Source organism: Ictalurus punctatus, chromosome 12 (genome assembly GCF_001660625.3).
Source record: "Ictalurus punctatus breed USDA103 chromosome 12, Coco_2.0, whole genome shotgun sequence".
Classification (NCBI taxonomy): Eukaryota; Metazoa; Chordata; class Actinopteri; order Siluriformes; family Ictaluridae; genus Ictalurus; species Ictalurus punctatus.
The window spans coordinates 9,803,474-9,875,562 of record NC_030427.2 but is presented as its reverse complement, the minus strand read 5'-3'; the positions used below and the strand labels follow the sequence as shown (position 1 = coordinate 9,875,562).

At 41.1% G+C, this 72,089-nt stretch overlaps 1 protein-coding gene across 3 annotated transcripts; it reads left to right on the top strand.

Annotated features, from left to right (window-relative positions):
* The first annotated feature begins 45,087 nt into the window (after positions 1-45,087).
* Positions 45,088-64,517, top strand: LOC108273124 (axin-2). 3 transcript variants are annotated; one of them, XM_017482155.3, is made up of 11 exons: positions 45,089-45,439; positions 46,431-47,330; positions 51,244-51,384; positions 54,470-54,572; positions 56,302-56,442; positions 57,240-57,697; positions 57,813-57,989; positions 58,385-58,600; positions 59,123-59,218; positions 60,157-60,330; positions 62,361-64,516. In XM_017482155.3, exons 2-11 carry the CDS (start codon positions 46,516-46,518, stop codon positions 62,485-62,487), a joined length of 2,448 nt encoding a protein of 815 aa, XP_017337644.1. In that variant the 5' UTR covers positions 45,089-45,439; positions 46,431-46,515; the 3' UTR covers positions 62,488-64,516. The 3 variants fall into 3 exon arrangements, with proteins under 3 accessions (XP_017337646.1, XP_053540128.1, XP_017337644.1); XM_017482157.3 differs by lacking the exon at positions 51,244-51,384 and having other exon boundaries at positions 45,088-45,439; positions 62,361-64,517; XM_053684153.1 differs by lacking the exon at positions 56,302-56,442 and having other exon boundaries at positions 45,088-45,439; positions 62,361-64,517.
* The last annotated feature ends 7,572 nt before the right edge of the window (positions 64,518-72,089 follow it).

Here is a 72,089-nt window from a genome sequence, read left to right as displayed (position 1 = left end):
TGAAATGTCATGCTTAGTTTCAGTGACAGACACAAGTCGCCCATATTTAGCCAGGTAGAAAATGGAAAGTGATATTTATCCACACAAATCTGTCACTTGTGTGAATCTTTCTACAAGACTGTGGGATAAATGCACTTTTATTTTTGCCCCAGATGTTTTTCCATGGCTTTGTGCTGAGCTGGCACATTGCACATCTCTCGTTCTCTCATCCAGTGGTTGTGTACTGTACGTCTAGACCATGTGCACACACAGTAATTAACCGTATATATACATCTATCCTCCTTTTTTGCATTTGCGTGTCCCTTTTGCCATGCATGCAAACACACACGTCTAAATATAACAGAGTTCTGTTAATCACACTTTCCATTCTCACTGGGCAAAAAACAACAGCAAGGCATCCAAAGTGATCTAGTTAATCTCTCTCCATTTCTTTCCACTCAGACCTTGATGTTTTTCCAATAATTGGCAGCTGAGGTCTATTCTCCCCCGTCTTCCTGCTTCTTTAAAGAGATGAATCGCTGGCAGTCGATCAAAGCTGGAATCCTGTGTTAAGGCTGGAACGGTGCCCGAGTCGCCCGCTACCGACACGCAGATGGGCGTCAAGGGTCAGCGGCATAGTGGCACAGCGCTCACTTCCTGTACCCTACTCTGATTTCAGTCTCTCTCTCTCTCTCCTTACATCCTTTCCCACATGCTCTCTGCTCTCTCTTTGGAAATGTTTTCATCACAGGAACCTTTTCAGGAACTTTTGGCACATTCCCGTCAGAAACTGAGATCCTCAGACATAGTCCGTGTAACCGTTGTAGTTCCTGCCCCAGAGTAATACAGACCAGGAACTCTTGACGATGGAGATTGCTATTTGAACAAGCTTCACAAAATAACCACCTTTCTTGTCTGACATTTTTAAAATTATGTCTATAGCTTGGGTAATACCTTAGCTTAGCAGGTAGCATCCTTGCCTCAAGCTCCAGGGTCCCCTGTTCAATCGTGAGCTAGGGTTACTGTCTGTTAAGTGTTCACATGGTTTTCCTCTAACCTCCCAAATAGATTTACATTTAATCCAGAGCGACTTACATTTACGTAATTTATAAAACTGAACAGTTGAGGGTTAAGAACCTTGCTCAAGGTCCCAGCAGTGGTTGGTGCTGGGATTTAAACTCACATCCTCTGAAGTCCAACATCCTAACCACTGAGCTACCACTACCACTGCCACTGCAAATCTATGTCCGTAGGTGGATTGTCTACACCAAAGGCTCACATTCATTGTTCCCAGAATAGGCTCCAGATCCACTGTGATCCTGACCAGGATAAAACACTGACTGAAGAGGAGTGAATGAAATTGTTATAACTAACATGCAATTACTAACAATTTTGTCAGAAAAGCTCTGCTTTTGTTTTTACCCAAGTGAGAAATCAACAATGTTGCTGAAATATCCTGTACATTGCATCACTTCTGCTACTTACTCAGGGTCAGGGTTCTTGTAGTGCATTAGGAATGCAGAGCAGGAACTGTTTCAGAACTTTTTCTAATCCCACTCATTCTCTCCCTTTCTTTTCTCTCTGTCACCTTCTTCTTACCCTCTCTCTCTACCTCAGATATACAGTAGTCAAAGTCATCAAGGAAGTACCATGGGCCATCCACGGCTTGCAGAACCTCCACTGGTAAATATTTGCATTTCCCTTCATAGTGTTTAGCAGCACAGACCAGAAAGAAAAGGCCATGTTAAAATATAAATGTACACACACACACACACCTACACCTTACAGCCATGTAGCATTGTGTTGTAGAAACAAATGAAAGCAGTCGAAGCAAATATGCTTAAATAAATGGATGTGGAGAGACAAATCTACCAGCATGTGCCATTCACATGGACCATCAAGTAGCTCCTTATATAACCAACTGCATCACTGGCACCATGGCTGGGCATTAGGGGCCTGGGCCCACTTTAGAAACCACTGGTAAATTGTATCCATCACTCCATACATTCTCTTCCACTTATTCGGTTTGTGGCGGTGGGGGCAGCAGTCTAAGCAGAGATACCCAGGCATCCCTCTCCCCAGCCACCTCCTCCACAGGGATACCCAGGCAATCACAAGCCAGACGAGAGATGCAATCTCTCCATATAGTCATTGGTCTGCCCCGAGGTCTTCGGCCTGTTAGACATGTCCAAAACACCTCCACAGGCAGGTGTCTGGGAAGCATCCTAGCCAGATGTCTGAACCACCTCAACTGACTCCTTTTGATGCAGAGGAGCTCTACTTTGAGCTCCCCCTGAATGTCCGAGCTCCTCTAAGGCTGAGCCCAGCCACCCTGCGATTTCTACCACCTGTAGCCACGACCTCATTCTTTTGATCACTAACCAAAGCTCATGACCATAGGTGAGAGTTGGGATGTAGATTGTCCGGTAAATTGATTACTTCGCCTTTCGGCTCAGCTGTCTCTTCACCACAACGGACCGGTACAACATCCGCATAACTGCTGACGCTGTACCGATCCGTGTGTCAATCTCCTGCTCCACTCTACCCTCACTCATGACCAAGACCCCAAGATACTTAAACTCCTCTGCTTGGGTCAGTACCTGAAGGGGACAACCCTTCCTTTTCCGTCTGTGAACCATAGCCTCAGATGTGGAGGTTCTGACCTTCATCCTCATTATAATTTAGAAATAGGATTATAAATTGTATTTAGAAGCATTTTTACCTAGGGTTAGGGTCTTCTTTTTTATTTCTTATTTTGAAAAGGCTATAAACATAGATAAATGCAATGGGCTGCAGTGTGTGAAAACTATCTTACTTAACTTTGCCATTACCATGGCACTCATCTTTTGGTATCTGTTTTTGTCCTGTCTCCATTCATGTTATTCTATTGTGTTCACCTTTTCCGTGTTTGTCCTTTATTAGTTTGTCTATGTATGTCCAGTTGTGTCAGTGTATCATTTTATCATCATGCTTTTGTAACGATAAGTTAGGTCCCCGTTTCCTTCCTTTTACTTCCTGGTTCCCGTTCCTCATTTCTGATGATGTATTCCCCTGCATTAAGCCTGTGTTATGACCTTTGTTATGTACTCTGATTTCGGTTCTTGGATTTGCTCAAATAAATCCACTACTGAGTTTACACGTGTCCTGCCTCTTACCACAGGTCACACTGTTATTATATATGATTATTGATCGATTTGCCCGCCTTAAAAAAATTCCAAGACCCAAAAACCTTCTCAGTAATTCAGCCTCTGAGTCTGACCAGCTGGCTACAGTTTGCCTTAGCATTATTCATTCCTTGTGGGTTGAGTTTCTGTAAAATATAGATAACATCATGACTGTTAGAGAGAGCGTTCAAAGTGATCCTTGCTCTTTCATTTTATGTCGTTCTTGGGAAACCATAGCCCCTTATAAAAAAATATGTGCCAAATAACCCATGAAACCCTGAAAGAAGAAAACAAGAGGTTACACATTTTGAATTGGGCCAATATTTTAAAAAAAAAAATTTTTATTCACAGCTCATAATATTGTAGAGAAATGATTATGTTTGCATTGGCCAGCATTTTAATCAGAAGGTCAGAGTGGTCAGTATCAGATGTTCAGACTTTCACTAAACTCTTGCCAACCGAATACATTTATGAAATGGTTTTCCTAAGAATTATACATTCAGTATATCCTGACTTCGAATTCATCTCAAGTAAGAGCCCTAAAAATAGATTTTTCGCGATGATGCCAAAGGCATCCATGGGTGGGAGGGATGGCATACTCTCCTGCTCCTGTCAGTCACTAGCCGTGGCATTTGTGTGCTCATTTATGTGGAAGAGGGCAGATAGTGCTTTCCTCCAAGTGTGATATGTGATGCAGCATGAACAGCAGTTCAGAATGATGTAGAGATTGGCTTTACGTGTCTCAGAGGAGGCACGATTGGTAGTTGGCAAGACCAAACTGTGTAAAAACTGTGTAGAAAATATGCCCAGTATAGTGTGTGTTGAATATTGTGATATATCATCTGCATATTCCTACGAAGAATCACATTTATAACCAATAACTGCATGTCCCAAAGTGTCGTTTTTTTGCCCATGATTACAATTTAAACTTTATTCAAGAATGACACATAGTACTTTTTATCTGTTTATGGGTGTGTTAAATGTTGTGGAGCGTCCACAAAACAAATTAGTTCCTGTTATCACTTCTGTCATAACATCTATAATCCATTGTACCTTCACCAGCCTCTCTTTTCTGTTAATAAGACCATGACAAGAGCTTGACATATTACTCAGAATGTGCAAAAGCGCGAAGTCTTCAGTCTTGAAGACTCCAGTGCTGGAAAGCTTAAAAGAACAGCTTTAGCTCTGACTGTTACAAATGCTGACACTGGAGACTTTTTAAGTCTAAAATGCTAAATAAACATTTCCTTACAGAAGACTTCACCATATCAACAATTATACTGCATATGGTTTTTAATCCCTTTATGTGCACAGTACTGTGCAAGTATGTTATTATAAAACAATAATGAATTAGTAATAGTGCAGTAATATCAACCTGTGATTTGCCTTGCAGCTGGAACTATTGTCAAAGCTGCTGTTATAGAAAATTAATCAACACCTTCTGACCAATCAGATTCAAGAATTCAACAACAAAGTGATAATAAGATAATATAATACAATATGCATGAACTCAAATGAATGCCAGAATTGCCATAATACTGTATGAGTAAAACTACTTATGAGATTTGCAAGTTAATCTAACCAATATGAAAGTTATAATTTCTCTGGTGAGCTAAGACAGCATTGTCCAAGACAAAAACACAGCTGAAATCAGAAGAAAAAAAAAGCCAAGAGTATCAAAAAGAACCATATGTCCTCCCCCTGTGGCAGAGCGTGTGATGGAAAGGGTTTATATTGTGTGATAATTATTAAAACGCATACATTATGGAACATAGTAATGGGCCTAACGGGTTTGTCTTTCATGTGGTCATCCTACGGAGAAAACAAGGCCATGTTCTTGCTTTGTGTTCGTTCCAGCAGTTCGCCTCCTCCTCCTACATGCAGCATTTATTCCCCAACCATTGTTCCCTGAAGTTTACACACAATAAACAATTATGTGTGTTGCCCAGAGTGGTCTGCCCAGCCCTGGTTCTCCTCTCACTTGGCTAGAGTTGAAATAAAAATGTTAATTTTGACTTGAGGAGGATTTCAAAGCCACTCTCTCACTGTTTCATCTCAGAGCACATGGCTGCTACGCCGAGACACAGTCATGCAGAAGAACAAGAAATAGTTTTTATTTCATTTCTCCTCTCCTCTGTGCTGTTCTCTCAAGGATAGAAGAGAGACTGAGACATTAAGGATCCATTATGATCTGTGAGCATCATTTAGTTGTGTTTACCTTGATTTGTTTCTGTTACTGGGATGCACTGATATGTTCAAGCTGCCATTACTCAGTGTAGACTGCACCTTGTAACAATTAGTGCAAATGAATCGAGTTGAAAGATGCGTGTTTACCGGATTGGTTTATGGAAAGCAAAGTCAACAAATAAGATTTTCCACCTAATGTCCAAACAAACTATTCGACTTCGATTTTAAATAGGTCTGAGTCAGAATAGTTTGACTGACAAAGACTAGTATAAATAACCATTCAATAATGCGGTATAACAGACATGTACAGTAACACGGTAACTATGTCAAAACACACAAAAAAGATGAGAGACTAAGGAAGGAAGGAAGGAAGGAAGGAAGGAAAGAAAGAAAGAAAGAAACTGTGAAAACCAGGAGAACTACTGCAAAAGTAGACGTGACATAACAAGAGACTAGGCGGAAACAATCGAATGAATGAATGAATGAATGAATGAATGGACTGTGGGAACCTGGAGAACTATTGCGAAACTAGACACAACATGAATTAGACACTGGGTGCAAACAAACAAACAAGCAAGCAAAGAAACTAACAAACCAAAAACTAAAGACACTAGGAACCAGGAGATCTAATACAAAATTAGACACAAAAACAAATAGAGGCACAGAGAAATGAAACAACAGATAGATAGATAGATGGATAGATAGATAGATAGATAGATAGATAGATAGATAGATAGATAGATAGATAGATAGATAGATAGATTAGTGGAAAACTAGACACAACAAGAACTAGAGACTAGAAAAACATTGAGGAATAGTTTGAGAGCCACTACTTTAGGGTACTAGATGGAACCTTTTCTTCTTTCCTATTGTAAAATCCCAAGAGTAAGGTTTCCAAAAAGAAACACTGAAACATAAAGCAAGCTTTGTCCACTTACATAGTTGAAATAATACATTTTGTATTATACAAATGAGTTGAGTCACTCCAAGACTGTGATTAACTAGCACTTTTTTGATGACGTAACCTTGTTGCATTTCTCCACACTAATGCCTATATATCTAGATGATATGGTGATTATAGTGATATGGCTCTTAGTGATATGTCTCTGCCTTCTTTTCTCTTTAGCTAGCATTAGTGGAGCCCACAGACCATTCTCTGAGGGGCAGAAGATCAGTAGTACAGAGCTGCCGGACTTCATTGATGGTCGATCCAGGATAAAGGACGAGGAGGCCCAAAAGTAAAAAAAGGTGTGTGAGAATTCTGTTTAACATTTACGGAAGGAGTCTCCAGAGTCAGTGCTTTGTGCCAGTCGGGTTTTCCACCACAGTAAAGTCTTCAGGAAAGAGGAGTTTATGCTTGGGGATTTCTTGGTGACATGGCAAGTTGCAAGTTTTCCTTCAAGAGGGTACGTCTAGTGAGGGAAAAACAATTTGTAGCTGTTATAAGTGACGAAATGGGATTCCATAAGTGCTTACAGTATGTAAGCCTTGAATTCCATACATCTAGCATATATACTGTATATCCCTGTGTTTTCTCACTACAGATGAACTCTGTTGTTCTGAAATGCTATGCCCCTCCTCAGCCCCTGCGTTCTTGCCAGAGCAGCTTTAACCTTCACGCTGTTCATCTAGGCAGTGGCGCTTTGTCTAAATCTCCCACATCAAAGGCAACATGCAAATGCTGCAGACAGTTGGAGCATTTGATGTTGTCTCTTTTTTTCCCGCCAGGGTAGGAGCTTATGCTTACTGTGATTACCGTGTCAGGATGCAACAGTGTTTGCGAAAGGCTGAGTAGCTGTGATGCCGTTCGATTAACTAGCTAACTTCCAAATGCTCAAGAACTAGAATGCATAGTTGGGTTTGAGTGTTCATGTGAGGGAATCTTGGCGAAAGAGCAGTTTATTTTACCCATAATGCACTGTGAATGCAGGTTTTAAAGCAGTAGGCAGAGCATAAAAAAAAGCCCAATTACTTGAATAGGAAAATAGTTTGGCGTCATTCTGAGCAACGATGCAAAGCTTGAAATTTCGTGTTGCCCAGTAGAAAACAGCAGGGTAGACTGTGGTGTGTCTCTTCTTTTTTTAAAAACAACAACAAAAAAAGACAATGCACACTTTTCATAGCTAGCTAGCTAGATTACACATTCAAATGATCATTTAGCATCCATCTGTCTCCTATAAACATTTTCAAATGATTATTTATTTGCTAAGAAAAATTCTAAGATGAACAGTCCTCTCGAAACAAAGCATTTCAGACGCATCCAAAAAGAAAGCTTGTTTTTTTTTTTTGTTTTTTTTTTCCCTCACAACTGTTTGAGATGACAATCATATTAAATATGACGGGGTTTTCTTAGTGTTCTCTCACTCTGTCTGTCGCTAGCCTTCTCTGTATGTAAGTACAGCTGGACTTTACAATTGCCCTGAGTGGATTTAATATTGACTGAAAAAGAATTTCCTGTTGCCATCTTGATGTCGTTTTCATTTAATACGAACATCAGATCTGAGTTTTAGCAAAATGCTAGTAATGCACATTCACTCTAAGGCCAGGTCTGAGTTAACCCGTGTATTTTTTTTACCCTACAGGATAGATTGCATGTGTATGCTGTTATGTGAATGATTACTGTACATGCATACATGGTAAAGTGTGATAAATAATTAATAAAACGCTGTTATAGGTGGTGTAATGCGTTATCACCCAATAACAGTTGGATAACTAGAAGTAGCAATTTATTTATTAAAGAAAAATTTGTCATAGTTTTTATCCTTTTATAGGTACGTTTAATGTTTTGGAATGTCTGCAAAACAAGTTACTTATGTTATTGCAGCTATAAATAATTACCTCTGACTGTCACAAAACACTGACACTGGAGACTCTTTCCAAAAATGCTAATTAAAGATCTCCAAACAGAAAACACATTTTATAGTTTACATGGAGAGTCTGCCTGGATTGCACTGTTACTGTAGAAAAGTGATTTATTATATACAGTGCATCCGGAAAGTATTCACAGCGCTTCACTTTTCCCACATTTTGTTATGTTACAGCTTTATTCCAGCATGGATTCAATTCATTATTTTCCTCAAAATTCTACAAACAATACCCCATAATGACAACGTGAAAGAAGTTTGTTTGAAATCTTTGCAAATTTATTTTAAAAAAAAAAAAAAAAAAAAAAAAAGCACATGGACATAAGTATTCACAGCCTTTGCTCAGTACTTTGTTGAAGCACCTTTGGCACCGATTTCAGTCTCCAGACTTTTTGAGTATGATGCTACAAGCTTGGCACACCTATTTTTTGGCAGTTTCTCACATTCTTCTTTGCAGGACCTCTCAAGCTCCATCAGGTTGGATGGGGAGCGTCGGTGCACAGCCATTTTCTGATCTCTCCAGAGATGTTCAATCGGGTTCAAGTCTGGGCTCTGGCTGGGCCACTCAAGGACATTCACAGAGTTGTCCTGTAGCCACTCCTTTGTTATCTAGGCTGTGTGCTTAGGGTCGTTGTCCTGATGGAAGATGAACCTTCGCCCCAGTCTGAGGTCCAGAGTGCTCTGGAGCAGGTTTTCATCAAGGATGTCTCTGTACATTGCTGCATTCATCTTTCCCTCGAGCCTGACTAGTCTCCCAGTTCCTGCTGCTGAAAAACATCCCCACAGCATGATGCTGCCACCACCATGCTTCACTGTAGGGATGGTATTGGCCAGGTGATGACTGGTACCTGGTTTCCTCCAGACATGACGCTTGCCATTCAGCAAAACAGTTCAATCTTTGTTCAATCTCTGGTCTGAGAGTCCTTCAGGTGCCTTTTGGCAAACTCCAGGTGGGCTGTCATGTGCCTTTTACTGAGGAGTGGCTTCCGTCTGGCCACTCTACCATACAGGCCTGATTGGTGGAGTGCTGCAGAGATGGTTGTTCTTCTGGAAGGTTCTCCTCTCTCCACAGAGACACGCTGGAGCTCTGTCAGAGTGACCAATGGGTTTTTGGTCACCTCCCTGACTAAGGCCCTTCTCCCGCGATCGCTGTTTGGCCGGGCGGCCAGCTCTAGGAAGAGTCCTGCTGGTTCCAGACTTCTTCCATTTACAGATGATGGACTCCACTGTGCTCATTGGGACCTTCAATGCTACAGAAATTTTTCTGTACCCTTCCCCAGATCTGTGCCTCGATACAATCCTATCTCGGAGGCCTACAGACAATTCCAAAGCACTGTGAATACTTTCTACCATAACGCTTATCCTACACAGGGTCACGGGGGAACCTGGGGTCTCTACCAGAGGACTTGGGGTACGGGGCAGGGGACACCCTGGATAGGGTGCCAACCTATAACAGGGCACAATCGCACACACACACACACACACACACACGGACAATTGTGAAATGCCAATCAGCCAACAGCAATGAAGGTGCAAGGCAAACATGCTAAGCACTAAGCTACTGTACCCCCCCCCCACCCCCCCCCCCCCCCACCCCCGTGAGTTAGGAAGAATAGGAAGCCCAAATAAGGAAAGCAGACCAAAACAATGCAGTGTGTTCTGGCTCAATGGGAAAATATTACGGGTTGATATGAAAAGTATCCATTGTTTTAAGGGTTCATCTATTCATTTATTAATACTCTCTGAACTCATGCCAATCGATATTCACTAGCCATATGTGTAAACTCAGGAGTTTGTAAATTACCATCACAAAACCTGCCATTTTTTTGCATCCTTATCAGCCTAGTTATTTTTATTTGTCAGCGACTGTGCAGGTTAGCCACATGAAAGGATAACTTTGCCTGTGGGTAGGACTCACACACACATGATTCCTCCTCAGCGCTCGGTCCGTAGGAGGGCTTTTTCGTTCCGCAACGCGCTGGAACCCTGACACACTCCGTTTGATTGGCTCTTTAATGTTCTGAAATGCAGAATACATTAACCGTGAGGTTGAGGTGAGGCTGAGCGCAGAGGGGAGGATGATGCATTCTGCCGTTTGAAGAAAAGGCCCTTTTTCGTCTTTCAGCTCTGCCTCGGAGAAACGCAGCTAGATCAGCGTCAGTCACATTTGTTCAAACAGCCCTTATTTACAGAGATATTAAGGCACCTGTTAGAGAATATGGGGGTTGAGAAACGAGAAGAAAAAGACTGCCCGGGTGCTCGGAGGTGCTTGAAAGTGATGACTGCATCGTATTACCTATATTGTTAGTGAAGTGTGGGTGTTAAAATACGTACCACTCTATTAATATGAATGATCTCATCATAGGGGTTTGACGAATCAACCGTGAATCACATAAAATGAATATGTGACACAGTAGAAAGTCTTCACCCTATCGTCTGGAGTCATCTCTGGGCAGGACCCAGGGAGCGAAAAATTTGGTATACTCTCTTTCCTCTGTCAATCATAATGATACTAGACAATCGTTGAGGTCTGTGAGCTCATGAATGCGGAAGATTAACTGGCTTCATGTGTCTCAGAAGAAGCATCTGGTAGCCTTCACCTAAGCCCTCACTAATACACATACTCAAATTATGGGCAGGGTGGTTTAGTGGTTAGCATGTTTTCCTTGCATCTTCAGGGTTGGGGGTTCAAATCCCACCTCGGCCATGTGTGCGCAGAGCTTGTATGTTCACCCTGTGCTTCGGTTTCCTCCCCAAGTCCAAAGACATGCGTTGTAGGCTGATTGACATTTCCAAATTGTCTGTAATGTGTGTGTGATTGTGTCCTGCAATGGGTTGGTCCCCCATCTAGAGTGTCCCCTGCCTCATGCCCTGATATCCCTGGGATGTGACCCTGTGTAGGATAAGCGGTACAGAAAATGGATGGATGGACATACTCAGATTAATTCCCCCAAAAGAATGTATCCATAATATCACATTTTATAAAGGGGAACTTTAGGTTGGACTTGTGTGGTGGTCTGGGAATGGATGGTCAGATGTTGCTGTGGCGAAAAGCAGCAATTCTTACAGCATCCAGGTGAGTGTACGGCTTGAATGTTTGCATAGCGCTCTATGGATGTGCATTTGTATATGTATGTCTTTTGTTTGTCTGTGCATGTTGAGCCATTGCAGTTAAAACAGTCTTCACAACAGCTCTCCAACCGCCAAATAGATGAAAAAAGAAGCCCGTTTTCGGCTTGACGGACGGCTTAGCACATAAAAACCACATTTCTTATACCACCTCGTATGAAGTAGTGCCAGAGAGAAAAAATGAGAGAGAGGATCCATCTTTTCTCTGCTGCTTGAAGATTTTCTCAATGCTCACTTCAAAGGACAAACCTGACGTTATTCCTGCTGAAGCAGTCACAATGAACCTAAAAATGAGAATGCCGAGAATTATTCGGTTTTGCTTCATGGATATTAAAATTTTAAATATAGGAAGGCATAGAATAAATGCTTAAATGGAGAGAAAAAATGGGTACGTGTTCCTCCTGAACATGGACATTGGAAGGTTTAATTTTTTTTCTCTCAAACCAAAAAACAGCAACATTTTGTGTTTGTATGTGCATGTTTGAAGGAATATATGGAACATATAGAAAAGTACCTCATACCCACGGTTAAATATGGTGGTGGCTCTTTAATGTTTTGGGGCTGTTTTTCTGCCAGAGGACATTTTGTTAGGATACATGACATCGTGGGCAAATATCAACAGATATTAAATGAAAACCTGACTGCCTCTGCCAGAAAGCTTCAAATGGGCTGTAGTTGGATCTTCCAGATGCTTGAGTTTGTTTTTGGATGAGAGTAGAGGCTTTTTTCTTGAAACCCTTCCAAACAACTTGTGGTGATGTAGGTGACTTCAGATTGTAGTTTTTTTTTTGTTGTTTTTTTGTAGACTTTCTGACCCCAAGACGCAACTAACTTCTGTAATTTTCCAGCTGTGATCCTTGGAGATTTTTTGGCCACTCTAACCATCCGCTTCACAGTGTGTTGATACAATATAGACACACATCCAATTCTAGCTTGATTCATAACTTTTCCAGTCGACTGGAACGTCTTCATTATTGCCCTGATGGTGGAAATGAGCATTTTCGATGCTTGTGCTATTTTCTTATAGCCACGCCCCATTTTGTGAAGCTCAACAACCTTTTCCCGCACATCACAGCTATATTCCTTGGTCTTACCCATTGTTATGAATGACTAAGGGAATGTGGTCTATGTGTTACCTCATATTTATACCCCTGTGAAACAGGAAGTCATGGTTGAACAATTTCCTGGTCCTAGTCACCCAGGTGTACTAAAAAAAAAAATTCATATATCAATAGGATTATACTTCAAAAATATTTTTTCCCATATGAATTCAAAGGGGTGCCAATAATTGTTGCACACCTATATTTAACAAAGTTTAAAAAAAAAAAATTTTAAAAATGTATATAAACCTGTGTTGTGTTTGCAATTGTTTGATATCCACGAGAGCAGAGGTTTTTTTTATTTGTTTAACAAAGCATAAAAAGTTTAACAATAAAGACAATTTCTTAAAATAGCAGCGTTTTATTTATTTATCTATTTATGTTTAATTCAAGTTCCAGTTGGCAGAACTATATGAGCCAACGAAGAACGAGATTCTGGATGTCCAAGATGGCTGCCCCCATAGTGTTACAGTATACGGCTACATGGTGAAGTTTTGCTTATGTTATATAGATTACAGTAACACAGTCACACTGTGTCCTAAACCACATCGGTAGTTCTGTCAGACATTACTTACGAAGGGGATGTGATTTGAGGCACCTAACCCTAACCTTACATTACCCCTGTATGAATTGCCATAATAGTATGAATTGCATCAAAATAGTATCATTGTAGAAGCATAGCAACAATTATTTACGTTGATATTTCCAAAAACAACAGAGAGACCACATGCAGTGCAACCTAGCTAGCATGCTAATACTGCATTCGAGGTGACGTTGCAATGCCTACATTCTGTAAAAGCCCATGAAAACTCCCCGTCAACTTGAAATTTTTAACCGTCAACTACCAGTTCCTTCACCATTTACGGAGAGACATCAAATCAACATGGCCTCACACACACACACACATACACAGTGTGAACACACACATACACAGTGTGCCTCTTCTCTACTTTTAAAGTAGTTTATAACAGTATTGGCTTTAGATCAGTTCATTTCTATACACAGTACTTGATTAAATCTATAAGATTGACCATACTAATTGCTGTTTTGACAAGGTAATCATCAACATTAGAGTTATCCCTAAAGTTAGCTGGCTAGCTTGTTGCTAATGCTACTCATTATTGTCTGCTGGCTAGCTGGTTGCTAAGCTACTCGCTGTTGTCCAGGGTTGTTGCTGTGCTGCAATTTCAGTCCAGAGTGTCGCATGAATGATTGAAGTTCACTATAGAACAACCAATAGTCACTCAGCCCTGAGAGTCTGCTTAAAGTCGCTTTTCATGAGCTTTACATGCTCCAACACAGCAAACAAAACACCCGCTTTGGAGGACGCGTTCATGTTTTTGTTTTCCACTTTGCCTATTGAACATGCCAAGGTGGGAAGTAACATTATTACAACTTGCAAATGACCACTTACGAGGCACCACGAACACAGAATAACTATAATATGATGTAGGACAAGCTAGAAACGACTTCCTATATATCTGTATGTAGCATGACTATGCGGCATGACTTAATAAATCTCGGGCGTACGCTGAACCGCTCTCTGACCTATGTTATTTTGCGAGGAGTGGATTGACGTCAGGCGTTAGAATGATCCCTTTTACAATCTTGGTCTGTCGTGTGAGAGATTGGGGCCTTTAACACCAGCGATATCAGTAGCAGAACAATGACGAGCTTTGCTTTTCTCAAAGCTCAACTCTGTTTTACTGCTGAACTTTGCCGGCGCCGTTGATTTCAAACACAGAATCATGCAGCGTTCCAAAAATTCAAATCAGTCAGTGGATTCTCATGCAAACACATAACCCGCCTATTCTGGTCACGACTTAGCAATGAATGTCCCGCTAATGGTTTTGCCGTGTGGAGTGGACGGAAGTTAGTTATTTAACATGTAACACGCAAGTGTTATTGTGTCATAAAACATACGACTATATGCGAATACAAGTCACGCAATTTACAGAAGAGTATATGAAACTTTGATATCATGCTGCTTTACACGAAAAAGTGTCAGGTATGTAGGATTGAGGCGTTTGCATAGAAATTCGCATAGAAACAAGACCTGGATTTCTTGAAGACGTTTTTAAAAGTATGCACCGGCTGCACCACAGTATGTTCCACCATTTGTAAAGATGCAGGAACAACCTCTAGAAAATCTGCCAGGTCGAGCCCAGGGGGCAGGAAAAAAAGGAAACCCAGCGCTTCTCTAAACCTGATCCATGTCTTCCTCCATTACTGGCACTCATACAGAAGACTGTGTGGTGAACATTACATACATTCCTGCGGCTGAAGGTGGATTTGTTGATACCGGGGACATGGACATCCTCCCAAGAGGATTCAAGATAATAGAGGTGGTATTGTATCCTATAGTTTCTAAAGAAACTGCATTGTGTCTTCTTTTCAGCTACTGAAGAATTTCAAGAATTTTTTTTTTTTTTGTCCAACACAGCACGTACCTTGCTGGTGTTTGATATGCTTAGCACGCTACTCAGTAGGGGTGTTCCCCTACTTCTGATAAGAAGCACTCCTTGAAAGTGATGAATGAGCTGACAGGTGAAGCAGATGCTGATTCAATACAATACAAATTCAAGTTGCTTTGATGCAATGGGATGTGTTCGAGTGTTATGCAAACAATTCAATATTGTCTTTTACAGTGGTTACTCAAGAATCCCCGTTCAGACACGTTATCACCATCTGCCCCAAGTGATCTTAATACATGTACCGAGTACAGGTTTAAACAGGTCTAATGAGACCACTTTCACAGGTATTCAAAGTCCAGGTTCTGGGATTAATATCTATGTCAGGTGATCCAAGTATACACCCCAGATGTAAACTTGTTTACACCTGGCATTTATTAGTCTCAAATGCATCTCCAATGACCACTTCATAATATAGTACATTTATGCTGTGTTTGAGGCTTTATTAAAACTTGGAAATTACCACTCACAAGGCACCACGAACACAGCATTACTAATGCTGCATTCAACTCGAGGTCGTAACTTGTACTTCCAAAGTTCCAACCAGGAAAATCCAAAGAAAATGCCCCTCAACTTGATATTCCTACTCATCAACTTATGGTAGTCAAGTTGACGTCAAATCAGCATGGCCGCGAACATTGTGTACATTTACATTTATTCATTTAGCAGATGCTTTTATCCAAAGGAAGCCATCATCAACATTAGAGTTATCCCTAAAGTTAGCTGGCTAGCTTGTTGCTAATGCTACTCATTATTGTCTGCTGGCTAGCTGGTTGCTAAGCTACTCGCTGTTGTCCAGTGTTGTTGCTGTGCTACAATTTCAGTCCAGAATGTTGCATGAATGATTGAAGTTCACTATAGAACAACCAATAGTCACTCAGCCCTGTAAGTCTGCTTAAAGTCGCTTTTCATGAGCAAACAAAAGACCCGCTTTCAAGGAGGCATCCATGTTTTTGTTTTCCACTTTGTGTAAAACAAAAGTGTAAAGTGCCTCTTCTTTACTGAACCAATAAGCACTTAGGCCTGGAACTGTAAAAGTGCAGTTATGAGCTTTACGTGCTCTGACAAAGCAAAACAAAAAAAGAAAAGAAACTCTTTTATTGATGCGTCCATGTTTTTTTTTTCACGTCGCATGTCGAACGTGCCGAGGTGGAAAATTAAAAAAGGCCTGATTACTGCAAACCCTGTTCAATCAAATCAGCACTTTTTCAACAGCATGAAGTTGGTTAAAAGGTCTTACCCAGTAACACACTATGCCAAAGTTGAAAGATATTCCAGAAATGATGAGGAAGAAGGTGATTGAAATACATCACTCTGGGAAGGGTTACAAAGCTGTTTCAAAGGCTCTGGGAGTCCAAAGGACCGCAGTGAGAGCCGTTATCTCCACATGGAAAAACTTAGCACAGTAGTGAACCTTCCCAGAAGTGGCCGACCTTCCAAAAATTCCTCCAAGAGCACAGCAACGACTCATCCAGAAAGTCACAAAAGAGCCAAGGACAACATCAAAGGACCTACAGCACTCTCTTGCATCAATAAAGATCACTGTTCATGACTCCACTATCAGAAAGACACTGGACAAAAATGGCATCCATGGAAGAGTGGTGAGGTGAAAACCACTGCTAACCCTGAAGAACATTAAGGCTCATCTGAATTTTGCCCAAACACACCTTGATGATTCTCAGACCTTTTGGGAAAATGTTCTGTAGATTCATGAGTCGAAAGTGGCACTTTTTGGAAGACATTTGTCCGGTTACATCTGGCGTCAACCAAAAACTTTCTTGGCCCCCAGGGGCAATTCCATTTTTCCCTGTTCCCCATGTAGAACTTCTTCCTCTGTTGTCTCCCTCCATTTTCTGTGTAATCTTACTCATGTCTTTCTTATTTCCTTGATTGGCTAGTGCTCTATTTAGGTTTCTTGTGTTTCTTCCTAAGTTGCTGGAGCATTATCTCATATCAGGTTATGTTTGAGTTTCTGGTTTTGTTATGCTTGTGTTATTTGCACTATGTTTTTGATTATTTAGCATTTTTCTTAGTGTTTACTTTCTAGTTTATTTCGTTCTGGTAATCCTGGCTCCAAGTGTGTCTACTCCTCGTGTTTATTCATTAGGTCCATTTCCTTGAGCCTGTTCCTTGTGTTGTCTTCAATAAAGAAATTCAGCATGTGTATCCTCCTCTCTGAACTTTCCCTCCTGACAAATAGAGAATTCCACAAAAAGAACGTCATACCTACGGTCAAGCATGGTGGTGGAAGTGTGATGGTGTGGGGATGCTTTGCTGCTTCAGGGCCTGGGCAACTTGCAATAATTGAGGGAAACATGAATTCTGCTCTCTACCAGAAAATCCTAAAGGAGAATGTCCAATGGACAGTCTTTAAATTGAAACTCAAGCGCAAATGGATTATGCAGTAAGAAAACGATCTAAAGCATAGGAGTAAGTCCACTACTGAATGACTTTAAAAAAAATGAAAAATTTTTGCGAAGTTTTGGAGTGGCCTAATCAAAGCTATAGATACAGCCTGACATCCATTTCGGTGTGCTCATCATCTAATTCGTTTGCACGATTTAACTAATCAAGTTGAATTCAATAATTTTTTTTTGTCAGCATGGTCTGAAGATGATCTAATTCGATTTTCATGAAAATTGGACAAACGGTCTAGGAGTTTGAAAAAGTAGGCTTTTAAAAATTCTAAATGGCTTTGACTCGGCACAAGCCGAGGAATCAGAGAATTTTGTTTCTAGCCCTTATGTTTCATTTCGGTTATTAGCATAAACATTAGTGCAAGTTTGAGCTGTTGGTGGCGCTAGAGGTTTTGAGATAGCAAGTCCAAATTTGCTATGGTAACAATTCAGACTGTCCCCTATCTGTGTGCCAAATTTCATACTTTTTCTATGTATTGTTGTATGTTTCTATGCTTCCACAGTCTCCAGAGCGGAAGAAGAAGATGATTAGGGATTAAAATGAACTATTGGTTTTCTTTATTAAATATGTTTCTCAAAAATACCAACGTACTGTTATTTGAGAAAGGTGTTCGGCGCTTCCATCTGCCTCCATCTAGTTGTTGGGACGCGTTAGCATTCGTTAGTATTCACACTGCAAACGTAAACTCAGAACATTGTTCATTAGCAGCTGTGGGCCTTTTTATGCTTCATTTCCAAAGGCATGTGTGCCATGGGGAAGTGCGGTGATAGTCATAAACACACTGTGTAATGCGGCTACATGGTATGTGGGACGAAACCCTCACTGAGAGCCACAGACACCCAAATATTTTACTTCAAAGAAACTAAACTTCCCTGAGGGGAACACCAAAAGCTGAACCGGATCTGTGACAAACAAAAGAGTCGACTTTTAACATGCTTACTTTAATAAGATTACAGGCAGTGAGCGAGGAGCAGTCAAAAAGACAGAGTAATTCATAGATGTAGATAATCTCTCCTTCCCCTGGGCCATTTTTAAGAGGAAGACTTGTTTTTGTTGTCTTAATGAGGTAGGTTTATGTATCATTTTTACTTGTAAAGATCTTAAGCTTAAGTCACTGAAATACATAAAAAATAAAAAAACTTCTGGTAATTAGGAGTGTAACTTCTCAGAGCAGAAAACACTTTGAAGCACTCATTTTAAATGAAAAATAACATTTTGAACAGGGTTTTTTTTTGTTGTTGTTGTTGTTGTTGTCTTGTCTGAGGGCTATGTTCCCAAACTCATAATGATTTGTGTCCATGAGTTCAAGTACTCTTTTTGACTTTCTCAAAAGTGTTCTTCATTAGCATTTCTGGTTATGTTGCGAGATTTTGTATTCCTGATGAAGTCAGAAAGAAGGAGAGGATGTGTGGAGTAACGAATGGCAGAATTTCCTACAACACATCTCAGAAACACATCTGTAAAGGATTTCATTACATCATCTGAAGTGAAGTCAGAGCAGAACAGTGTGCTTTTAAACTCAGCTGATACTGGAGATTGTATTTTTCATATTTGGCTAAAATATTAATATTAGAGAATAATAGAAAAATCCTGCTAAAGTACTAAAAGGGCCCCCAAACACACACCTTCCAGTATGACTCCAGTTTAATTCCAGATTCTGAAGTTCGAGTATGATTATATGATTGTCCCAAGATGTGAGGACTAAACTAGGATTCAGACATTTTGGACGCTTCGGAATCTAGGATTCCTAGATATTCCCACTATGTGTCTGAAGTCCAAAACTGTCCTAAACACTAGAATATATGTGTGCTGTTTTTTAATCCACACTCCCGCTCGCTCCTGGAGTCGTTCTGACCCAACCCTCCTGCTTTTGCAGAAAGTTTGACCAAGCATAAAATGGTGCCTAAAGGAATGAATTAACATAGTAAACATGTCACACAATGCTGCATGAGCACCCACCACACTCCCGTTTGAAAGAACATTAAACTTTCTTTGTCCTGGATGTATCATTCTGTACCTCCTGCATGTACAGAAAAACAACTTTTTCGTTGCCTGCAGGTCCTCAGGGATCCCAGTCCCGAGGCATGGATTCCCAAACATGAATTCGTGTCAGCCATTTTAAGCAAAACCCCTACAAAGCATTCATTCCAACAAGATGTCGTACCAGTGGCGTGTTAGATTTAGGGCTCCAGTACATTCTATGGCAATAAGCCAATACTTTTTATATCATATAGGTCTCAGTATAGACATCATACATTATAGAGCATTAAATCGCAAAACAACTTAATATAAAAAAAAAACAAAACACTGTTGGACATAAATTTCCATTATTTGTTAGCTTCACTGGCCTCATAATTTCACTTCAGTTCAGACAGCAAGCAAGTCTGAGATAACTATATGTGGCCAAACTATTAAACAGATTAAAAATAATCAATAGATAGAGAATGGTCCCACTTTATATTGTGCCTATCTATACCAGTGGTCACCTACCCTGTTCCTGGAGATCTACCTTCCTGCATGTTTAATCTCCAACTAAAATGTAATACACCTGTTTCAGGCCCTGTTTACACTAGGAAAACGATCCTCGTCCACACTGGCGTTTCCGCTGTGTTTCAGAAACGATCTCCATCCACACTACACGACCAAATACGCATGTCACATGACCATTCATGCACACTGGACATGCATGCACATGTGTACAAGTATAAACAGATATAATACAAGTGTAAACAGGAAGTTGGTTGCTAGTTACCGGCAGGCACAACAATGCTAGTCACAGGCAGGTACAATAAACTGACATTCCATATAGGGCTTACGCTACTTGAAATGAGATTTGTTGCCGATTGCTGTAATCATAGCTTGCGTATTGCGCGTGTAGGCAGCTGCAGTATTATAAAATACAGAATTGAACTGCACAATGGCTGCTAAGAAGGACAACAAAGCCAGCAAAGCTTGCGGTGCAGTCTCCGTCTTGTTGTGTATACGATCAAGGTAGCGTAATGGTCTTATGGTAGGGACTTGATGAATCAGGGAAGGATATACAATGATCCAGAAGACCCAATTAGCGGGCGTATTTTGGCAGCCACGCCCTCGTTTTCTAACATCTTCGTTTTGGTCTGTTTACACTGAAACGTGAGCCCGGAGTTTTCAAACTAAAACGTTGTCTTCGGCATTTCCAAAAGTCTCCGTTTTTTTGAGGGAGTAGTGTAGACGACAGGCAAAAGTTATGCGTTTTAAAACGAAAATGCACTAGCGTACACAGGTCCTTAGCTGATCCAAAACATCTTACGGCAGTGAGTGCAATGATTGGATAGTCAGGTGTGCACAATTATGGTTGGAGCTAAAGTCTTTAGGAAGGTAGATCTCCAGGAACAGAGTTACTGAGAACTGGTCTATACTATACCTGCAACTGTAATGTAACTACTGAGGATATCTGCACTGTAACTAATAGATTAGCTCTAGATTTACTTTAGATAAATACATACAGTATGTATCAACTACGGTTTTGGCTGATGCATGCTATGTAAGGCTAACTTACATGTATGGAATTTTTGTTAACCCAACCCAATATGTTGACCCAGTAAAATTCTATAAAGCAAAATCAGTATGAATTTGACAGTACCTGCATACTTCACAGAAACTATCCAGTTATTTTAAAGCCTAACTTCAGGTATTGCATTACAATTGACTAGTATATAAAAGTAAAGGGGTGGTGGGGGGGATTACTCCTGCAGTGCATTCCTACTGGATAGTGTAGCTGAGCTCAGTTTGCACTCTGCAAATTACCCATGATCCTGTGCTGACTTTGGTTACCCTTCTTGCTGATGTACTGTGCATGCTGAGCAGAGACACACAAAGTGGAGATAATAAAAGTAGCCAATCCCAAATAACTTCTTATTTACACTGCTAATGCCCTACATTGGTGTAACCACTACAGTGTCATCCTTCGCACTGCATTTCCCATGGTGATGAACGTTTGTGTTGTGTTGGTTATTGTTCAAGCCCTTTCTCTGCTGCTCTCCTGTCATTGCTTTGTTGCCCAATTGTGATCCCCTGTTTTCTGTCAGTTCTTGAATATTTGCCTTTGTAACATTGTTCTTTATGAAGCTTGAATTGTGCTTTTTTGTATCATAAGGACCAAGCTTTTGTATTTTCTCTGTTTGTTTGTTTGTCTCCACATTCGTTCTGGGTTTTGATTCTTGCCAATTGCTTGTCAGTGTTTTGACCCCTGCTATAGAGTGCTATGGATACCAATTTTATGCAATAGCGTCCTGCCTCTCACTGCACACACTACGCCTACCTCGTGCCCTCACGCAAAGCGTAGAATGATATCTGAGAATCCGCCACAGAAAATGCATGACATTTCAATAAGGTTTTGTGTATTCTTCGGCTTTCCTGTTCTAACACGCCTTCTAAACCTCGATGCCGGCGTGAAGTGATGAATTTAGTCAGAAATGTTTCGGCGTGGGATAATCACCAAACTGTGCTGGAGTTCGGAAGTTGACTAACTTACAAGTAACTGACAGTTAGCTTAGACTTTTTACTTACACTGTACATAAGTATCAGACAAACAGCACAGACTACCTAAGCGATTCACCTCGCTTCATGTCAGCCAGAGAACTAGAGTTCCTTTCTTTTTGTTTAAAAATGACTAATAATTCAAAACGCCTTCATTTTAAGTCGTGGATGTAGGTTTGATAACAAAGTCGTACCTTAACAAGTTGTCTTCCTAGCGAGACCTCATATTATTAACACATTGTGCCAGCTTTTATTCTCAGCTGACAGCTGTCAAAAAGTTTGCAAAACTTAAATCGTGGCTACGAGTGCTTTGTGTAGATGATACGCTGTCAGTGCTTTTTCATGTGAGGAGGCACTTTTGTAGTAAATACAGAAAGCTTTCTGCTTTATCAGGAAGAAAAACTAGGCCTGTGTAGCTCAGTGAAAAAGATGAAGCAGTTTGAATTTTTAAACGCGAACTCTGTGAGAAACGTGTGAAGAGCGAGTAGGTGTGCTCCATTTGAACGGTCCCATCAATCGGTGCGGGGGGGGGGGGGGGGGGGGGGGGTGCGTTTGCTGATACGCTTGATGGTTTGGTGTTCTCAAAGTGTCTTCCATTCTCTTTGTTAACATTAAAGGCCACGCATCATTAATTCATTACTAAGACTCTGCAAGCTATGAATCAGTGAACAGTTTCTTGTCAGATTTGCCTCTCGCACACCGATGAATGCAGGTTTCGCCCGTCAAATTGCTTTGAGCAGAAACGCTGTTGCAGATTTGTGGGCCCATTTGGAAATGAAAGCGACAAGCCGGAGTTGAAAGTTTTGTGAAATGAATGTTTGATGGTGAGATTAGTGATATTTTTTCACTCGCGTTTGATCTCTTGATCTGCTGGAAAGCAACACTGCAAGGACAGCAAGATATGACTTCAGTTTACACACACACACACACACACACTTTGTCTCTGGGCATCTCTAAGCCTTTGGTTCTTATTGGGTTTGTCCAAAACTTTGGGAGCTTTTTCAACTACCTAACCAAGATTGTACCGCTTTGTTCTGAAACACTTTGAAGGAGAAGTTTTTTTTGTGTGTGTGTGTTTTTTTTTTCTACATAGTTTTCTCTCTTTATAAAGGCGAGATGTATATTGTCAGGACAAAGAGAAGCTTGGAGAAGCTTTTGACTGCAACTTCTAAGGTTCTGATTTCTTTTTGCTCGACTACGAGTGGCTCCTTCAAATCGCAACTGAAAGAGCCGTATATCAAATAGAACCTCCAAAGGCTTTCCTTCCAGAGCTGTTTGAAAATACCGTCTTTTTGCAGGCTCTGTTCAAAGTTACATAGTCCGGTCTTTTATCAGCATCTTTTCATATCTCAGTCCGATGACCAGAGAAGAGACTGGTCGGCTTAGAACTGTAATTGGCTTTATATTACACAAATAGAAAACTCTTACTCTTTCCAGCATACATACTTATTGATTCTCTTTTATTTTAGCGCCTCTGGACAAGGCAGACCTCTAAAATGTACATAGACATGTAAGTATACTGGTAAAGTATGAAGTGCAAATATAAAACTTTCTGATTTTGCTAGCTTCAGTATCCATTGCTATCAGTATCAGTCAAGGTACATTTGCATGCGTCCAAATAATCCGTTAAGAGTCTGATTGTTCAATTAGGATAAAAACTTCATGTACACACTCACACTAAACTGACTGAGGTCCAAGAATGAACTATCTATGCAACTATGAAATTAAATTCGTGCCAAAAGTATTGAACGTAGCTTCTTTTTTTTTTTCTTTTTTTTTTCTTTTTAAGAAACGAACAAAAATATGCAGTTAGAAAGAAGAAAAAAACTCAGTGGCAAAACTTTAACATAGTCTTCAAATAAACAGCATTCTTTGTTAACAGTTTTCTAAGCTTCCTTTTCGCTAATCATGGTTTATGAACGCGTTGCCAGAGTTTTCATTTATGCTTCCAAACTCTGCAAGTTTACGTTCGCCATCCTGGCACAAACCTCTCGTGTACGTGGGCTTAAAAGCGATTTGCTCTCATTGGCTAGTGAGATTTGGATCAACAGCTCGAGTGGTCAGCTGAAGAGGATGATGATGATGATGATGGCAAGGCTCCGTGCCGCTCCTGAGCGCTCATCTCGAAATAATTGTCGTAGGAGCCTACCCAAACCTCAAATATTGTTTACGAACTAGTGTACTGACTAAGTAATGTAAGTAATTTCCAGTATAAAGTACTCCAGAATTCGCACCTCTGAAGTCTCCACTTCCAGGTCAGGGAGCTGTCGATCCAAATCTCACAAGTTTTGGAACAAATTTCATTCCATATGCAACCATGTGTAATAATAAAATAAATTGCAAAAACACTCAACGAGTAATCTTTTCAATTAGATTACTTTCACAATCAGTATCTTTGAAATGTTTACCCATATTTAAAGAATTAAAATGCTTGCCCCAAAGTGTTTTATTCCTCTTATACCACATTTTTTTGGTAACAATTAGACTTTTTCATTTATTAAAGAACAATCCTTTGTACTTCTGATCTATTTATAGTAACCTGTACTGTTGTTAGCAAGTTATTTACTGTTATCACTTACATTAGATTAGCTACAAACAGTCATTTCCTCGTTTGTTTGTTTGTTTTCTCTCTTTAAGCTAATGGGGAGAAAATCTGCATTTTTGTCACATTACTGAGAAACCACAAAGCAAAAAGATTTCCCACATGGAAAACTTAAAGGGACAGCTTTACCTCAGAGCACCTACAAAACTCCACCAAGAGCAATGTCGTTGTTTTTAATCCACTTGCTAGGATTAAATTATGTGGCGAGTTTACCATGAATGAGCCCATTAATATAAACAAACCTGTGATTTCCTTTTTAACCAGCACTACTGTCCAAGTTGTGTGATTATGGACAATTAATTAACAACTTACAGTGAGGGAAAAAAGTATTTGATCCCCTGCTGATTTTGTACGTTTGCCCACTGACAAAGAAATGATCATTCTATAATTTTAATGGTAGTTGTATTTGAACAGTGAGAGACAGAATAACAACAAAAAAATCCAGAAAAACGCACGTCAAAAATGTTATAAATTGATTTGCATTTTAATGAGGGAAATAAGTATTTGACCCCTCTGCAAAACATGACTTAGTACTTGGTTTAAAAACCCTTGTTGGCAATCACAGAGGTCAGACGTTTCTTGTAGTTGGCCACCAGGTTTGCACACATCTCAGGAGGGATTTTGTCCCACTCCTCTTTGCAGATCTTCTCCAAATCATTAATGTTTCGAGGCTGACGTTTGGCAACTCAAATCTTCAGCTCTCTCCACAGATTTTCTATGGGATTTAGGTCTGGAGACTGGCTAGGCCACTCCAGGACCTTAATGTGCTTCTTCTTGAGCCACTCCTTTGTTGCCTTGTCCGTGTGTTTTGGGTCACTGTCATGCTGGAATACCCATCCACGACCCATTTTCAATGCCCTGTCTGAGGGTAGGAGGTTTTCACCCAAGATTTGACGGTACATGGCCCCGTCCATCGTCCCTTTGATGCGGTGAAGTTGTCCTGTCCCCTTAGCAGAGAAACACCCCCAAAGCATAATGTTTCCACCTCCATGTTTGACGGTGAGGATGGTGTTCCAGGGTCATAGGCAGCATTCCTCCTCCTCCAAACACGGCAAGTTGAGTTGATGCCAAAGAGCTCCATTTTGGTCTCATCTGACCTCAACATTTTCTCCCAGTTGTCCTCTGAATCATTGAGATGTTCATTGGCAAACTTCAGACGGGCATGTATATGTGCTTTCTTGAGCAGCGGACCTTGCGCGCGCTGCAGGATTTCAGTCCTTCACGGCGTAGTGTGTTACCAATTGTTTTCTTGGTGACTATGGTCCCAGCTGCCTTGAGATCATTGACAAGATCCTCCCGTGTAGTTCTGGGCTGATTCCTCACTGTTCTCATGATCAGTGCAACTCCACGAGGTGAGATCTTGCATGGAGCCCCAGGCCGAGGGAGATTGACAGTTCTTTTGTGCTTCTTCCATTTGCGAATAATCGCACCAACTGTTGTCCCCTTCTCACCAAGCTGCTTGGCAATGGTGTTGTAGCCCATTCCAGACTTGTGTAGGTCTACAATCCTGTCCCTGACATGCTTGGAGAGCTCTTTGGTCTTGGCCATGGTGGAGAGTTTGGAATCTGATTGATTGATTGCTTCTGTGGACAGGTGTCTTTTATACAGGTAACAAACTGATATCAGGAGCACTCCCTTTAAGAGTGTGCTCCTAATCTCAGCTCGTTACCTGTATAAAAGACACCTGGGAGCCAGAAATCTTTCTGATTGAGAGGGGGTCAAATACTTTTTTCCCTCATTAAAATGCAAATCAATTTATAAAATTTTTGACATGCGTTTTTCTGGATTTTTTTGTTGTTATTCTGTCTCTCACTGTTCAAATAAATCTACCATTAAAATTATAGACTGATCATTTCTTTGTCAGTGGGCAAACGTACAAAATCAGCAGGGGATCAAATACTTTTTTCCCTCACTGTATAGCCGATCAGATTCAAGAATTCAACAATGCTGTGGTATCAGGCTAGTTTAACATTTTGCACACTCGTATATCGGAGATGTCATTTTCTAACGTGGCTTCATTATAAAAACCAAACCACAATAACACATTAACACATTTATGTTTTACAGAGTCAACTGAAAGTACATTAAGCTGTAAAGTAAGCATTTTTTTTTTATACTACTGTACATATAGTACACATAATACTATGTATTATATATTTAAAACAGTCAGATGGTATATGAATAAGATTTATTATTACACTAGTAACTGTGCTATAGTTGTATCCTTTAACCAGGTAACTATAAGCATATCTTGTTTACCTCCCCTGATCACTTTCAACATACAAACCTAGTTTTTTACCTAGTTTCCTATCTAATGTTATAGCCTGTTTACATCCTGGTTAAATCTTTTTTCTTTAAATAACACTCATAAACTGGTCTTGAGCTTGATGATGTCATGCCAGACGACTCACCAAAGGCTGAATGGGCGTTACATCACCATTGGCACCTACCGGCCCACCTGCTCCTCCTTCTGTGTTGCAATGAAAGAGTGAGCCTCACTCACAGGTGCCGCTTACATTTCACCTGAGCGAGACTGCACACATTCCAAATGGAAGTGCGCCAGGAAGAGCTGTGAGCCAGAAACGGCTGCCATCGTCAGTAATCTTACATGGCCCTTCACAAAACCAGAACTGTAATGAATAGGGGAAGGACTGGTTTGGAAGAACAGGTAGAATGGCATTTCCTGTGCCGCGGGGTGAAAAGGTGCCATGAAAGAGAGGAGGATCAACTACTGCCTCTGGAATGTCTTTGACAGAGTAGATCCTGCTTTTTTTTTTTTCTTTTTCTTTTTCTTTTTTTTTTTTTTAAGGTGAATGTTTGTGCCGGCAAGTTCTGGCAAACGCCACCTTCCTCTCTTCTCAGGAAATCTGAGAGTTTCAGTTGCTTTCTTCACACACATCTTCACACACACCTAGAATACTTATTATTGCCATACAGCTTAATTAATCTATAACCATACAAAAGAGACACTCCCAAAGTAATGCATCTTCAATTTTCAAGTGACAAATAAGAACATTTTCTTGCAATTAGATGTGGCACATTGTGTGCTTCATATAATTATTGTGTCAGACGATGTTCTATATTTACTGAATAACATAAGTGTGGCGCACTAACCTGTCCAATGCATCGCGCACCATGGAATGGGAGAAGATGGAACTGTCTTTAGCTCAAAACTGTAGCTTAAAAAGAAAAATGTACATATCACAATGGGCACTGTTGGTTAAGTCACTTGCATTAAGTCACTTGCAATGTATTGCATAAGTATTCACCCCCTTGAACTTGGCTAATGCCTTTCTTACCCAGTCACTGACATTTGGTGGATGGCTTCTTCTAGTCGCAGTTGTGACACATTCTTTCCATTTTATAATAATGGATGTCGAAAGTTGGGATATGACAAGGAGCCCACTAGAGTTCCAGATGACACAACAAAATGTGCAATAGGTCAAGGCGGGTGAATACTTATGCAGGGGAATTATAGACATAAATGTCGAACATTTAGGCCGTTCCCAAATGTTATCTTTAATATTTAAGACAGTAGTTGATCAGCCATGCTTGGTGTGCAGAGTTTGCATTTTCTAATGGAACAATAAGACTAAACAACGAACTAACAACTAACAAATTTAAACTGTGCACTTACAATACTGTAGCCATCTTGCAACTGGAGCCATGTTTACCCTATGCATATTTTCATCTAGGCTTTGCTGCCCAGGTTCTGGAGTACTTTATAGTGGAAGATACTTACTTACTTAGTCAGTACATTAGTTTGTAATTAATAATTTGAGGTTTGGGTAGTCTCATACGACTATTTTTTCTAGATGAGGAGCTCTGAGGAGTGGCATGGAGCGTTGTTGTCATCATCATCATCGTCCTCTTCAGCTGAACACTCTAACTAGGTTAAAATGAATGGGGGAGAGAACCTTATAACACAAATGCCACAAAGTACTAGCAGGGACAGTCATTATTGGCCAAAGTAGATGTCTATCCACATAATTTTAAGCCTCCCAGTACATTTTCACATTCAACCAAAGCCTAGAGGACAAAAACAAAATTCCAGTTGTTCAAGATGGCTGTAAAATAATTTTTAAAAAAATGTTATGGTCAAGTACATTTTTAAGTGCATGATATTACTGAAGAACTGCAAACAAACTTTAAATTTTTTAGCTACACTATATTGTTAAAAGTATGTGGACACCTTAGTATTAAACATCCCATTCCCATTCTCGCTCTTCTGGGAAGGATTTCCACTAGATTTTGGAGTGTGGCTGTGGGGATTTGCTCTCATTCAGCCAGAAGAGCACAAGAGGTCGGGCACTGATGTCAGGGGAGAAGGCCTGGCGCAACATTGCTGTTCCAGTTCATCCCAACGTTGTTCAGTGGGGTTCAGGTCACAGCTCAGTGCAAGACACTCGAGTTCCTCCACACCAACCTTGGCAAACAATGTCTTTATGAACCTCACTTTTTGCACAGGGGCATTGTCATGCTGGAACATGTGCAGTATCATGCTGGAACATGTTGGGGCTTAGCTCCTTAGTGAAGGAAAATCTCAATGCTACACCATACACATATCCTATATAATTGTGTGTATCCAGCTTTGTAGCAATAGTTTTGGGAACACCAACATATGGGTGCTATGGTCGGGCGTCCACATACTTTTGGCCATATAGTGTACATTAGCATAGCTTCAGTCAACAACTAAAGAGGCACCAGACACACTTGGCTGATTGACTAGACTAAGGGTAATGATGTGTACGTCCGTTAGAATACTGAAGTGTTTCTGCTCTCTGCAAGGCAACGTGTCTTAAGAAGACCGGAAGCACTGAGCCGAAGATGGACAGAAAAGAAGCAGTGTCTGCTGGGAAGGGTGAGTGCAAGCATGGCCTCTTATTGTACACTCGGCATGGCATCATGGGAGATTGCTGTATGGACCTGGCTTTCTGATGCACTCTGTGTTTCCCCTGCTGTTTTCAGAATGACGGTGAGGTTTTTAAGAATGAGGGTGGTTTGTTTTGTTAGATGAGTCATGGGTCTAACAATGAATATGGATGAAGACTTCGCAGGTGAAATATGCTAGTCATTGCTGATCATCTTTTCATGAGTTTGTATGTGCCAGTGCCCATGAATATGAATTACGTGTCCTGTTTTAATTGTGATACAGAACAGACAGGACCTGTTTCTGGGTAGTTACACTCATTCATGGAGTTTTGTGCTGCTTCCTAGCATATATTACTGTAACCCATTTTTGTTTATCATTTTATGTTGCTTTTTTTTTTTTTCTTCTGAAGCTTGCCAACATGTCTACAAATTTGAGTGAGGTGTGGCGCCTGAAGTGAAAGTTTGCAGAAGTGGCACTGCATTCAGATGCTTAGTACTGATAGAAGAAGAAAAAAGAAAGCTCAGAGAACAGGCAGTCAGGATCACTGAAGGTATAGCTATCATCATAAGCTGAAAACATCATAGGAGTCAAACAATTGATGTAGACAGGAATCAGGAAGAATGTGGAGAAGAACCCAGGAGCATACAAAAGCAATAAGAACAATGGAAAAAATATAATTATAGTCAACTATGACAGTATAACACGAGGTAAAATTATTATAGTAATGTAACGGAGCAGGACTGTTCTAGAATGTACGTAGAAGCAGGGCAGTTCTAGAATCAGCAGATTTTAAGAAATTGGAGAATTCAAGAATAAATGCACTTCTAAAAGTAGAACAGTTCTAAGAGGATGGCACATATAGAAGCAAAGAAATTGCAGTATCAGGATAGTTCTAGAAGTGTGAAACTTCTACACAGGACTGTGCTAGAAGTGGCAAGAGTTGTTTTGGTTTTTTTTAAAAGCAGGATGGTTCCAGAAGCAGGAATGTTCTAGAATCAAAAAAAGTTCTAGAAGCAGGGGGGTTATAGAAGTGGGTTACTTCTAGGTCATTCTAGTTCTAGAACCAAGATTATTTTATGTGGAGGATACTCTAGAGGACAGTTCTACAAATTGGGCAATTTTAGGTGCAAAATTCTAGGAGCAGGACAGTTCTAGAAGGACGTTTCTAGGATAGGAGTACTAAGCATGTATTAGAAATTGGTTGCTTTTAGCAAGGCAGTTCTGGAAGCAGGAGAGTTCTAGAATCAGGTAAAGTACTATAAATAGGAAAATTCTACAATCATGGCTAGTTCCAGCCAACGCCGACAACTGCAGCTGTTTAAAGTTGGCTGTTGGATTTTAAATGTTGGGAAACACAACTGTCATGTTCACACTGCCCCAACAGACACCGACAATCTTTTTTTTACGGACAGTCAGACTGGCTTAAAAAAAAATGGATCATCCTTTTACCACAGTGAAAAATTTTATATTACTGGTGTCGTTACATGTCATTCTTCACCTGAGAAGAGGAAGAGTGAAACAAAACCGGTTGTGGGTGACGCCTTAGTTGTCGAGACGTCAGAGACAGGGCGCTTACTGTGATTTATGCCGAGAACTGCAGACAGAGGATGTGCAGAGCATTCAAAATATTGCTCGGTTTGCTCCCAAGCAGTTGCAACAATTCTGAGAAAGACATCTTAAGGTAGGCTATGTGGCCAGCTAAGACCATCATTAGGTCATTCATTATGAACGATATTTTCACACAGATGTACATTATAAGCGTTTGTTTTGATTTAACTTCTTACTTCGTGAAACAGATATGGAAAATGGCATAGAGTTAGATGATGATCCTGATTAAAACCGAAACACGAGAGTAGATTATCCTTACCAGGGATCAAAATAAAGAATTTTATTTAAATAACACATCAGTAATATGTCATTTCTCCTCTTCTTTCTGATTCGTCCAGAAATCTGCCATTTTACCCACAACAACAATTTAGCTCGCCTAGCACCTAGCGCACAGGCTTTCGTGTCTATGAAGTTTTCAGAGACACTTACCTGGTTGTTATGGCAAGGGGTTGTGTCCAGGTCAGATTAAATCAGAATTTGTGGAAAAATCATACCACACTGCTCAGAGAGTCCATGGCTGACAAACATAATTGAACATGTTCAGTGGGTGAAAACGCGACCAACATCAGGGGTTAAAGAACTGATCTGACCAAACCCGACAAATGTGTCCTTTGCCGTTGGTTGGAGTTTGTCGCTGCAGTGTGAAATAGGCTTTAGAATTTAGACCTTTCTGTAAATAGGCGAGGTCTAAAGTGGGGGTATTTCTAGAACAGTTGTAGAAGCAGTATGATTTTGGAAGCAGGAGAGCTCTAGAAGTGGAGGCAATTCCAGAAGCAGGACAGTTGTAGAACCGAGGCTTTTAAAGCAAGGCACATGACAGTTCTGGACAAAAGACAGAAGTAAAAGAAAAAGGAAAACAAATAGTCCTCATGCACTCTCTCTCTCTCTCACACACACACACACACGCACACACACACACAAACACACACAGCTGAGCGGCCCAACTTCCTCCTCTTTCTCTTTGACCGATGCGCCTCATCACGGTAATTACAGTAATCTAATGACCCCCTCCAGCTCAGACAGGAAGAGGGACAGAAGGAGAGAAAGGAGGAGGTGAGTGAGACAAGAGAGTAGAGAGTGAGACAAGTGAAGCATATCTCCAGCTTTAGGCAAGAAAAGGAGGCGGAGGAGAGAAAGTAAAGCACCGGTCCTCGTCCGAATCATGGGACTCCTTTTTTTTCCCTCTCCAATTAAAATTCCAGTCAGGAGACGTTATTTCATTGACAGTCTTCTTGCTCTGCTTACTCTTTTGTGTTTAGGAACTCACATTGTTATTATTATAAGGTCTTTGAACAGATAGAAAATACTAAAATCCTGATATGTGCAGCCATCTTGTTCAAAAGCGCTGTTCAATTTCTCAAAAACATACTGCAGGTCCCAGTAAACGACTTCCACAATCTATCCTCTATAGAGTTACTTTGTTTTGTTGTTGTTTGTTTGTTTCTAGGGGTAGAAATAATTTCAATGTAATGCCAGAAGTCTCTAACATGCAATTGTGTATCTTAAAGGAGTTTAAATGCACACTATACCCTAGTAAAGATATACTTTAGGGTCAAGGCTTAGCTAGTAACAAACAGAAAACTAGCTAACTTACAACCGAGCACTAGTGCAAGAAAAAAAAAAATTGTACTTGCTTAATTTACAAAGATGGGATCGGGTTAACTCGATTAAAAGCAACACATTGTACTTTTATCAACCATGCTAACCTTTTCATGCGGTGTTATATAAACACAGTCCACTGAGCATACAAAATTAGCATTGCTAACCACAAAATTAGCTCTTCAGCTGCAGGGAATTGTGGATGGTTAATGTCCACTCCTCAGACTTTTAACATAATATTTGCATTGTTTTCCATGTAGTTAGTGCATAATAAGACTTTTGAGAATCGTTAGTAATGTAATGATTCATACAACAACTAAATATCCAGTGTTCTATTCTTGCTAGCTGGCTATAGGCTACTCTGCTGCTAAATATTGCTGTCACGCTGTCTAAAATTTTGCAGTGAGAGACTCAAAAAAAAAAAAAAGTACATGACTCCTGTTTATGTCTCAGGGTGATAGTGAGCATTTAAAAAGCTTTAGTGATCCAGTGACCCGTCTTTTTTTTCTTTTTCATGTGAGCTCACTTATAATTTGGATCTTATAAATAGGCTCTTAACCTGGGCACTTATATGACCTGCCTGTGGTTCACAATGTACCAATGTACCAGCAACAATTAAAAAACAGCAGAAGAGTATTTATGTGGTTAAATATGATAAATGCGATAACAGAATGTCCTGCTGTTGCATGTGTTTCCGTTTTAACGTGGCTGCTCCTTCTCTAATACCTCTCTCTCTCATTGTTCTCTGCCTTACTGATTATTCTCTCTTTCTCCCTCTCACACGCACACAAACACTTCACACCCTCTATATAAACTCATCACGTTTGGTGTTAACAGAAAAACACTCTCATGCTAATAACTCAATATACTACGCCCCGACACCTTTACTATCACGTAATAAATTCATTTCAAAGCAATAACAGGGAACGCTACTCTGCCCAATCCTTTTTCAGTAGATCTTTGATCTTCTTTAAATCTCCAAAATCTCCAACTCCTTAAAGAATGTAGCAGGGTGAGACTAATTTCATTCGATTCACCTACCATAACGTTTTAAATGTACATGAGATGCATATTATGTACAAATACTAACTACGAGCTATTTAACTTATTTAACTTTAACTCTCCTGTTGTACGACAGCTAAGGCTAGGATTTGATTCCTCCAAGATGTGAAGCAAATCTTTTCAAAGTGTTGCTCATGATACAACCCCAATTCCGAAAAAGTTGGGACAGCATGCAAAATGCTAGTAAAAACGAAGAGGAGGGATTTGTAAATGGATTTTGACTTGTACTTAAACAAAACTGTATAAAGACAAGGTATTTGATGTTTTACCTAATCAACGGCATAGTTTTTTGAAGGTAAACGTTCATTTTGAAATTGATGCATGCAACACAATTCAAAAAAGTTGGGAAAGGAGCAATTTAGGACTAAATCGTCTAATCATAGTATATAAGGAGCCTCCAAAAAAGGCCTAGTTCAAGAGCAAGGATGGGTCGAGGCTCGCCAGTCTGCCAACAGGTGCATCAGCGAATAATACAACACTTTGATAACAACATTCCCCAAAGACAGTGACAGGATTTTGGGTATTTCACCTTCCACAGTGCACAATATGATTAAAATATTCAAGGAATCTGGTCAAATCACAGTGCGTAAAGGGCAAGGCCGGAAATCCCTTCTGAATGCGCTCAGAATGTGATCTCCAATCCCTTAGACATCACTGCAGAGACTCATTTTTCGGAAGGTCGGGGGTTGGGCCCTTGAGCAAGGCCCTTAACCCTCTCTGCTCCAGGGGCACGTACCCTGCGCTCTGACCCCAGCTTCCTGACAGGCTGGGGTATGCAAAGAAAACAATTTCACTGTGCTCTACTGTATATGTGACCAATAAAGTGACCAATCCAAGCTATTATCAGCATCAGGTCCAAAAGCCAGCATTTGTCATGGTATGAGGGTGTATCACTGTCCATGGCATGGGTAATCTGCACATCTATGAGAGCACCATTAATGCAGAAAGATATGTACACATTTTGGAGCAACATATGCTACCATCCAGAGCAGGACCAAGTTAAAAACCACATTCTGCCTGGATTACAAGCTCATGGTTGCGTAAACAGAGAGTGCGGGTGCTAGCATGGCCTGCGTGCCGTCCTGACCTGTCTCCGATTGAGAATGTGTGGCGCATTATGAAGCTCGAATTAAGGCAACGAAGACCCCGTACAGTTGCGCAGCTGAAGAAATACATAATGGATGAAAGGGGGGTGGGTGGAGTTCCGCTTGCTAAACTTAACCAACTGGTGTCTTCAGCTCATAAACGCTTAATAAAAGAAAAGGTGATATTACACAGTGGTAAACGGTCGACTGTCCCGACTTTTTTGGACTATGTTGCAGTCATCAGATTTGAAATGAGTGTATATTTTCAAAAATAATTGAAATTCACAAAGGAAAACATCAAATAATGTGTTAATAACGAGTTTACAATATAGTACAGGGTGAATTGACTTTTCAGATGACTCTTTTTATTAGTTTTTTTTTTTTTTTTGCATTTTCCATACTGTCCCCACTTTTTCAGAATTGGGAATGTGGCGTTGGGGCTGAACACACTCAGAGTAGATCATTAAACTTTTAACATCCATGTCTGCAACCATGAGCTCACAGACATCTATAACTGGTTAGTGTTACTCTGATTGACAGGGGAGAAAGTAATGTCATCCCTCCCACCCACACAGCACAGCCAATTTTGCTCTTTCCCTCCCACAGATGGCTGGCATCGTTTCACTCACGATAACCTGACGATAAGGTGAACGCTTTTCTAGCTGCCCCGGGGTTGTTGTTTTTTTTTTTTTAACATACAGTTCAATAACAGTTATAGTTTTGAAATGGGCAGAGAAGCAGAACTGCAGACAAACTGTCCATTATCTGCCACAAGCCCCTCCCTTTCTATTCACTGGGGCATGATGGGACAGGTTAGTGCCTCTGCTCCACTTCATTTTGTTGGTAAATGCAACCCATTATGCGTGACCTTTTACTTGAGTATGTTTATTTAAAGCTATTTTTAAAACAAAGTAGTATTGGGGACAATTAAGCATTTGTAGACACAAATAAAGGCATAGGAAAAGCAAGGTGCTAACCCCAGGCCTTGACATCATGCCAACCATTCAGTTTCTGAATTCATACAGATTGTGCTCTGTTGTTTTTCTCCTCACTCAAAAATATTTCTTTCACCCAATGGATGCCTCAGTTTCATATTGAGATGAAAGAACCAAAAAAAAACAAACAAACAAACAAAAAAAAACATGTCAAGCATGTTGGGACATCAGGACCTGTTTTACTTGACGATTTCAGAGGGAATGTGTTTGCAGCTAGCTTCTTGGAGGCTTGCTCTGAACCTGGTGCCTGGCTTTGTTGTCTCTCTCTCCACTCCACCTTGCTCTCTGAAGTGTTTAGAAACATGGTGCCTCTCCACAGCTGCAAAAAAGGCTGACATGAGCTTCCATCTCCCGATACGACTCGTCTAATCTCAAAGCAGTTCTCTCTATCTCCCTCTCTCTTTTGCTGTCCAAAGAGGAGGATAATCTCTGGAGAGAGAGGTTTCAAACTGGTCAGAAAGAGGTCAAAGGACTTTCTCTCTCTGATGTCATGTTCTTTTTTCTTCCATCTGAAATCAGTTGAGAGCTTCAAGCTCTGAAAGGATTAAAATGTTACATTTTTTATTATTTTTTTTTAAACAGTTAGACTTGTGTATGCAGGTGTAACTAAATGGTAAATGGTGATATATATACAGCAGATTATATACACCAGGTATTAACTGATTTTCTATAGCAGCAACACTTCCAGTTGCAAAGTTTAAGATAATAAATGCGCTAATATGTTATTGTTTCTATATTAACAGCTAATTCATACAGACACAGATCGCAAAAAGTGTACTATTGTTAAAATGGTTCATTTTCTACAAGATGTTTATTTAGTGTTTTTCCAGTGATGTACTTTGTAACTTCTCTGACCTAGGAAAGTCTTCAGGAAAGAACACTGAGCTTTCTAGTTCCTCTCGAACAAGCTGCATTTTCTTGCCTGTTAACTTCAAGAGAGTGAAAAAAGAGAGGCCAGTGAGGGAATTCTGTTTATAGCTGCTATAACATAAACGATAACAGGTCCACAAAACGTTCCACAATGTTACACGTAACTGTACAAAAAAAAAAAAAAAAAAAAAAAGGTCAGTATAACAGGAATAAAAACACTTCAGAAAGTGTGATCGGAAGGTAGTCACGTGCAGAACATGCAAGCTCTGTGCACACAGGGTGGACTCGAACCCCCTAACCCTGGAGGTGCAAGGCAAACAGACTAACATGCAAAATATCATAACATAATAATATTGACAAGGTAGTATACACTACAGTTTTTAAAACGATATTATACTGTTCTTCAAATGCAGTATTCAAATGTAGATTAAGTTTGAAGGACATGTCTCGATCATGAATGTAATATTTCCTGTTTATGTCAGATCACGTTTCTGATTGGCTGGTGACAGTGAAATAGGTCAGTCTGCGCAACAAAGTTTTGATCTAAAATCTAATTACAGACTACTGTACTAGTTAAATCTGTGGTGCAGCTGAAATTCTACACCATGCTAGATTTACTCTATCTACTCTCAATGCATAACTAAGCCCCTGTCTTAATTAGTGTTCTGCTGGTGCAACAGGCTGCTTGTGGTTTTTGAAAGTTTCTGTGAACCAGAAAAGTGGTTTCCTGGTGAACTAAAACCACCATATCTTTATGGCTCAGAAGATATCTTGTGTTAAACTTATTTTACTTAAATACCACTAGTTTAAAATTGGCCAAGGTTGGAAACGCGCTAAAGTTCCCGGGATGAAAATGCCCCTTTGTGTTGAGATGTATTCAGCTGTTGCATTCAGATGTATCTTTCTTGAAGAAGGCGGTGTCATCATTCTGCTGAACAATTCAACAAAACTCAACAAAATTGCGCTTAAAAATAAAAAAATAAAAAACAATATAGCAATACGCCTGTGATTGAAGAGGTTATTGTGATATAAACTTTCATACTGGCATAAACCCGGACACCGTCATTTGTTATATTCTCTACATTTTTATGCTAATTTTGAAACCCATAATGCTTTGTGGCTCTCACTTGCTGGGACTAATCTTCTAAAGACATGTTTTCTTGTGCCACCTTCCCCCCCACCGAACATCAAAAACGATTCCTGTACATTATTAAACTTTTAAGCCACCACAAAACACGATTAGCAACATTAAAAACGAAGAGCGGAGTCGTAATTAATCTGAAAAGCTGTCTCATACACACGGGCGCAGACTAATAACCCCCCCACACACACACATTCACACACACACTCCCACCCCCATGCATCAGTAACTTTGAACAGAAAATCAGGTTTGTCTTTAACGGTTATGATGATACTCGCCCACTACGGATCTGGTGTCGGAATTAAAGTTTACTCTGCTTATTTTCTTCAAATTGGCCCTTTTAAGTCTATCCCGTTAACGGGCTGGAACAGCAGGATGAATGGCTTCTTTCTGCGACTGTAAGAGCGTTAGGAAGCATGTCCAACTTCAAAGCCAGTCTTAACGCCACACTTTAATTGTATATTTGCCTGCTGCTGGCTCCAAAGCCATCTGATTCTGCTGACAACTGAGCTCAGTTCTGCCTTCTTTTGCTTGGTTTCTTTCATCTTTCTGTCTCTCTCTCTCACTGTCTTATTTTCATCTGTCTCTCGATTACACTCTCCCATTTCTTATTGTTACCACTCTGTCTGGGCTGGAAATGGGGCCCCTATGAATATGGCTGCTTTGTTTTTCTATTTTTATTCTGTAAAAGTCAGGTCAAGCATATGAATGTACCAGACTGTGTCCACTCAGTACATTTAGCATTATGCCACAGAAGATGAACAGGAACCATTGATGCTCAATTAGCTGTTATAATCCACAGCAGGTTGGTGCATTTCCATTCCAAACCGGATCGTTTTCCTATAACGGCATGTCCCGAAGTGTGTTATTCCTCTTTTACCAACGATTCGAAATTTTCATTGATTAATGAATGAAACATGCTTTTTTAGTTACATTTAATGTTATGGAAACAAGTTAGTTATCACTTACGTTACAGCAGCTATAAAACAGTCATTTCCTTACCAGCCTTTATTTTTTTTTTTCTCTCTTGAAGTTCCATCCATCTTCTATACCGCTTATCCTCTTCAGGGTCACGGGGAAACCTGGAGCCTATCCCAGGGAGCATCGGGCACAATGCGGGGTACACCCTGGTGCCAATCCATCGCAGGGCACACTCACATACATATTCACCCATTCATGCTCTCTTGAAATTAATAAAAAAAAAAAAACGCAGCATAAAAAAAAGCATTAAATCCAGAGGCAGTTACAAAGCTTGACACTGGAAACATCATCGTCAATGATTATACATTTTTCTTTGTTAAATAGCATGTTTTTTTTTTGTTTTTTTAAATAAATCTATTTATTATTAACCTTAGGTAATATGAATGAGCTGTTAGTACAGAAACAATAACATATCAGAACAAGTATGTTACTATAAACCTGAAAATTTTCCAGAATCATTCAAATCCATCTTACAAAATTGACTCAATGATTTTTTTAACCCATAGAACTTTTAGCCATAGAACCTGCATGCTTAGCTAATCTAATGATTTAATTGATGATATATTCTGACAGTTTAATAAATTACCGAGAACACGATGATGCAAATTGATACACAATAACGTGGTAAATACTATCGGGCTATTTATTGGAGATGGGCGAGATTGGCATGGGGATGTCTGCATATCACTGACATACTGTACGTAGAACCTGTGTACGTATATGCGCATTCGAAAACATTGAAACTGTTTGTTATTCTACATAGTTATTTGTAATGGTTCAAAATGACACAGAAAATCAACTTTTGTCTTTTTTTCCAATCTCTAGAAGTGTCCGTAAGACACCGATGTATACTATAGCAATGGAATAGCCTTAAAATTCATTGTCTCACACTCATTAACTCCACTGGTCTTCATGTCCTGCTCTTCCTTTCTGTTTCTCCGTAAGGTTTTGCTCTTTTCTGGCCGAAGTGCTGTGGGTTTTTTTTTTCATTGTTGCCCTGCAGATTTTCCTCCATATGACTGCAGATGAAGGGATAAGCACTTCAAAGCCCTGCACCAGCAGTTTAACCCCCAGGCTGAAAGTACAAGTGGACAATGCACTAATTGAGGGAGGCGACTGATCACAGGCTCTGTTCAAAGCAGGATGCTCGTCCTTCCCCCAGACGCAAGCCTACTTAACTTTATTAGCTTTCATGCTCCTGTCCGAGCTGCAATCTCGCGTGCCTTTGAACTCGCTACTATTTCTTCCTGCACTTCTGCTAACACCGTATTTAAATCACCTCGGAAGGCAAGGCTTGTTCATTCTCCTTCTTCTTGTGCTGATGTGCTACCATCGAGAAGAATGTTCTCACTTCTAGAAGCAACAAGTGGCACTTTTTGTTCTCCATGAATAATAGGTTAGTAATTAATAACAGACTTAGATATGTGTTAGTGGTGCGTTTTTCACTTAAAGGAATGCCCAAACAACCTGGAGACATACTTCAATTTTCAAAAATTGGACATGAAATGGCCTTCACACCTTTAAAGAAAAAAGATCGTTAGATAATTGTGTTATGCATCGGTTAAGGACTGATGTCACTCCGTGATGTGGTCACACCTTATAATCGACATTGGTGTCATACATCTTAGATCCATACTGAACAAAATGTGTAAAGTTTCATTTAGAATTCTAGTGTTTCACCCTTCTTGGATGAACATGGATTTGGCAAAACAAAAAAATATATATTTTTAATGGCGTGAGCTGAGAAAATGAGTGATTAACAATCGTGATAAAGTGTAAAGATGATTTGATTTTAAAAGATTTATCACTATCGTAATAACCCTAACCCCCTAACCCTAACGATAGTGTATATAATTCAGTATTTATCATTTATACCACTAAACTACCATTAACATGAAAGGTAGAATAGAATATAATAGAATTTCTCTATTGCCATCACACAGACTACAACAAAATTCTGCCGAAACGACCTCAGTGGTGCTTGTTGTACAAAAATAAAATAAAATACAATAAAAAATACAGTATGTATACGATAATTTTTTTTTTTAAAAAGATGAGATGGCGGCGCATGCAGACGCAGTGGCTTTGCACTCTACAGTTCTAACACGAAAGGTGGTCATGCATGAGGGTGGAAGTATTCTTGGAGTCAAGTATCTTTTCAAACATTCGAAAGATGATATTATGAGTTTTGTTCCTTCCATCTTGTATATTGTTTTGTCTGGGTAAGCCGTCTGAACACTTCAGCCTTGTCCTACAAAAATGACCCACAACAAACAATAAAAAGGCAAAGGGAACCACATAAAATGGCTTGAATGACTCGAAATTTGAACTCAAACGAACTGAAATCATGTATTCTAGTGATTATTTATCACAAGACTATGGATGAGCCTATATAATACTTACATATACAGTATATACTTACTACATACTGTATAATACTAGCTATATATATCATTCTAATCTTGCTAGCAAACCTGCCAAAAAAACAACAGTGCTGTACAGATGGTCAGTATGGTGTACTTGTGTATTGTGATATTGAGATCCTGTCAGCATATTCCTAACCCTATTTGATGCCACTAATATAGTGGCGTGAAAAGATTTTTGGAGGCTAAATGCACTGCATTGGAGGCAAATGAATATATACAGAATATAGTCAAATTTGTCTAATATTTCATACTGTGAGATTACGGTAAAACAATTATAAGATGATTAAACCTGTTTTCTAATTTCTAGCTGGAAACAGTCTTGTTCTATTAGCAGAATGTTTTTTCCATCTTGCGATAACTGAATGTGAGAAATAAGCAAGACTGTACAACAGCGCTGTGAATTCTCTCTTCTGATTGGTCAGGAGGTGTTGATTAATTTTCTACAACAATAGCTCTGATTGTACTTCTAGGTACAAGGTGTATGTTTATGTGTTCTAGTTCGTTTCTACAGTATGGCGGACGCTCCACAAACATTTTTTTTTACAATGTTTGTGAGTTTCTTTAATATATTTTTTTGTAATATAGATTTCTGCAAGTGCTTTTTGGGCACAGTCAGAGGTGAAGCTTTAACTTTGTCACAAATAGGAAAGTCTTCAGGGGACCGTTGTATTTTGCAGTTTCTCAGTCATAAGACGAGCTGCATTTTTTTTTTTTTTTGTCTTATTAATATCAAGGAAGAGAGACTGGTGAAGGAAAGATTGTTTATAGCTGCCATAATGTAAGTGATAGCTGGAATTAACTTGTTCCGTGGACTTTCAACAACATTAAATGTAAACATAAAAATGGTAATAAGCATGACATGTCTTTTACTAATTTATTAAAATAAAAAAAAATTGTTTGCAAATTGTTGTGGTATAAAAGGAATAAAACACTTCAGGATGGGCTTTTACTGGAAAATAATCCTTAATCATGTATTGTTTTCCTACAACAGCACACCATGTGTTGTATTCCTTACTTATCTGATAATAGAACAAGACAGTTTCAAGCAATGGGGGTTTTAACATAAATAAAAGTGTATTTAGCCAAACGGGGGTTCACCATAATAAATCAATAGGGATAATGTTGGATAATATTGTTGTTTGGAAACCAAGCAATATAATCTGCCTACAGCGCTCACATACGCTTGGGGAAATGTTGGTGAACGATTTCTTTAATTGCCTCCTGGAATGACATCAGTTACATTTTATTTGTTCTACTGCACAAGACTCAAATTAGCCTTTGGGTAACCTCGTTTTACGGCCACTCCGCTGTGGTTTCTCTCACCTTCTGTCCCGGGCTTTTCAAACATTTGGGGTTCCCCTGTGAAAATGGCCCGGACATTACAAAAGGGTCAGGGAGAGGTCAACATCAGGGGGGAAAAAAGGGCTACACTGCAGTTCCCTCTCCTTCGCACCATGGCCATGAAATGGCCAACAGGTGCACATGCATGGGTTAGGAACACATTTTCCTCATAGCCAGCTCACTGAACTGAGACAGACACTGGTGTGTGGGTTAAGATTTAGTGGACTACCTAGGGTGTAGAAGCCATTCCTTTGTACCCTATGTACTGTAGTGTGATTTTGGGATTTTTAATGAGAAAATTCGAAATGTTGTGGTGGTGAAGTGTTACTGCAGAAATAACGTTTTAAAATTAGAAGTAAAGTAAGTAGGCCTACAGATTCCCCCCCATAGAAGTCAAAAAAGAATGTTCACCATGATATACATGGCCGGAATGATCATTTGCCTAATTAAACTGAAGTTTGTATCATTTTAACAATTTTAAGGATGAAGACGAGCTACAGCTCGGCTATCAAGCTATCTATGTGCAAATTCGAGTATTTAAATCTATCTTGGTCTTTAGAGTTTGTGTTGAACATCAAAGGAACAATATACGCTTTGAAGTAGCATGGGGTAGAATCTCTCTCTCTCTCTCTCTCTCTCTCTCTCTCTCTCTGCAGTGATACTGAGGGAAGTTGTCTGCGGTACAACCTTGCTTCTTTTGCCACAATGAATTTTGGACTATTATTTAAAAATTTTTACCTCATGTTCATGTTGAATTAATGCACTACACTGTATTTGGGGTTCCAGTCATGGAACAGGATCTTGCTAGAAATTCGAAAGAATTTAAACAAGGTGATGTGATTGAATTTCGTTCCGTTCGTTATGAATGTTATACCAATTCCTAACCCTAACCTTGGTCTTTGTAAGTCGTCATACGAAATTCAGTAGTGCAAATTGCTATGGATTTGCAAGTCAATCCTTCTGACTTTACTGGTACCAGCAAAGATCCTCAGGCAGCTAAACAATCTCTACTGCAGGTCTTTGATAATCCTATAAAACACTCTATAGCTTAAAAAAAAATCCTGCCACCCACATTATGTGCCACCATCTAACAACTTAGCAAAGCAGGCGTTAAGTGTTATAGGGCGAACCACTTCCATGTTATCATTTTACGGCCAGTATTGGCTAATAAAAGTGTGACATTATAAGACACATTTGTTCCGGGACCTGGGTGGGAGGTGTGACATGCTTTGAAGTGCTCTTGGTATAACGTCTCATACCACAGCTTGTTTTAAAATAGCCTGGAGCAGGTCAGTTACTGCTAAACACTTCAAAACCAGAGAGGTGGGGTAAGGAAAACAAGAATGTACGTGTAATATCTGGATGCTTTATAAGTCTTCCTGAGGTTCATTAAGAGTAACCGAATAAAAATAAACTAGACATGAATATATTAGGCAGGTCTAGTTATATTAGCATGGTTAATGCTGGTTAATATTATTACTAAAATGATGTGTTATTATAAAGTAAATCATAAAATATATTTAATATTTGGCATATACATTTATTATATTATATTAGAATATATTAGATTAGATTATTTGTACAGTATGAATTCTTATTGACATCATGAATGCCATCATTTCCATTACCACCATATTACAGCAAAATATAGCGCCACCTGTTGGTAAACTGTTTCATACAGTAGTACGAGTATGATGAGTATGGGGATCCAAATAAATATATACCCTCTATCAATAGACTTAGGGTCTTTGTAAAAGGTTTCATGCTTCATTATGGACGACCAGGTTGCCAGATTGTCCACACTAATCACCAATCAATCAACCCCGAACTGTACTCCAAATGGAGATTAATCCATGGAAAATGATACACAAAATATACAGAGAACACTGTTAGTAAAGCGGGTGCTGTATATATTTGTTTTCCATGGGATCCCAAAAGACAACGTGAATTAATCTAGGTGAAGAATGGATTAAATGGTCAACAAAAAGAAGTCCACATGAGCAAAAAAAAAAAAAAACAAAATCTATGATCAATAGAACTGGTTAAAACTTAGGTCTAGTCCACACTAATACAAATATTCATGTGAAAATACATAACCCCTTTTCCTCTTTCGGTCCACAATGAAAAAGTGGATAAGAAGAAGTGTTTTCTTCGATTTCTATGATTGAATAGTGTTTTTTTGTTTGTTTGTTTGTTTGTTTTTTTAGTGCAAGCACCAGTACTTTGCGTTCACTTCTTTATGACAAATCCCTGCATACTCAATACTGTTATCGACCGCACAAATCTTTTTGACTGCTGCTTAACCTAGATATCTTCGCTTGCATTCACCACATCAAACTGCATGGCAGAAATAGCTCGATCTTTGTAGTGTAGCTGCACATTGTGCTCAATATAGCCTTCTATCATTGGGGATGGGAAACTTTTTTATATGCTTTATGCTTATATATACACGTGTGTGTGTGTGTGTGTGTGTGTGTGTGTGTGTGTGTGTGTGTGTGTAAAATACTGTAGTAAGAATTATACAGACCTGGCAACCCTTGTTTCGTTTTGACGTTGAGAGGCGGTGTGTGTGTGTGTGTGTGTGTGTGTGTGTGTGTGTGTGTGTGTGTGTGTGTGTGTGTGTGTGTGTAGTACTACCCTTTGATATTCTGATACCTCCTCTGCTCAGAGAGAGGAGGATCCACGGCATGCTTTACTTCAGACCAGTTGCTGAATGGAACACGAGCGGAGCAGCAGCGTCTTCTCTCTCTCCCTCTCTCTCTTCTCTCTCTCTCTCTGTCTCAATGAGAACACACTTCCCTCACATCTGTCCATTATTTTTGCACGGATATACTGCTTATTCCACGCACGAGAGGAACATTTTCCTGGAATATACCGTATTAGATTTAAAATCTGGATTACCGGATCACGTTAATTTAAGGCTGAAACCCCGGGACTGCGTTGTGTTTAGACCTCAACTCCGCACGTTTCTTCACTGTTTTTTTTATTTTTTCTTCTTCTTTTTTTTGCGGCGTGATGAAAATATGGTACGAACGTGAAATGCATGGTTTGTGTTTGTGTGTGTGTGTGCGTGCGTGTATGTGTTGCTATGACAACTGCTTCGAATGCCTTGTCTTTAGATATAGTTTGATACTTTGTATTATATGAGTAATGATTGTTGAGCTGCATTGCAAGTTTTCATTTGCAGGCTGTTTGTGTGTTTATCTCGCGGCTATTATGTTCACCCATGACTACAGTGCGTGAATGTTTTTGTTTATAGGTCGGAGGTGTGTTATTAGGCTAAAACTCTTTGATCTCCCTGAGTAGTACCACTCGATCACTGTTTCTAAGCAACATGGCAAGTTCAAAAAGTTTAGAGATGCACTTTTTTAGGAGCGACGGTCAGGACGATACTGTGCATCATCGCGATATTTCATGTTTAGTATATCGATAAGGATATGCACAAGGAAAGCGGTGTGTCTAACACGCTTGTGTGTCTCGTGAGGCTCTGAGACAAAATCAGAAACAAGCAGCGCTTTCTATAAGATCGGGAGACACTTGATAGTCTGTTATATTTCTGACAATGAAGCAGTGAGTCATTTTGACTTGTTGTATTGACCTATGAATCACACGTAGGGTCACTTTTAGGGGTGCTATGACATCTGTCTCGTCTGTCCTACACCCTATATCACATAGGGTAGCCTACATGACTATAAAACAGCTCAATTGTGATTCTTTAGTAAATTGAATGACATAACAAGTACATAACGGGGATGTTTGGATTTAAAGAGATGGATAGAGAGCGGGTTTGACTCACTCTGTTGAGTCCAAACGGTCAGTCCACATCTGTCACACTGGTTGGCAGAAGAGAAAAAAGTTTTCTTGTAGCCTAATGGATGGATCATGGGCAAGCGTTTCTCTGTGCGTCGACATTTACCTGTCTCGAGATCTTCTGATGTTATTTAATAAATGCTCAACATTGCTCACGCGCCGTTCGAAGTGTTTCTGAAGTGAAACTCGGATGTGTTTGTGTTACAGAGACGCTCGACGCTGCTCGGCTCCGGTCGCCCCTGAGAAGTGATCCGAGGTGCACTTACAGGCGCGCGGAGAGGACAACGGAGCCATGAGTCGCGCGCTCATTGAGCCCGTGACCACCAGCTTCCGGGAAGACGCGCCCCGTCCACCGGTACCGGGAGAAGAGGGTGAGGAGGAGGCGTCGTCGTCGTTGTCGCGTTGCGATCCGTCCGCCTATATGAAAATCAAGAACGCGGTGAAATCGGCGCGCGCGCCGCGGAGGGATGAGGACGGCCTGGGCGAGCCGGAAGGGAGCGCGTCGCCAGACTCGCCGCTCGCACGGTGGACCAAGTCGCTGCGCTCGTTGCTGGCCGACCAGGACGGCGCGCACCTGTTCCGGACTTTCCTGGAGCGTGAGCGTTGCGAGGACGCGCTCGACTTCTGGTTCGCGTGCAACGGCTTTCGGCAGATGGACCTGCAGGACGCTAAGACGCGCCGCGTGGCGCGAGCCATTTACAAGCGCTACGTGGAGGGTCGCGGCGTGGTGGCCGAGCACCTGCGTGCGGCGACGCGCGCCTGCATCCGCGAGAGCGTCAAGAAGCAGCGGATCGAGCTCCGCATGTTCGACCAGGCCCAGACTGAGATCGAGGGCGGGCTGGAGGAGAGCGCCTACCGCGCTTTTCTCACCTCGGACATTTACCTGGACTACGTGCGCTCCGGCGGCGAGAACGCTGCGTGCGCCGGCCACGCCCACGCGCATGGCGGCCTGGCGAGCCTCGAGCTTGTGTGCGGCTACCTGCCGCCGCTAATCGAGGACAAGGAGTGGAGCTGCGGCGAGCTGAAGGCCAAAGCGCTGGCGGCTGTGGTCGGGCTGTCTGCCGAGACGCTGCGCGCCACCATGACGCTGCGCACCGCAGACTGCAGGTAAAAAGAAATCAATAAATATGCTTGATAGATTACCATAAGTCCTAACAGAAACAGAATGCGTGTGATGTGTCATTTTTTTCATTTATATCTAAGTCAACATGACTAGATTTGTTTAGTCACAGATCAGATCATCAGAGAGGTTTTATCAGATCCTGTGTTATCAGTCTCTAAAACAGATCAATCTGCCTGTGCTTACTACTGTACTAGACAGTTCATTGGCTGTCGTTAGAATAGTTGTTTAATGATGATGACTACGTGTACATGTTAAGTTATGGTCCGCTTTGTGACTTTCAGGGCTTTGGGTTAGTAAGCTATTAAAGTACATAAATGCCCATGTGTGATGATTTGTGATTGGCGTCATCAGTTGTTCCTCGGGCGAAGAACAAGCGCTGAAAGGTCTGCAAGTCAATCAGGTTGACTTACTATTACTAGACGATATGATGAATTCATAACCTCGCTCTCGGGTAAACACAAACATCAGCTTGCAAGTCGCAGAAGACAAGCTAGGAATACGTGAGTCGACTTCGCCAAAAGATGATACCGATGACGGGGAAAACGTTTTTACAACGACGTTATCTTGGATAACTTACTCCTGCTAGACAATTTAATACCTGCATAATAGCTGCAGCCATCTGGTGGTCTGTTTTGTCATTTTGAAGTGCAATTATGTGGTGAAATATGAACGGTATGAAGGTTGAGTGAGGGGTTGAGTCCTTTCTAATGACTTTTTTGTTTTTTTGTATGAAATCGAAGGCAGCAGATCCAGCCCCATTGATTTCATTTGTTTAAGCAGGTCATTAGCCTATAAACCAAGTCACCAGAAGTCAGCGTGGCTAGACTTGTATCGGAAAACCGGTGGCAAAACATCTGAGATTTAAACACCAACACGCCAACTGCTTCCGTTTACCAGTACGAGACAATTCTGTGACCTGTCCTGGACAAATAATAAATAAATAAATAATTTTAAAAAAAAACCACAGATCATGGATATGAAATTTAAAGAACGACCACACAGGAATGTGTGGCAAAACATCACTACGATTAAAACACGAGTCCATCTGCTTTGACTTAGCACTACAAGACGATTCAGTGATCTGCCCCGGACGACTTAAAAACCTTCATGGATGTGAAATTATGGCACTCTTGAATGCAGCCATCTGGTGGTCTGCTTTGCGCTTTTTGAAGTCAGACTTTGCGGTTTTGAGCCCAAACCCGATACTCAGCACTCTTTTACTGTGGTGTGTCTGTATGTACACTAATGTTTAGGGACAGCCTTTCACTCCACACTCATTAGTTATGCTGTTGAAGTGCTTTAAATTGGTGTGTGTGTGTGTGTTTGTGTGTCTGAATGTGTGTCTGTGTCTGGTTTTCTCTCTCTTTCTCTTTCACATCTCTCTCCTCCTCTCACTCACACACACACACACACACACACACACACTCACACTTGAGCTGCAGAAGGAAGATATTTTAGTTTTGGTCCAAGATGAAAGATAAGAAGTTTTCAAGGAAGCCTTTGTGTTCTGTTCCACAGACGTTTCCAAACGCAGCTGCGCCGCACTGACACCGAGCTCCACGTTAAAAAAAAAAAAAAGAGAGAGAAGAAAAAAAAAAGAAAGAAAGAACTCTGGGTTTTCTGCATGATTTTCAATCAAAGCCTGGTTTTAATAGCACTGACCGAGCTGGTCTTAGTACATCCACACAATAAAGCGAGAGACATCTGGAAACAATTACATCGCAATGCACTTGAAGTTTTTTCCCCCAGTCCTTTGTTGTGTCTTAAAGACAGATCACTGGAGTAAACAGAACGCGGCCGCTCTTTTTCTGGATTTTAAAAAGTGGGCAGATGAAAAGAGCTTAAGCAAGAAGCATGACCAAATGGTTCCAAACTCTGTGTGTGTGTGTGTGTGTGTGTGGCTGCCAGTACATAGACAAAGTGTGTGTGTGTGTGTCTCAGTGGAGACAAAGTGTCCTGCCGCTGCTGTTATGAGGAGGATGGGGGGTGTCGCTGACATAAGGGCATCTCTGCTTCTTCCTGCTGGTGTTTTCACTGAGAGCGAGAGAGAGAGAGAGAGAGAGAGAGAAAGAGAGAGAGAGTGTGTAAGAGCGACTTGGGGGGTGTGAGGGGGAGGCACATCCCTCCTCTTTCCCCACGGCCTGCGCCAACTCTGTGTGTGATGGAGTTTTTATCTGACACATGTGGAACTAATTTCAGACATCCCCCCACCCACCCCCACCCCCTCTTCTAAAGAGGCTCCTTCTCCCTTAGAATCCTGTATCTCGCTGCTTTTTGGCCGGTCCTACTTCTGCCTTTTATCTCTTTCTGAAAAATATCTCTGATAGAGATTAAGCCAGAGAGAGGGAGGGGGAGAGAGAGAGAGAGAGAGAGAGAGAGAGAGAGAGAGAGAGAGAGAGAGAGAGAGAGGGCCCAGCTGAGTGTGTGCACAGTAGAGTAGGAGGTCAAACTTGGGCTTATGGTTTTAGTCATGCTGTGCCTCTCTCTCTTTCTCTTTCTCTACTTTCTTCTCTCTCTCTCTCTCTCTGTCTCCTCTTTTCACACATGACCCGGTGTAGTAGGCATTTCTCATAAAGTTCAGCACTCTTTTTCTCTCTCTCTCTCTTGCTCTCCCCTCCCTTCTTTCTGCCAGGGAAACAGGAATGCAGCACAGCAGGAGAGAAGAGAAAGACAAAAAAAGTAGAGAGAGAGAGAGAGAGGGAGAGAATGAGGGAGGGGTGGAAAGAGAAAGCAAAGCGTTGGAGTAGAAGAGTGCGGGAAACTTTTTGATCCAACCCAAACAGTGAGGTGGGGGTGTAGACAGCAGAAGTAGGGGAAGTGGTTGTTGGTTGTTGACATACTGAAAGAGCGAGATATAGAGAGAGGTACTCAGAAAGAAATGTGATAAAGGGGCATGTGCGCAGTTTCATCATACGTCAGCGGTAAAGGAAGTGATGCGACAAGCAGTGTGTGTTGTGATGATTGAAAGTACAGTCCAAAGCGAGGAGTTTGTCTAAACTTCGAATCTAAACTCCGAATCAGCTTGATACTGTAACTAATATGGGTTGGCCTGTGTAATTTGTAAGCTGTGCAGTTACAGGTAAATAATCAGCGACGGGGTTGTGTGAGGTGGACTTTATTCCTTTTATACCACCGCAAATTGATCAAATTGTCAAAATGATGACCAGTTTTATTTTCTTAATTAATAACACTTACATATTAGATGTAATGATGAAATAATGATGTTTAATATCACTCGTATCAGTTGCTCCGCTCTACAGCCTATTTATTTTTTCCTTCCTATTAATACAATAAGAAAAACAATGCAGCTCGTCATGTTACAGAGAAACCGAGAGGTCCTGAAGACTCATCAGTTGAAAAGCCCCGACACTGGATGCTCCTTCCGTAAATGTTAAAAGAACATCGAAGCACCATCGTCCTTACAGAAAGCGTCGTCATATCGACCGTTATACCTTTTGAAATAAATAAGTGAATTCATTAACACTGATTTGTGTGCAAATCGAAGTGAAGTCCATACGAAGGAGCCGTTACTATAGAAACCATAACCAATTACGATGCACATTTAATATATAAACCTGTGATTTTGCTTGCAGCCAGGACTACAGAAAATGACTCAACACCCTCCGCGCAATCAGATTTGAGAATTTGATATCATACCACCGCGTCACTACACCTGAATCCTACCGAACAAAAGTTCACCTAAGAGTTCGATAGTTTGTCTGTAGTCTGCGCATACAGCCTGAATCCATTTTGAATCGATGTACTGATGTTGGACTTTTACATGTTAGCGGTTGTCTTTCTGATGAGACCGAACAAAGAGAGAGCGTATGCTGAGTTGTACTAATGGCAACAACTTTAATATCCTGAGCGTATACTGACGACCCGTTGTGTTTTCAGGGCTCAGAAACGAGGAGACCCGGCCAGTCCGTATTTTGTGAACTCGGGTCACGTCGTGGCTCCAGCCAGCAGCGCTAACGACAGCGAGGTGTCCAGCGACGCCACCACTGACGACTCCATGTCCATGACCGACAGCAGTGTGTAAGTGCTACGTCCATCAGAACACACTCTTGCTTCATTCCCCTCTGGCTCGAACCCCTGGTTTGACGTTTTTCATCAATCCTCCGTTTGGTTTAAAGAAGAAAAGATTTCAACAGACGTCCATTTGCGCGAAGAATGAAGTGCAAAGGCAGTTACGACAGCTGTTATGACAGTGTAACAGCTGTACTGTGATTAGAGAAAGATTGGCAAGAAACAGGAATTGGAAGGACTTGGGTGGACTTCTTGAGAGCAGTGTCTCGCGTAGGTACGGGAAGTAGAGATAAGTGTGGAATTTGATTTCGTACAAAATACTGCACAAAGAAACTGAGGGTTAAAAAAAACGCCACCCGTGACACCTTTGTTCTCGTTTCAAACAACTATGGTACGAAAGTTATACATAGTTTAACAGTTTAGAACATTACAGGTGTGGCTGCGTTAACAGTAATGCTGGCTCGGCATACGGTAACCCTTAGGATATTATAGTACAAACTAATAAAACCACGGAAAAATCTGGGAAAATGGTAAAACCTTTTGAAATTGGAAATCTTTAGAAATCATCATAGCACCAGGGAACGTTTAGTGCTGCTGGACTTCCTGCTGATGTTTGGTGTAGATCGGATTTGGATGGCCACACATGCTAAGTTTAAAAGGGCTCCGATTTAGATTTAGCATATCGCTCAAATTACAGGACTGTGTGATGTTTTCCCAATCTTCACCTTTTTTCACTTCATCGTGGCCGTTTTTTTTTTTTTTCTCTCTCATCATTATCTCAATGTTTCCCTTTTCTCAAATCTGCACAGTAAAATTAGCCATTAGCCCTTAAGTCTGTCTCAGCGAGAGTGGGAGAAGGAGGGAGGGGGCTTTGGCGTAGCTTGAAAGTGAGGCTTTGCCCACTCGGCACCGCTGCGGTTTCCCAGCAGCCTTAGCGCGATGAGATCGAGTGTCAGAGCACGTTTGGTCGGCAGCCGTAGACGAGCGCATAGACCTCATTCCTGGACCCGCAGACGACTCACCTGGGGTTCCCAATGCTGGGATTAAAATCACACTCCCTCCTCGTGACCCCTAACCCTTTCATCATCCCACACACACACACACACACACACACACAAACATATACACACACTATCCAGTCCCCCTCCTTTTTTCAAAGGAGCCTTACGTGGTTTCAGAGAGGATGAAAGGCCGAGCTGAATGGCGCTCTTGGCCCATTGTTTGGCTCCCAGAGCTTCTGGAGGGAGAAGGGGGGGAGGGGGGGGGGGGGGGGGGTTGTGAGAGCAACTCAGACCGCTTTGAAAATTAGTTGCACGACTGAATTGTTGGTGGGGGCATGTATGGCTTCCCCCTGAAGAGAGAAAAAGAGAAGCCTACTTTCATTCACTCCAACATTGCTGTGGTTTTTAAAGAACTTCAAATTATAGAGAGGAACAGACTATCCGTATCGCTAATCCATCTGTTTGTGTTGGTTTGCACGCTTTTAAAAAGTAGGAGTGCATACACACTGCTAACACGACTAACTCCAGCTGAGCGCTAGTAACCCCTAATTAGCATGATGTCATTTGCATAATGCTAATTGGAGGCTACTGGTATTCATCCATGAGAAATGCGGTCCATTGAAGGAATTCTCCCAGAACCGCTAACGTGGCTAACAGCCACACGTGTAGCATGTAGCATGATCTCGGCTAACTGATTAGCTTTCGGTTATTGTTTTCGATCCTGTTAGAATTATTTTGTTGTTGTTGTTGTTGTTGTTGTTGAACTACTAAACAATTTCTCTCAGAACTTTCCATTCAGCTCAATCAGTCTACATTTGGAGTATGGATGAATAAAACTATTTTCATTCACTGAAGTATTACAAACTAGCGATAAAACTGTTGAAGCTAAAGGGTCCTGCCAAGTTCTTCACAGATGGTTGGAGTTTAGCGATTTCTTTGGCTGTTTCATGAAATAAGTCTCACGTGGGGTTTTTTTTCTTTCTTCTATCGCTTGGACAATGCGATATCTACGACAGTTTAAAAGGCGCAGCACAAATATGAATCGCCGTTTGAGATAAAGGCATAAAACCCCGGGTTAGGGGTGATTTTAGCCTCATTCTTTTTTTCTTTTTTTTTTTTTTTCCATGCTTATATCTTATTTATGGATGTACTTGGACTCTAGGGAATGCGGCAGTGCCAACTTCAAACATTACCTTATCTTACAAACTGAGCTTTTGATGTTGCTGAGATCAGAGGAGCCGTGAGATGCTGTTGCCAAATGAAGATGGCAGGGAGCGCATATGCGCATGAGTGTGAGATTTCAAAGAGAGAGAGACAGACACACAGAGAGAGAGAGAGAGAGAGAGAGAGTAGCGTTCAGGATAGGTCATGCTCCATAGAGTTGAGCTGTAAATACTGAAACAGCGGTTGACAAAAATGCATTCGGACACAGACAAATCACAAACGGAAACGTGCCGATTAGCGCGTTTCATCTCGACTGAAGGAAAACGTCAGGCTCGTCGCTCACTCGCCGGTCCTAAATGTTTAATGTCGTTCATGTCTTATCACTGTCCAAATGGTTAAAAGCATCCCTCCATGCAGAACACTTCCGAACGAGCTCATCAGCATCGTTATTAAGTCTCTCTGCGTGTTTTTAGGATTAGCAATCAGAAAGTGACCCCCTGCCGAGCAGCTCTGTGTTTGCGAAAGGACTGCTCTGGCCTTTGATGGCTCTCTCATGCCCTCGGCAGGGGACAGACCGCCGATGTTGACGTTAGGCAGTAAACGGTGGCCCCCGGGGTCCCATCTAAAATCATTAAGGAGAGGTGTGTTGTGTTGCTAATGCCCTTAATGTTGTAGAAACTGAAACAGGGGGTGGGGAAAGTGCAGTAAAGGCAAGGGTTACTGGATCTGCTGTCAAGGGAGAAGGCTGTGGTATGCGGCCTTCAAAGCAAGAAAAAAATTCTCCAATAATAAAACATAATGGGTCAGCAGGTCGCGTCCAAACCAAACGAGCCTTACTTTTGTACTTCGTGGAATTGAAACTTAATGCAGTGTTTAGTCTGAAGATTGTTGTCTCGTGGTCTTATTATTGTTGTTTTTTTCCTGAACAGGGACGGGATCCCGCCATACAAGCTGGGCACGAAGAAACAGCTACAGCGGGAGATGCACCGGAGCGTCAAGATCAACGGACAAGTTTCGCTCCCCCACTTTCCGGTAAGATTCGTTCTCCCTGTCTCTCTTTCCTCTGAGATCAGTGACTCCCGCCACTGCCAGCTGGGACCTCTCCCCCAAGTGGGAGCACTGTTTCTATTTCTCCGAGCTCGTGTTTTGACAGAATATTATATTCTTCCGCTCATTTTCATATAAAAGGCTACAAATGAAAGCCTGCATTAGCATATGCATTTTTCCCCCTCCTCCCCTCTTTCAGCCCCCCCGCATGTATCTCCATAGAAATAACACTCTCGCATCCCTGCTGCTGTTTGAAGATAAAGATAAAGGTTCGATTCGGATTTTAGATTTGGATTCCGGTTCTAAATTGATATGATGCAACTGAAAGACGGGAAGAGGAGGAAGGGCGAAGCGCAGGGGTCAAGTGGTCAGGATCTGGAAGTGAGAGCAGGAGTCGATTCTCAGCACCCTTTGATCAGAGGCTGAATGCAGGCAGGCGGCTTGTGTGGCTTCTTTGGTGACAACCTCCAGCCGAGAACCAAACCCCAAACCGACCCCCCCTCCTTTCTACTCCGTGTGTTTTTGTCGCAGTAAACCTCCTCCTCTTTCCACCCCTCTCCTCTCTCTGATCTCCCCATGGTGTAGGGCTCAGCATGGTGTATTTGGTAGCAGGAGTTGTTTGGAGACTTGCTTTTGGGGTTGAGTGTTCACTAAGGTCGGAGGTTACAGTGGCAATTCTTTTTAAAAAAAAAAAAAAAACCAACTATTTTCTGTGAATTTAGACAGTGATGGACTGCACCCCGAGGCAAAAGTTTGCCCGGAAACTTCTACACTCTTTCTTTTTCGCACAGAAAAGAAAAAAAAAAACAGGAAATGGGGCAAAGCTGTTTTAAAATCCTCTCAAAGTCTGGGACAACTGTCCTGACGTGGCTTATTCACGGTCAGGAAATAGATTACTTCTTCACGTTGTGATCTCCTACAGCCCCCACTCTCCAGCCTCATCCCTCTCTCTCCATCTCTCTCTCTCTGCCCTCTTCCTCCCTTTTTTCTCCTCTTCTTTTAATTTTGTCCCCCTGCTCTTTTTTTCTGTCTATCTGGCTTTTATTCTGGGATTTAAAAGCCTGTGTCGCCCCCCACACCCCCTTCGCCCCCACTCCTTGCGTGTGTTTGATGTTTGACAAGGGTTCTTTGAAGCTGGCTGACTTCAGAGCCTCCATGCTGATGGCATGGGTGGTGGGTGTGTGTGCATGTTTTTGTGTGTGTGTGTGTGTGTGTGTGTGTGTGTGTGTATTGGTCAGTCCAGCTCTCTTGCCCAAGGCTGGCGGTACTTTTGGCAGTTGCCATTAAAGTAAGAAGGGGAGAAGTGAGAAATGAAGAGTGTTGGAGGATTCAGGGTCAGGTCAATAGCTTGAGATGGAAATATAAAGAAACGCACACTCTTATACTGTATAGCGATGTAACACCCCTGATACGCCCTCTTGGTTCATTTTAAGACCAAACAGTAGAGTGTAATCCTTCTCTTGCATACGAAGGCAAACTATAGTAACTATCCTGAGGAGAAAGGACTCCAAAATGTTTTAAGTGTGCAACCAGATGTGCTGTAGGAGGATTTTTTTTTTTTTTTTTTTTTACAGCTGGTCCCATAGACTACTACAGATGAAACTTTTATTTTCAGTAATAATTAAATTTCTCAATTTGTTGTTACTGCATTGCCCCTTTCATGGCGATGGCGAGCAGCTCACTCTTAACTCGTTCTTTCTCGTCTCGCCTGTAGAGGACGCAGCGACTGCCGCGAGAGATGGCTCCAGTGAAGCCGTCTGCGTTTGCGGCAGAGCTGATCGCCCGTCTGGAGAAACTGAAGCGCGAGCAGGACACGCTCAGCTCTCTAGAGGAAAGGTTACAGCAGATACAGGAGGTTAGTAACAACCAGGATGTTCCAGTATGGATGGCATTTATTTAATATAGGCAGTTTGGCTGGAAAAGGATAAAATCGCTCCACGCCTGATCCTTCGGCTCGAACACACAGCCGCACCTCATCACACTCAATTATTGCTAGATGAAAAGCCTCTTTTGAGGCAGGACCTTAGGGCAGCTCTTCTCCTAAGTGCCTAACCCTTTCAACCTCTTAAACCATGTGACCTCTGATCTTTGAACTGTGTAACCTTTTGGCACCTCATTGGCCTTATTAGTTGTGCCTGTGGTACTGACAAAAAGTGTCCGCTTTATATTTTTAGAAGATCCGACTTGCATTGATTGTCTCTGACAGACATTACTAGTCTGACATTTTATTAAAGGAATATTCGGTTGTTGTTTTTTTTAACTTGGTGATTACCACAGGCAAGAATTCTGTCCTATTTCTATTTACAGAGAACACTCGTTTAATCAAGAATCATTTATAATCCAAGCTTCAGGACTGGAAAACGTGTCCATTTTATAAGCTAGCGATGCAATAAATAAGAGATCAGTTTGAAAAATACTGGACTTTTCCTTCATGTAATGGCTGAAACTGTGGAAGAACTCTCAAGCTCGCGGGACTAAGCGTCACTATTTCAAAAATTCGAACGTGTTCTTTATCCTCTTAAATATTGAGACTTGCCTGATTTCTTTTGTGCATAGACTGGAAGGATAGTTTATCATTTTAATTTTTAATGACCAGCAAGAAGGTCTGATAACTTACCTCTTTGTGCTCTGTATGTGTGTGTGTGTGTGTAGGAAGAAGAACGAGATGACAGTGAATTACCTGTAGTCGTCCCCCAGCCGCCTCCCGCTGCTCTCAGCCTCCTCTCCTCCGGATTGTGCGATGAAGACCCTCAAGCCATTCTGGATGAGCACCTCTCCAGGGTCCTAAAGACCCCAGGGTGCCAGTCCCCTGGCATACCAGGCTACTCGCCTCGCTCCCGTTCCCCTGACCATCATCATCAGCAAGGCTCTACCCCCAATCTCTTACCTAGTATGCACTGTTCTGTACCATCCAAGACACCCGGGATGGCTCCGCAGCCCTCCACCAAGCACATCCATCACCACTACATCCACCACCACCACTCTGCTTCACCCAAGAGCAGGGAGGAAATGGAGGCTGAGGCGGCGCACCGAGTGGCGCAGTGTCTAGGCTCCTCCGGGTCAGATTACTGCTACCAAAGGTGCCACAACTCAGCCGATCTTCAACAAGGGTGAGTTCTGGAGGTTTAATACATCAAACGGATCTCATACATGAAAACATAACCAAACATAGCTATGCCTATTGGGGATCTCGTAGGCCTGATTTCCTTTTGCTCTTGTCTCTAGGCGTACCAGCACGTTGTCTAAGCGTCCCAGTAATATTAGTGATGGAATGAGTGGTTGCAAGTCAAGCGAAGAGGAAAGCAGCTCACCTCTGCTCCCCAGAGATGGTATAGTCCGATCACACAACGTGTGGCAGTGGATCTTGGAAAGTGAGAGGCAGAACAGGCACAAACCTCACGGGTGAGTCACATGAGCACACTTTATAGCTGTATACCTCTGCGTATTATAGAGTAATCACTCACTGAGTGAACCAAAAACAGGCAATGAGTCAGAATATTGGCAGCAGGCGACAGTGGATATTAAAAGTGCTAGAAACTTAGACTCGATAGTGATATACATGAAACAAGGCTTGGAATTTCACACTTGGATACGACACCCAGTAAGACAGTAAGACAAAGTACATCTGCTAAAAAACATAAAGCACAAAGAACGTTGGCCAAAGAATTGAATCTGTCATAAAATGTAAAAAAAAATATATATATATATATATATATATATATATATATATATATATATATATATATATATATATATAAAATTTAAAGGCAAAATTAACAAACAAATCTTCACTACAGTTCTCAAGGCCTGAAGAAGGTGCACCCAAGCGACTTGTCTTCTAAGACGCCCTTATGGGGTGGTGGAGGAGTAGGTGGTCATGCTCGAGCACACCATCCGGGTCACCCGTTCGTCCAGGATCCCACTATGCCGCCCCTCTCTCCACCAAACACTCTCACACAGCTCGAAGAAGCCTGCCGAAGACTGGAAGAAGCCTCCAAACCCACTAAACAAAGGTACAGATTCAGCCATATTCAATATTAACATATATCTCGAAGACTGAGTTCACACCATGATTTACAAAGATAAAAATCGTCTCAGAGTATATGCTGATGGTCATCCAGTACGTATTTTTTTTTTTATTTTTTTACTTCAGTGTTAACTGAAAAAGGTGTTGCTGTGACAATGCCCATTTTGCTTTATTTTTCAAGATGGACCATCGTAGTTTTTAACTATCCTACTTGTCTTAATCAACCTGGCGTTGAATTGGAAAATCAGAAATACTCCGTATTGTATTGGTTCATCCCCAGCAGACTTTCTATCGGGTTAGGAAGAAATACGGACCAAAACACTTCACGATTTTGACTGCGGCTATGTGATGTGCAGCTGAACGAAGGGAACATCAATACTTTCTTGCAAAGTCATCTAGGGTCCAAAAGTGAAAAATATCAGTTCTCTGAAAAATTCCGGTTCGGTGTTATTTGAAGCTCAGTTCTGTATTCTCACCTAATGCATGACTCCATCTGTTAAACCCACAGACACTCAGCCTCCAGCCTGCAGAAAGAGAGAGTGCATCCGTCTCTTTTCTCCAACAGCAGCTCGCCTCTCATCAGCCCTGCCCTGCAGATGGACGAGTATGTTTATTCATTTGCTTTTATTTTTATTTAAGCAGGCTAGCCTAAAAGACAAGGAATTAAGAGGGATCTGGGTGTTTCTAAACCCACATGAAGTTTTTTTTAGGTTTAACAATCCCCGAAATATTTTTGTCGCTCGTCTCAGTGTTCTGTGGTGATGTTTGATGTCCAGCCACAGCCACCTGACAGCCAGCGCATACACACACACACACACACACACACACTCTTCTGAGCTTTAATTGGCTGACCTTTAGCCAGCCAGCTGTCTCAGGGCGAACCATTGCCATCTGAAGCGGCGCTAACAAAGCCCTGGAAGTGAATGAAAAGCTTCACAGCTCTTTTGGGGGCTTGCCCTTTGGCCACCCCTGCAACACATGTTGGTCCAGGCCAGCCCTCCGAGCCTGCCACCGCACCACTGTGCACAGGTTGAGCTGGACCGTCACGTTAGGATTGGGGGGAGGGAGGAGAAAGGCAGAATTGAAAGCCTGTCGGAGTCTCTTAGCGAGAGGTCAGATTAGTGAAAAGCCCAGACACTGACACAAAGGCCCATCATCCATCAAACTCGGGAGGGCCCTCGCAGAGCCGTCTCACGGTGCACAACAGCTCCTGCTGCCTTCAGACGCAACCTAATCACATGTTACGCTCGAGAAAAGGCTCCTCTCTGCCTCTGCTGGCTTGGCTTTCCTCATCAAGGACACACTTTCACAGGAGAAAACCCAACTCAGCATGAAAGTATACTTTAAAAAAAAAAGATTAGGTGAACCGTTTGAGTGGGTTACATTTACTACAGTTTTTACCACTGGAAATGTCACCAATATCGTCTTGTATCCTCGACAAAAAGCATACAAATATCATGTACTATTATTTAATATTAGGCTTAATTGAGGATATCAAGGTGACCTTCGAAGCTTTAACCCATCTGTATTTCTTCTCCAAAGGTGGAAGGAGCAGCGGCGGCTGAGTGCCGGACACTCCAGCGCCCACTCTGGCTCGGAGCTGGTGGTCACCTATTTCTTCTGTGGCGAGGAGATCCCTTACCGCAGACTCATGAAGACCCACAGCCTCACTCTCGGCCATTTCAAAGAGCAGCTCCGCAAGAAAGGCAACTACAGGTAAATTCGGTTGCTTTATTTCAACAGACGCCTGTTTGTTTGGCGTCCACAGAGCTGAAAAAAACAAAACAAAGACCAAATCTCTGTAATTAAGATGAGATGTCTGAGATGAGAAGCACATCACAATCAAAAGCATGGGGAGAATTGGGGTGGGGTGGAGGAGCAGATTGCGTCGTGCACATGGATCTGGTCACGTCAGCCCCCCGATTCCCACGCTAAGGCATTCTTAACAAGCATGGCTTTGCGGCCCAAACCCTATTATTTTCTGCCCACTGAGTTGCTGCATTTGACAGCCTCTCAGATTCCTCCCGGGATTACATCAGCCACAAGCCCTTCACAAACGCACATCTTCAGCATGGGCAGCGCTTTACAGGACCAAGAGTGCCTTTGAACTTGGACGTTAAACCTGAACGCTCTCAAACAGAGGCTTAGGACATGTCTAGACAATGGCTTTTGTTTCTAAATGTCCTAACAATAGCAGCACTCATATGCAACGATCAGTTAATCAGGAGAAGCTATTTCCACAATTCCTGGACGAAAAAGTCCGACGAAGTTCCCATTCAACGGCAGCTTGATCAAAGCAACTTATGTTATAACTGTTGCGTTGATCATTAACCTACGTAAATTCTCCATGTTTAAAATCATTAAAGTGAGTCAACACTGTAAGTGACATTGCAATAATAATATCAGTTACGTTGTTATAATAATTATGATCGGTTCTAAATACATAGAAGTTTTAGAATGTTTATAAACAAAAACAGTACAGAAATTATAGACCAGTCCGGATGTACTCATACTTTCAGGGATTAAAAACCAATTTTTGCTTTATCGAGTGATATAACACCAAGCGAATCGACACTGCGATAAGAAATGTAAAGGGTTAAAGTCATACTCAGTGTGCTTGAGTTGTTAGTCATCAATACTGCCGTTCACCAAAGCCATAAACTCAGAAATCTTTATTTCACGTATTTCAATTATTTCTATAGCGCTGTAAAACCAGCTTGCCAGACAATATTGATACCAGATGCGACGACAAACACATCGAACATGTTTCTTTTTTACTCTCCCTCTACCTTTTTTTTTCTTCTTCTTGGCTCTTACGTTCTCACTTCACCTTCGTTCGGATTCTCTTTGCTCTCGTTCGCTTGGGAGAGAGTTTAATTCCCTCTGAGAGATGAGGATATGAAGGCTAGGAAGGAGAGGAGTGTGGTGGAGATGAAGAGGAAGATGCTTATCTGTGCCAAGGTTACACAGGCTTCAGCGCATCTCTGTGATATTCCTAATAGAGGCGTACGTACGGTATATACAGAATACAGAATGCAATAGAAATCCAGACTACATCAGAATGAGGGAAGCGAGAGAAGTGGTTAAAAAAAGAAAAAAAAAAAAAGAAACAGAAAAAAAACGTTTGGGGGTGTGGAGGGGGGACAAGTTTACACACATGCTGTTTGTGTGAGTTAGTCAGCTTTCACCCATAAACCCAAGCAAGCTGTGGAATTCCAAAGCTGTCCCACACATGGTGCGAGTCAGGCATTTTTCCATTACAAAGCCAATCATTAAATCTTCCCCGCTGATCCCTGCTCCTTTTTTAAAGAGACCTCAGATCATTAGGGGCTCAGCGTAGAATAGGGCCCCAACTGAACCTTCAGTGCTGTCTTTGTGTCAGGGTCATGTGACCTTTGACCTCTAGAACACCCTTGAGGTCACCGTGCAGCTCCCTGGTTTTACTGTCAAAAGGCCAAGGCTGCTATGCGACTCACTCCAAACAGAGAAGGCATTTTGTAAACTCCAGAAACATTCCGTTTTTTGTTGTTGTTGTTGTTGTTGTTGTTGTTGTTTTGTCATGTTGTATTTAACTTGAGATGTTTACACGACCTGGAGAATGTCTGCGTGTCTCTGCAGGTCTAGTCAGACCCAGCCTTATTGACTTGTCCGCTTTGGCCACAATGGCATTAGGAACACCTTACGGAAAGAAAATAAGTATTGAAAATGTATATTCACCAGGCGTCTTTTCTTCTATTTTGTTGAAGGTACTACTTTAAGAAGGCCAGCGATGAGTTCGAGTGCGGTGCCGTGTTCGAGGAGATCTGGGAGGACGGCACGGTGTTGCCTATGTACGAAGGGAAGATCCTGGGAAAAGTCGAGCGCATGGACTGAGCACATCTCGCCATCCGGCCAGCCGATTGCTGTACACCTTTTAACAGTTATCAAGCGCCGGGATAACAAATGAACTTCCACCATCCAAACACGCTGTCAGCAGGAACTTCAGAAACAAAGCTAGCCGTCCATCAGACATCAGGCAGACAGACTCCTTTGGCACAAATGCGTGCCTTTTTAAAGCTACCTAGAGTTAATATATTTGAAGAGAAAAAAAAAAAAAAGACCGAATGGGATGTGATGAAGCGATTGAAGGAACAATAATAACCAATGAAGATGAGCACAAGACCTTTGTTTTTTCTAACCACTCCGCCTTAGAAAACAATTTTGAGCTGCTGCATGGAAATAAAACCATTGAAGGTGCAGATTAGTTCATCACGCTACAGCAAGTGGACGGAGCCTATAGTGCATCATCTGCTTTATCTATTGAACTCTGAAACATCTATACATGCGTATATACATACACGCCTATGTGTATATATACATGTGTCCTTGGAAGATGTTTTTATTATCTTTTTTTTTTTTTTTTTAAGTATTTATTGAACTATATTATCCTATTTTTCCTGACTCTCACGTCCACCGAAAGGACACGCTGCTTAAAACACACACACACACACACACACACACACACACACACACACACACACACACACTCTTCCCACTCCTCTTAAAACACATTTCTGATCATAATTTGCTGCAATGAAAGCTACCTGTGCAGTAACTACTTCTTAAGAGTTTCATTAGTAGACATTATTAGGTTCCCATTGCCAGTAAATTTCATAAGATCATCAAGTCACTGTCGTAGCTCTCACTTTTAGCTGCTGAATTGTCCATAACTCGTCGTCCGGCCTCTACTGAACGCTCCAGTATTAGTCATGCAAGGTTACCAGGCGTAAGACATGATACTGGAGATCTTAAAAAAGTAAAAAAAAATTAAGCGACCTTCATGACTGAAATTATAGTCATATGGGCCGTCGATTATAGAAAGCTCTTCTTGTGGTGCCTTTGTTTGTTGGTGTGGAGTTTTTTTGTTTTGTTTTGTTTTGTTTTTCCGTCTGTCTAAAGGAATCGTGAGTGTATTGGAAATTGTAATCGTATGCCTGTTTCGCAAGTGCAATCCTAATTTAGGTTTTTAGAATATGATTTCTATTATTAGAAATCACTATTGACATACGAATTTCACTTTGCATTTACAGCCTGCTGGTTATATTGCCTAGGCACACAATTACAACTCTGGGATTGTTACTAATAGCAAGCTGAAGGTACCAAAAAACGGCAAAATAATTTCCCAACTTCCGTATAATCCCCTTGTGAACCTGCTAAATTGCTAGTGCGCTGCAGTTACCATATAGAGCACGATTATCTATACGTTACAGCTACACACTATCCGAGTGCAAACCGAGCAATGTGAATAATGATCTGTAAACATACCGTATGAAACGAATCTGAAATATGTTGCAAGTTACAAATTCCGATGCCCTGTAAGTCATAAAATTGTGATTGTATGAATTGTGACATATCACTTTTTGGCAGGAAATGAACTCTTATACATTGCAAAAATGTATGCAACTTCATAGGTCACAATCACAGCTTACCATATCCATACCACATTCATACCACATTTTCTAAGATAATCTCATACTGTAGGCCTATATTACGAACGCTCCATTGTGAAGGGGGGGTTGGCGTGGGAGGGGGTTAGGGCACTAAAGTTTATCTGATATCAGTGCAGCACCTGTGCCTACATGGACCATACCATGTGCTACCCTGTTTCAGGGTGTTATATTCCCTTGGTTTTTAGAAGGGCTTTATGTTTTGAAACACTTTGTAAGCTTTTAATAAATATCATTTACTTTGTTTTGTTTACTTCATTTTATCAAATCTGTAAATTATACATTATACAAAGAGTTTTCAGTTAAAGATTTTACTTTGAGCTATAATTATTGTAATTATTAAAAGATGTAGCTTTTATTAATAAAGTTTTATATTTTTCAAATTAAAGAAGAAAAAAAAAAAAATACTTGTAATGGTCTTCATTTACTTCTTCTAGAGACTTGGTTTGTGGTGTCGCTCCTGTCCTCATCTCAACACTGTAACTGTTAAGAAAGTTCACACGCAGGTTATATATGTAATTGTGGTTATATGAAAGTCCAGGGGATGTGGGAATCACCTGGACACCTCAGAACCCTTTTGCTACTAGTCCTAAATGACAAGGATTCCTGGCAAATTAGCCAGGCATTTCAGCATTTATAGTAACACCTGCATAACTAGCGTTCTTTTTCACCCTTCCTCTAATTACTAGGGGTGGTGAGAAGAATTTGGGTAACATGCCATAGTGTCATGAGGTTGCTGCAGTGCTCTCACCTCTGGAAATCTGGAGCAAGTGAATAGTGACTTTCAGGTAGCAGCGCCACCTGGTGTAGCAATCCTCTAAATAGTGCTCATGAGAATGAGACGTTCCTCATGTCATAATAGCAGCTGGACGTAGCCCCTCTATAGGCCATGGTGATGATGTCCACCAGCCAGTGCGCTAACCTTTGCTTAGACAGACGAGTCCTCTGTATCCTTTCTCTGCAACAGATTAACCATAGATGCCAATTTATGGAATTTATTTGGGGTGCATGTAACAGCCTACAAATCTGTGACATCGTACAATTTCCTAACAGCCATATCCCAATTCACAAAATATGTGCATACTCAGCAAAAAAAAGAAACGTCCTCTCACATTCAACTGCAAATTTCTTAACGTGTAAATATTTGTATTAATTCTAAAATATTCAACAACTGAGACATAAACTGAGGACGTTTCACAGGCGTTTGACGAACAGAAATGGAATAGTGAGTCCCTGAACAAAGCGGGGGGGGTCAATATTAAAAGTAACAGTCAGTATGTGGTGACCTCCAGCTGCTTTAAGTACTACAGTGCATCTCATCCTCATGGACTGCATCAGATTTGTCAGTTCTTGCTGTGAGAAGTTACCCCACTCTTCCACCGAGGCGTTTACAAGTTCTCGATCACGTCTGGGGGGATCACACGATTACATGTAATTTTCCACTGCAAGGACAATCCGCTGTCCTTCCTGTCTCCCTGTAGCACTGTCTTAGGCTTCTTACATTACAGACATTGCAGTTTATTGCTCTGGCCACATCTGCAGTCCTCACGCCTCCCTGTAGCAGGTCTATGGCATGTTCACGCAGGTGAGCAGGAACCATAGACATCTTTCTTCTGGTGTTTTTCAGAGTCAGTAGAAAGGTCTCTTTAGTGTCCTAACTTATTGTAACTGTGACCGTAATTGCCTACTGCCTGTAAACTGTTTGTGTCCTAGGGACTGTTCCACAGGTGCATGTACAACAATTGTTTATGGTTCATTGAACAAACATGAAAAACATTGTTTAAACCCGTTCCAATCCAACCTTACCAAGATCTGTAAAGCTTATTTGGATTTTATAAGAGTATCTTTAAAATACAGTCTCCTGAAAAAGGGACGTTTCTTTTTGGCTGAGTATATATATATATATATATATATATATATATATATATATATATATATATATATATATATATATATATATATACACACACACCAAGGCTTGTCCTTGTACTTCAGATGTATTTCTGCAAGCTGGGCTTTGGGTATGACCCTAAAAAATAACACATAACTGCTCACGGTCATTGAAATCTTATTCAGTCAACAGCAATTAAAAGACAGCTCAATTATGAGTAACAGCTCAACATTTTGTTTGGCATTTTTCCATTTTTTAAAAGTTTGTAAATGTTTATAACCAAGTTGGCTCGAATATAGTAACTGCTTTCTGAATTGTAATTCTATCACAAATCATATTCAAAAAAACCACATCTATATAGTTTCACATAAACTATCAGACTTCATGCCGGGTCTGTTAATGCTTCTTATCCTAGTAGGGGTTGCGGTGGAACAGACTTAAAAGCTCAGTCCAGACTTTTCCCCAACCACAGATTCCAGATGTTCACAAACCAACTGTGAGATGTAATATCTTCAGTGGGTTGTGGGTCTGCCCTTGGGTCTCTGTCCAGTGGGACATGCCTGTTTCAGCTCTAGTGGGAACCGAACAGGGAATATCCTTGTAAGGTTCCCTAACCTCTCAATTGGATTCTAACTAATCTTTATTGATGATGTAATTCAAATGGAAGTTTACCCAAACGTTCTATTTGTCAATTTACAGAGAAATTCATCCAAATTAATCAGGAGAAACTTCATCATGCAGAAAGACAATGATCCAAAACACACTGACAACTTAACGACGGACTTCATCAGGGGGAAATTGTGGAAGGTTTTAGACTGGCCAATACAATCACCAGACCTTAACCCAATTGAGCAGCATTTCATCTCCTGAAAAGGAGACTGAAGGGAGAAAAACCCCCTCAAAACAAATAAAAACTGAAAGAGGCTGCAGTAAAAGCCTGAAAAAGCAATCATTTTATTACATCACAGGCTTCATGCAGTAATTGCAACCAAGCAATATGCAACAAAATATTAAGTGTTATTAACTTAAATTTACTTCAAGTCTTACCTATTCCTATACGTTTGCTCGCTTAAAAATTGAGTGGTCTGACACAAAAGGTTCTATGTTTTATGTCGTTTAACACATTTGGATGTAAAATACCAGGAAATAAAAGCTGAAATCCTAAACTCTCGTCTCATATCCATCTTTTGATCTCAAATCCAAATGTCTTTGGTGTAGAACACAAACAAATGACTTGGCCTTGGCATTCCAATAGTTTCGGAGGGAACTGTAGCAGTAATTTGGTGTAGGCGAGCTTGTGTCATTTATGCCCATCCATATGGACAAAACTTGTACAGTTGAATATCAAAGCTAATCAAGCTGATTTGAAAATAGCATTGGAGTTCTGGGCAGCTTCTGCTTTATTCCAGACCACCAGGCCTCCTCAATGAAGAGAGAGATGTCGAATAGCAGGGAACAGACAGGGAGGTGGTGAGTGCTGAAGCTCTCTTACAAGTAGTGAAAGGAAGACATGGAAAGTTAACTTAGAAGAACGTGGAGTTTCAGATGTGGTCTTTCTCCCAAACTTCAGTTATTTTATAAGTCCATTTAGCATAGGCACTGCAAACAGGCCAGCATGAGCTGGTTTCCAGAATGTCTCAAAGTCAATCTCTCTCTCTCTCTCTCTCTCTCTCTCTCTCTCTCTCTCTCTCTCTCTCTCTCTCTCTCTCTCTCTCTCTCTCGGGGCTGCACACGCCCTGGTTGGCACAATTGTGCACTTGCACCTTTTGTAGATTTCGTGGTCCTTAAATCAGTCCTTTCATCCCTGCTGTTCACCATTAGCATATTTAATTGCCAGGTAAAAAATCATTTGCTTACAATCCGTGTAATTATTTGATTGTACAGTAACCGTGAGGAATCGGAAGAAGAGAGCGAGAGAGGAAGAGGGATGAAACGAGGGAGCGCTGGAGAACGAGAAGAAAGAGGAGCTCAGCAGCCAAAACAACACATCAAAGCATGAGCTTTGATGCCGATTTCATATGGCATTAATGGTTCATGAAGGAAAGAGATTGCCTTTAGGAACATCTTCCTCATAATCCCACCAACAATCTCAGTGCAGCATAAACATTAATAGAGAGAATGGAGGGGGGGATTGAACCCATCTCTCATAATCCTGTCAACAATCACCAGTGAATGCATAAACATGGGAAACTTCTGCCAAAGAAAGAAAAGTAGAGAAAAACAAAGAGACAGAGCAAGACAGAAAAGTGGTGGGATTCTGGGATGTTTTGGGGGATTTACTGGTTTCTGATCAAGTCAGCATCCACAGCATATTAATATTAAATATGAAATATCGATATTAGTTAATACTGACTGACTTTAAAGTGCTATAGCTCTACATCTGCGCGAAAGCTGCATTTAGCTGTAGCATCCCGTTCCCTATCAGTCCTCTCATCTTTTTTTTTTTAAATAAAATTCTTAATAACAGCTGTGTGTGTTTAGAAATCCAGAATATTTATTCATTCATTCATTCATCTTTAGCAGCTGCTTTATCTTGGTCAGGGTTGGTGCATTGGATCCAGAGCCTATCCAGCTGGATTTTAAAAAAAATGTCTTGATCGAAAACACTGTCTCACCAGCAGAATGAAAACATTACTAGCCTGAGATTTGTGTGTGTGTACCTGCTCATTTACTGTGGTATCAATCATGATCGTGAAATTTTTTTTACTGTTTACTGTTTAATATTTGCAGTACAATATAGTATTGGCATCGACAAGAAGCTGAGCGTGTTCTCTTTACAGTACTGTATAAATCTATTTTAAAAAATCTGCTTCTGGGTCGAATTTAATTCAACACGATGGAATTGATCAGACGTCTCATGTTTTGTGTGCGCGTGTTTAATCCCGTGCACGATTCTGCTGAGGCAAGCTTTTACATCATTCTTTCAGTTTAACGTTTAGATTTTTAAATGCCTGGAATCTTTCCAGAAAACATTATTTCTTATTTACTGCATGTGGCCACGGATCAAAGGTATGAATTTAATGCTGATATATGATCTACAGTTACAGAAGCCAAACACCTATCTTAAATTCCCTTCTTGGAGCGAGATGAGATCGAATGCGTTTCGATTCAGTTTATTAGTTTGGCGAATTTACGAGTCACAACTGAGGTAAAATCGAATCTAAGACTACAGAAGAGCAGCCAAAGGGTAAAGGTTTTGTTTAAGGGGTTCTTTCTGACCATCCTGGGATAAGATCTCAGAACTTTATGGCCACTAGCACTGAACCTCAGATACCAACGCCTCACTGGAGACGCACTAGTGCCAAAAACACTTCATATAAAATGTTAGAAGTGCTGGTGTGGTGTTTTAAATGGTGCAAGGACTGTGAGGGTCAAAAGACAAAGAAAAAGAAGTTGCAAGAAAAGTTATGAGCGCTATGCAGAACGTATTCTCTCACACATATCTGAATCATGTGTGTAATTCTAGCAAAAAAAAAAAAAGATCTGACATCTTTCGATGTACTGAGAGAAGAATGGAAAACTTGTTCAGGCAAATCTCACTTATGATGGAAGCCTAATGGTAGTTTTTGGTATACGGTAGGCTTTTCTGAATCCTCAGTTAAAGGTACTTTGTGAAATTAAGCTCTAAGTAAGGAATAAAACATAACATGTGCTTTAAGAGAAAAATATTCAACAACTGAATGGTGTGATGCTCCAGAAGTTGGTTATTATCCAATAATAGTATGTCGCAAAGTGTATAACCCGTCTTATAACTCGGAATTATGCCAAGGTTACAGTTATTAATGAGCACTTATAGTTTTAAATATTTAGTTCCCTCACAAGCCTCTTCTTTTTTCTTTAAAAAAAAAAATGAAGCTAGTCATCACGTTTGCATCACACCTCAAGGGTTGAGGGTTCGATCTCCTCTTCCGCCCTGTGTGCATGGAGTCTGCATGTTCTTCCCGTGCTTTGGGGGTTTCCTCCGGGTACTCCGGGTTCCTCACCCAGTCCAAAGACATGTATTGTAGTCTGATTGGCATGTCTAAATTGTCCATAGTGAGTGAATGGGAGGGTGAATCTGTGTGTGATTGTGCCCTGCGATGGATTGGCGCCCCGTCCAAGGTGTCCCCCACCTTGTGTTCCTTGGGATAGGCTCCAGGCTCCCCGCAACCCTGTGTAGGATAAGCTGTATGGAAAAATGATGGAAGCATGAATGAAACCATAAGCGCAAACTTCTCTGTCCTGAAGACTTTCCTGTCGTGGCAAGACATACTGACTTTTACAAAGCATTGACACTGGAGACTCCTTCCATAAACTTAAAAGAAACGTCTCCTTACAGAAAAGAACATGTTTTATCAATCTGTTTCTTATTATTTCCTCTGAATGAGTTCTTGTTATAGAAACAATAACATATTACACTGAGTGCATTAATATAAACATGCGATTTGTCCTGCAGCCAGAACCACTGTCTGAGTACCTTCTGACCAATCAGCCATCAAGAATGCAACAGCGCTATGGTATAAATCCGGGACATTTCTTTTCGAGAATACTGTTTCAGAAGAAAGAATTTGACAGCGTTTTCTCTTTATTTCTCTACACCAAAATCTGTTTAAAAAATGATAGATATACATACAGGTTTTGTTATCAATTTGCAATGTGAACATGATATACATATGACACAGCTATCTATTCATCATCAGTGGTGCTTGTTTACTGAATCTAAATTTTACTTTCTTCTGTATTCCATTTAAAATCCATCTTCAGAGCAATTGTTTCCTTTCTCAACATTCCTCTGTCTTCCCAGGCCCAATCTGGAGTGGATGTGCATTCTTCTATGATTATTTTAACAAAATGCCCCCTCACTCCCCAAGCAGGCTTGCCTACTCCCATCCCTGGGCGGATTTGGTCACTTTTTTGCCTTAACCACCGTAAACAACAAGAACAATTTATCTGACAGGAGACATGTTTACTGAAGCAGAGCCACAGCCATTTTTAGCCACCTCTTTTCGTTCGGTTACCACGGCATTCTCTGATCTCTGTATTATTGGATGTTCCCCTGTGGTTGCTGTGGGTTCTGCGTTCTTCCCCATTGTTCTCAAAGCAGCACGGATTCAGAGAATTCCATCTTCGGCTCGTAGATTCGATAACAGGATTTTTATGGTGTAGAAAGTCCCACATTCCAGTCGGACCCGCAACACAGAGCGCTTTGTCACGAGATCGATGTGTTTGGCCTGGGCTGACATATACTTTCGCGTTCAGTGCCCCAGTACCGGCTGGTTTTGGGCAATGCAAACTACAGGGGCCTTCGAATGGCAGTAATGCCGTCCTAAGACCACACAAACTCAGTGACTTCGGTGCTGGTCAGAGCTAGTTTGTGGTGCTGCTTCAGCAATTTCTGACCAGGCCTTTAAACTGCGAAGGGAATTTATACATGTTTTGTTTGACTTGCTTTTTTGCGTGTCCTCTTTTGCACCCCGTGATATGCAATGCACAATTTAGTCCTTCCCCCGAGCCAAGTATAACTTTCCATAACACAAAAGCAGTTGCGTATTTTTCAAATTCCTCACTTTGATGTGGTCAGGATGAAGTCTTCTTCTAAAAACCGCCCCTTTCTGGATCACAAGCTGGGCGTTGGACCATTTGTGAGACATGTCCCTTGATAGATTAATCACTAAGCTTGCAGTCAATGCCAAACTATCATTGCATTTCGCTTCTTTACCCAAAAGTTAATGAAAGACCTATCTAGACTTCTCTAATGCTTCCTTTAAGAGAGAAAGATTTAACATGTTTGGTGTGTCTCGTGTTGGGTGGCACCGTTCTGTGCATGCCTATTCTACCACAGACTGGCTTCCCTCACGCAGCCATTGGGTCTGTGGTCTTACCACTCCTGGTCTGGCTTTCGGCCAGACACCGCTCCTCAGCACATACACACACACATTCCCATTCAGACCACAGTTTGCTCGGGTAACCTTAAAAACTTGCCCTTCTGAACCTTGTTTTATTTATCCAAGTTGTATATTATCTAAGAATGCTACTATTTCCTTAATGATGTTTAATGGCAGGTGGGATGGAGGCTGGTCCTTCATAAGCTTTTACAAGCCACAATAAGTAAACTTCTG

Bases quoted from the DNA above. Each gene is read 5' to 3' on its own strand.
- LOC108273124 (XM_017482155.3), top strand. From the start codon at position 46,516: ATGAGTCGCGCGCTCATTGAGCCCGTGACCACCAGCTTCCGGGAAGAC. The intron at 57,698-57,812 runs GTGAGTTCTGGA...TCTTGTCTCTAG, and splicing joins TCAGCCGATCTTCAACAAGG to GCGTACCAGCACGTTGTCTA. The intron at 57,990-58,384 runs GTGAGTCACATG...TCTTCACTACAG, and splicing joins AACAGGCACAAACCTCACGG to TTCTCAAGGCCTGAAGAAGG.